This window comes from Papaver somniferum, chromosome 9 (assembly GCF_003573695.1).
Source record: "Papaver somniferum cultivar HN1 chromosome 9, ASM357369v1, whole genome shotgun sequence".
Classification (NCBI taxonomy): domain Eukaryota; kingdom Viridiplantae; phylum Streptophyta; class Magnoliopsida; order Ranunculales; family Papaveraceae; genus Papaver; species Papaver somniferum.
In genome coordinates this window covers 170,822,728-170,894,816 of record NC_039366.1, presented here as the reverse complement: position 1 = coordinate 170,894,816, position 72,089 = coordinate 170,822,728, and the positions used below count along the sequence as shown (strand labels likewise).

Genomic DNA, 72,089 nt, shown 5'->3' with positions numbered 1-72,089 from the left:
TGTTGCTACATGCATCATTCTGAATAAATTTCATATAAATATACTGAATTTCTCAATACATTTGTAAATGGAAAGGCCTGGGCAGTCATCACTTTTAAATGGATCAGTTTCTTTGCAGAACAATGGCGCATTAAGTACAGGGTTTTACAATTTTGGCCCTGAACTAAAAACTACCATCAACATTAAGTCCCCTGCGTAGCACGTAACAGTGACATTGTTGTGGGGTAAACACTAGATGGTGACAGTCAAGAGATAAATGATCAAGTCAAAGTGAATAAACATTACCAGGGACGTGGAAACTATCTTGAAACAGTAACTCAGGCCGTCAGATCGATTATATCGTTCGGGTATATGTTCGTTTCGATTCGGTCACGCCAGCGAGCAGGTTCCACCAGGATTTTGAGCTGGGCTAAAAGTATTCTTCCTTTGACTATCTGACAGTCTTCTCCCGACTGTAGTTATGGTTTCAACAAGAAACACGACCTGGTTGGTGTTGAATCCTTGTCCATCGGATAAGTCCTGTTGAATTTGTGCAACATCCGCCTCCTCTTTGGGTTTCTGTAGCGCATATACATATGCAAGCAAGGTTATACCATCCTTATCGATTTAGAATAGAGATTCTCCTGCTAGACCCATATCTTTTCATCATGTCTGACAGGAGTGGATCTTCTTCGACTCAGCCAGACTCCTCTACCAAACGCCGGCGACTTGTATCCAGAGTACGACTTTAATCATCTCCTGATTTTGAAGTGATAATTCCTCCTTCTCTTTTTGACTCTAACGTCGTTTTTCAGAGTGGGCGAATCTCTGGGCCTCGTGACAACTCTCATGTTCGGATCCTCCGAGTCAAGAAGATCATACCAGTATACTTTTTCACTGGTGAATAGGTATTCATTTTCCATGGCTGGTTGGTAATAAAAAATTTCTCTCCTCTTTTTTTTTTTTTTTGTAGAGGTACCCAGCTGGTACATGTGCAACAGTGGTCGATGACGATGATCTGGCCACTCCTGTTCCTTCAAACTCAAACACGCCTACTGTTGCAAACCTGGAAGACGATGATTTGGGTATCTTCTCCTACGAGTACCCCAATGCAAGCTTGCCGTTTGATGTTCACATGAAGTGCTTATCTTCTAGCTACCGGACTGTTAGTGAGTTCCTGGTACGGAAGGAGTTTGTGCCTTTGTACACGAAGATATGGAGGAAGTACGACCACATTGCTACTAGGAACGTAGTGCGACATTGTTCGTCTGCTTTGGGCACTACAGTGAACTATATTCTGCCCATGATTGTGGAGATGGAAAGTACATCCATTCGTAATATTGCTGAATCAACTATTGAGAAGTGGGAAAACATGGTATCTACCTGCGAATCCATGGATTTCAACGTGAGCTGGCTGCGGCAACGTCTTGACATCATCAAAGTTGATCGAGCTGGTATCATTGCCAATGTCGTTCCTGCTGCGAAAGCTATCTTGGAGGAAGAAAAAGCCTTGGCCGCTGAATCTGAGAAGGTGGAACATACGATCTAAAGCTTGAGGAGTAGGACTGAAAGGTATCAAGGGTAGGCTGAAAATGATGCTCTCAAGGGACTACAACTTGTTGGATGGCCTTCTCTGAGCCGTACTTATACTTTATTGTTTTGAATAAGTAGGCATGAGAACATTTGATCGTTCTCTTTTGTTTTGGGTTTTGAACACTATTTTGTAAATGGGTTTTGGTAAGCAAATGGAGTTTACATTAACATGCTTTAACTAATGAAAACTTTGATAATTCAGATATGAGAGGAATGAAGAGTGCCTGATTGACCGTGTCAGGAGATGGCGAGGGATGGAATAATGGTCAGGCGTAGTATGCCTTGAGCCATTTTCCATTGATGACAGCTTACAATTTTCCTCCATCCTCTTTGACAATCTTGTAGTACCCACTGCTATATGATTTGGTGATCACATAAAGACCTTCCCATTTTGGAGAAAACTTTGGTGCGGACATGTCTTGTTGAATGTGCTTGGAAGTCTTTAATACCAGATCTCCTATTTGAAAAGATCGATGTTTTACGGCTTTATCGTATGCTTTGGAGATATTCTTTCTGTATGCATGAGCATGCTCTTCCGCTTTAATTCTCCTGGAGTCCAGAGTATCTAACTCCTCTATTCTGGAAATCGATGCTTTGGCCTCATTCCGTTGAACTCCACTTGTTGCTGCAATCCTAGCCGACGGGATTTTAATCTCTGCTGGGAGAATTGCGTCTACACCATAGACAAGTGAATAGGGAGAAACGCCAGTAGAGCTCTTAGGTGCCGCCCGATATGCCCATAGTGCCATAGGCAGTTGTTCGTTCCACGTCCTGGGATTATCATGCACCATTCGACTGAGAATTCGAATCAGAGTCTTGTTGGTGCTTTCGGCTTGTCCATTCCCCTGAGGGTAATAAGGAGTGGAGAAGACCTGTTTAACTTCATATTCTTCAAGAAATTCATGTACTTGATTGTTGGCGAAGGGAGTATCGTTATCATAATGATGTGTTTAGGTACACCAAACCGGCAAATGATGTATTCCTTAATGAATGTCGCAATTGTTGCTCCAGTGGTTCCTCAAAGAGGAATAGGTTCAACACATTTGGTAAAGTATTACGTCGCAGTTATGATGTACTCGTGCTGTTTTGATGATGGAGGATTGATTTTCCCAATAATATCAAGTCCCCAGCTATAGAAAGGCCACAAACACTTACTGAATGAAGTGGAGTACAAGGCGTGTGGATGAGATTCCCGTGAATCTGACATTCATGGCATTTCTGAACAAACGCCACCGCATCATCCTCCATAGTTGGCCAGTAGTACTTTTTGTGCACTTGAAGGAATAACTTTTTCTTCCCTTGGTGTTCACCTTCATGTGTTTCTTTCAACATAGTCGGGATTTCAGACTTTGCCAAACATCGTAGCAGGTCTCCTCCAAAGATTTTGCGGTATATGATCCCATCATGAAACACGAATCTTTTGGCCCTTTGCTTCATCTTGGATGCATCCTTCTTGTTAGCGGGCAGCACACCGTTCTGGAGATAGTTGACGTATGGCTCTCGCCAGTCCCCAGCATATCCGACGTTAAGAACTTCCAAATGATGTGGTGGCGCTTGACAATTTGAGCAGGACCCTTGGAGCGTTCGGTCTTGGTCTCCATATCCGTCCAGTAGTATCCAAGGCATTGAAGACGTCGGTAAAGAGTCACCACTAAGTTTGTCCACATATTTCTCCATGAATATGGTTAAGTTGTAGCTGTGCTTCTTCATCTCTGAGGAATCTTGACATGGATCCATCTGGGTTTCGGTGGTATAACACTCCACGAAGCATAAAGAAATTTTGTAGGGTTTTGAGACTAACCTTTCCTTGGGAAAGTGAACTGTTAAGCTCTTGAATAATCGGAGTTCTCCAATCGTTGGCTTCAGTATCTTTGGACTGTGAAAGCCATGTTGACGCCACGATGCGTCTCTTCACTATCAAAGTCTCTTCCAATCCTTCGAATTGCAGCTTCGAAGCTAATGTAGCTAGGCAATCGGCGTGTTTGTTGTTGTTGTGGCCGATATGGGTTATGGTTTCATCAGCAAAGTAGTTCAAAAGCTTTTGCGCCTCAGATATATAAGGGGATAATGTTACCTCTTTGAGTGAGTATACTCCATTCATCTGGTTGACCAGTAGTTTAGAGTCGCCTCTTACTTCTAGGTGCGTGGCTCCTTCTCTTTTGGATAGTGACAATCCTATGAGGAAAGCTTCGTATTCTGCTAAATTGTTGGTGCATTGAAAGTACATCTTGAAAGAATGCGAAAAGACTTCACCAGTTGGAGATACTAGGACTACACCCTCTCCTCAGGTAATTACTGCTAGGGGTAGCAGATCCATCGAAATACAGTATCCACGCTTCCTCTTTGACAAAAGAGATTTCTGGAAATTCCCCAGGAAGGTCTTCATGCAGTACGGTAGTACCTTTGCCTGGGAATGCTGCTAGTAAATCTTCCACTGATTGTCCTTTAATTTCCCTCGGAGGAGTGCACGTTATGTCGAGCTATGACATTTGGAGTAGCCATTTGGCCGGCCTGCCTATCAAGGCAGATTTTGAGAGCAAGAACTTGACAGGATCGACTCTAGCTATTAACACCACCTTGTTGAACATCACATAATGTCTGAATTTCTGAATAGGGTGAACTAGGGATAGACACGCCTTTTCCGCCTTAGGAACCTGAGTTCAGCATCCCTCAAAGTACGACTGAAATAATATATAGGGTGTTCAATCCCTTCATCATCTTCTTGAGCAAGGAGGGCCCCAACAACAGCATCGCTGGAAGCAGTGTAGAGGCATAACGGTCTTCCTTGTATGGTAGATTTCATAACAGCTGGTGATGACAATATTTGTTGAATCTTTCGAAACGCTTCTTGTTGCTTCGTGGCCCAAATGAAACTCGCTCCCTTCTTCAGAAAGGGGGTGAATGAAGCGATAAGATGGGCCAAACCAGGTATAAAACGACGAATGTAGTTTACCTTTCCCATGAAGCTCTGGAGTTCTTTCACAGTTCGCGGAGGAGGTATCGTGAGAATATCTTGGGTTTTGGTCGGATCAACCTTGATTCATTCAGCAGTGACTTGAAATCCCAGAAATTTGCCAGAAGAGACTCCAAAAGCAAATTTCAAAGGATTCATTTCAGTTTGTACTCACGACACCTTTCGAACACTTGTCGTAGAACGTCCGTATGGGCTGCTCGAGTCTTCGATTTGACTAATATGTCATCTACATAATCCTCAACTTGCTTGTGCATCATATCGTGGAAAATTGCAGTCATGGCGCGTTGATAGGTAGCACCAGCATTTTTCAAACTGAAAGGCATCACAGGATAATAAAATTTTCTGAGAGGAGTTCGAAAAGATGTCTTACTTGCGTCGTGTTCAGACATCTTTATCTGGTTGTAGCCGTTGTATCCGTCCATGAAGGAGAACATGCCATGTCCGCTGGTGGAGTCTACTAGCATGTCAATGTTGGGAAGGGGAAAATCGTCCTTGGGGCAGCATTTGTTAAGATCTCTGAAATTGACATAGCATCTAATTTGACCGCTTTTCTTCTTTACGGGAACCACATTGGCCAACCAGGTGGGATGGTGAATGGGTTTGATGAAGTCGGCGGCTAGTAACTTCTGAATTTCCGTCTTGATTTGTTCCTTCACATCATGTCTGAACTGTCTGGGAGACTGCTTGACTGGCTTGGATCCAGGTATTATAAGTAGATGGTGAGTGACCAGTTCTTCATCCAGGCCAGGCATTTCCTCGTATGTCCATGCAAATATGTCTTGGGAATCTTTAAGAAGCATCACCATCTGCAAGATTCTGACCGGCGTTATGAGTTGTTGAATTAGTCCTAAGACCAACCATCTTTTTGAAAATTGGGGTTGCAACCGAGAGATTAATCTCCATTGTGGTTTCCAGTTATTTTGGGGTAAAAACTGATTCTGCTGGAAATGGTAAATTTGGGTGTGTCGCCGAGAAACGAATCTAAACCCTAAAAAAATGTACTGCATGGGAGTACTTTAGATTCGAGAGATCAATCTGTACAATTCTGGCCTAAACCAAGAAAACGTTCCAGACTTGCTTCGGTCACAAAGTGAAGGAGAAGGGTTGATCTTAGGGAGGGAAGCGAATAATTTGTTGAGATCAAAATATTGAATTTTGAGGGTGTGGCTGTTTTATGACTTGTATCAGAATTTGGAACTGTCTTGTGGAATGTAAGCTATCAGTTCTTTTTGTGTTTTTCTGAATACTTGTGTTGATAACAAAAACTCTTTTTTTTGTCGAAATAGGTCGAAAACCTATTTATACAAGTCATGATTGAGCACACCTGATCTCGTAGGAAGTGGATACAGTTAAGTAGTGGAGAAGTGGAGTCGTGTAAAAAGTGGTGACCATCATGTTACCATCACGAGGGAAGACTGGTCATCCTTACACCCACTACTCACCTACTGCTCATTAACCGTCCGCCCTTTCCTGACACTTTCTCGTAATGGGCGCGTTGCACGCCGCATGCTATAAACCGCCAGACCAATACCCCTGTGAGCATCCCCCAGTTTGTGACATGTTTGATTCTCGAGTATTTTCGTGGAAAATATGCAGCAGATTGTTGAATGGGTCTTGTGTGCAAGACCTAGTTATTCTGACCAATCGCGCGCAAACTGGGCAGCGGGTGATCATGTGTGGCGAGCTAAGTCATGAGACTTGCCGCAAGAAATAGTATGTGACCCTACTAAGTTAGTCTTGGTTGGTCACCTAATATTTAATCTAGGTCGGTCAATTCGGCTGGCGAAGTTGGACGGCCGAGATTGTAATTTATGGAAGAGGGTGGCCGTTGATTATGACCACATCTCGTTGGCGCCTTCCAGTGGCATAGTGGCGTAATGGCGCCTGCCTGTGGCATAATGGCAGAGTGGCGCCTACCAGCGGCATAGTGGCGTAATGGAACCTTCCTAGCGTAGCCGCGGCCACTGTATCTTGGCGTATTGGTGCTAGGTCCAGATATGACTCAACAATATTGGCTCTAGTTTCCGTATCAAACTCAATGCTTTAAGTGGCATTATTTGGTATGGGTTGGCATAACGGCCTTATCCAAATTAGGGTTTGGCATGTTGAAACCATAATTAGCGCGTGCGGCTATATGGCCACGATATGGTGGCAAATATTGTCGTGGCCACGTTAAATAAAGAAATCATGGCAAGGCCATAATGTGGGGACGACCATGGATAGATGTAATATGGCGCGGGCACCATTCTTTAGGGTCTTCTGGGTCCCACACGTCTTGGGGCATGTTGTGGGCCCGAAGTGGCATAGTCAGGCCATGACTAGTGATGGGATTTTCAATTGAAATGTAGTAGAAAGGTTCGTTGAGACTTGTGAAAGCAAAATAATTTGGACTTAAAAATTAAAGAAAACTTAACTCAAAATTTGATTTCAAGATATGAGAAAATAATCAAGACACTGATTCCACTATTACACATGAATGAATGATGGTAAATAACCCAAAACTCTAATTATCTTTAAGTCCCTTATTTTCTTAACTCACAAATAATCAGGCAAATTCTCATAAATTAATTGTATCCCCTAAGCATAGATTATCTAATCAAAGCATAACCTATCTAATTGAATCACAACTAATGAAGAAAATTATGCAAACAATTAAAAACTCTGCAAAAGCAGTGATTGAGTGAATTATAGTTAAATATTAGAGAAAATATAATAGTAACCAAATTGTTCATGCATAAATAGCTTCCTCATTGCCTTGGTTGTGAGAGAATTAACACATCATCATGTTGGAAACACGCTCGAAATTCATTATTATTGCTCAAAAATGGTTTACAAATGATAAAAAGGGAGAAATATAATGAAAATCGGGTTTGTAACAGTTATATGTGTTACAAACCAGAACGACCCACAGTATGTGTCACTGATACTGTAGCAAATAAGTCTACCTCTGATGTACGGCCCTCGGCTGTGAGTCGTTATCACTGTAGAAAAACGACTGTCCTGGTAAGTCTGTTCTTCGTGTTCTTCAGCTTTGCAGCAGCAAAAATGGAGTTTCTGCAATTTGATCTTCTCGACTCTTTGGTGCTCTGTAATTCTACCCAACTATCCTTATGCTCCTGCTCGACCCCAGCAACGTATTTATACACCTTTGGACCAAGAATCACTACTCATTAACTCAGAAAAATCTCTCCATTACTCGGCAGTTAATGAAAATATTTCCGAGAGATTTTCTTTTCATTCTTGTCTTCTCACGTTGTTTTCTCTGGTTAACATGTTCCAACACGTTCCTTAGTCTTCTCTGACAGCAACTAACACGGTGTGCCAACGATCATACTTCCCAAAATAACTCGGCGTCTTAACACAGAATATCCGAGGAAATATTTCTTTCCCTGTTTTTAGATAATTTCTTCCATTACTCCCGTGCATGAATCAATTACCTTTCCTGTTTTAGTGAAACAGGATAATTATAAACCAAATCATCGAGAATATCTCAGAGAATCTCGTCCAAATCACTCCATGAAATTTACGCAGCTTCAAAACTCTTTTTCCGCCATTTTTGTTCTTCACGAGAAAGAAGAAGGAGGTGCCCCTATCCAACATCCAAGGTGCCGAATAACAGTGGGTGCTAAAGATGAAAATGGGCTACACACAGCCGTGGGTGCCCCTTAGCATAAGTGGGGGTCCGTATATCAATTGTCCTCCGGGGGTGCTCCGAGCAACTTTTCGAGCCGAACTTTCCAACAATATTTATTTCAAAAAAAAATACCTACAAACACAGAAAACACCATAATAAGGACGAAAACGAGTACTAATACGAAACATTGAGGACACATTAGACACATAAATGCGTCTATCAAATACCCCCAAACTTATTATTTGCTAGTCCTCGAGCAAAACTAATAAAAAAAATAGAACCGAGTTAATCTCGGAAGGGTTTACCAGAGGTGTACCCACAAAACCATGACTTCTATTTGGTCACAAATATCCAAAGAGCTATGAGGACATACATATTCTCAACCTATCTCCAAGTAACTAGAATACCAGAGAAATTAAAGGTGCCAGCTATAAAGCTGACTAAAGAAAAGGGGAGACACATCTGCACCACTTCTAGATAAAGAGATATCCGCTACACAACTAGATAAACATTGTAAGATGCGTCCGCTGATTTACAGCTGGATAAGATTAGGAGAGAGATAAAGATGAGAGGGACATCTGATGCACAGCTGGACTAATTACGTGTGGTGAGTTAAACCAGTGCTAGAAATATCTTGTGCCAGATTGAAAGCGGACTAACAAAGCAACCAAAATGCATCTTTCTTCGACTCTCTCATAGTGCTCAGTAGAAACAACGTCTTCTTCGGTCTTCAACTGTTGATGATAAACTCTCGAACCTCATAGAACCTTGACAATTAATTCTTCTCTTCGATTTCTTGCTTGACTTAAAAATTTCTACTTCCCTATGACCTTATTGAACAAAGAACTAATTATAGAACAAAACGAACGTAATGATGATTTTTATTTTTTTTTCATTTTTCTATTTTCCTTTTCTTCATTTTTTTTTCTTTGACACAAAAATTACAAGACAACAATTTACATGGCCATGAGAGAAGGACTTTCAAAACTTGGATCTTCGCAACTTGTGATGTCTTGGTATCATGAATTCTAACAACTTATATCATTTGCTCTTATAACTTCAACTTTTATTTTTGAATTATTCTTTTCTATTGTTGCTTCTAAACCTAAAACGTCTTCAACTTTCTTCATAGATTTTGATGTCGCTCCGCTTGTTGATGATGATAAGTTTCTACTGAGAGATAGTCGTAATCCAGTAACTAAGACTACATTGTGAGGTTGATTTGTCTTTCTGGTATTTCCTGACCTACTTGCCTTTCCATCATGTATGGTTAGGTCCATCACGGTTACCCTCTAAAAGGAACAAGTTCTCTCCTGAATTTCAAGGATCTCAATGTCTTTTTCTCTAATGTCTCAAAAGGTTGTTATCCCTAGCATTCCAATTTATATCTTTTCGGTGAGAAACAGTATGTAAACTTAGCTAACCGGATACCATGTGACGCTAGAAGTTTCAAAAGTGCAACTAAAAAGTTCTTCCCCACCCCCAAACTTAAATCTAACATTTACCTCAATGTTTCTAATGAAAGAGCAATACCAAAAGTAAAATAACACGAGGAGAAGTTGGAAAAATAGTACCTGGGTGAAGAAAATCAAAAACTAATATACAACATACAACTTCCTCGATGGTCAATCAAGGGTAAACAGGGTCCTCCAGAGGGACCTCCTCAACATCACCTGTAGGAAAGGGCTCTAAAAAGGGTTTCAATCTCTGACCGTTAACCTTCGAATAACTACTACCATCCGGTGTCTCAATTTCAACAGCTCCGTGAGGAAAGACACTGCGAACAATAAAAGGACCCGTCCACCGAGAACGTAACTTCCCAGGGAAAAGATGTAAATGGGTATCATACGGAAGAACTTTTTGACCTGGAGAAAATGACTTCCGTAAAATATTTCTATCATGCACAAGTTTCATTTTGTTCTTATACTCCTTCGCACTATCGTAAGCATCTATACGAATCTCGTCCAACTCATTGAGCTGGAGTTTCCTATGGGATCATGCCTTGTCAAGTGAAAATTTTAGTTGCTTAACAGCCCAATAAGCTCTATGTTCTAACTCAACAGGTAAATGACATGCCTTGCCATACACAAGCCGATAAGGCGACATTCCAATGGGGATCTTAAACGCAGTACGGTAAGCCCATAAGGCATCAGTAAGCCTAGACGACCAGTCTTTCCGATTAGGATTAACTGTTTTCTCTAATATACGTTTTATCTCCCTATTGGAAACCTCTACCTGACCACTAGTCTGCGGATGATACGGGGTAGCTACCTTATGTGTAATACCATATTTCTTCATCAGAAGCCTAAAAGGTCCATTACAAAAGTGCGACCCTCCATCACTAATTATAGCTCGCGGTATACCAAAACGTGTAAGTGTATTATTTTTCAAGAACTCAATCACAACCCTATGGTCATTGGTTTTACACGCAACCGCCTCAATCCACTTAGAGACATAGTCTACAACGACAAGGATGTATAGGTTACCAAAAGAATTAGGAAACGGACCCATAAAGTCAATACCCCACACATCAAAGACCTCAACAATTAGAATCGGGTTTAAGGGCATCATGTTCCTACGAGAAATGGTTCCTAATTTCTGGAAACGTTCACAAGTAACACAGTAATTGTGGGAGTCTTTAAACAACGAATGCCAATAGAATCCACACTACAATATCTTAGCAGCAGTCTTCTTAGCACTAAAGTGACCTCCACAAGCATGATCATGAAAAAAGGAAATAATACTGGACTGGTCACTCTCAGGTATACATCTCCTAATAATCTGGTCTGGACAATACTTAAATAAATAAGGATCATCCCAAAAGAAGTGCTTAACCTCGGCTAAAAACCTAGAACGATCTTGTTTACCCCAATGTTGGGGCATTCGACCAGTAACAAGATAATTCACTATATTCGCATACCAAGGTGCTTGGGTAACAAAGAAAAGTTGTTCATCAGGAAAGCTATCCCTTATAGGAAGGGATTCATCATGGGAATCAACAACTAGCCTAGACAAGTGGTCTGCTACTACATTTTCGGCACCCTTTTTGTCTCTAATGTCTGGAGAAAACTCTTGCAACAAAAGTATCCACCTAATCAATCTAGGTTTCGTATCCTTCTTAGACAAAAGATATTTCAAAGCAGCATGATCAGTATATATGATGATCTTAGAACCTAAGAGATAGGGTCTAAACTTGTCTAAGGCAAACACAATGGCTAACAGCTCCTTCTCGGTAGAGGTATAGTTCAACTGGGCATCATTCAGAGTTTTGCTAGCATAGTAAATCACATGAAGTAATTTGTTTTCTCGCTGACCTAGCACAACACCAATAGCATAATCTGAAGCATCACACATGATCTCAAAGGGTAAGTTCCAGTTGGGTGCCTGGACTATGGGGGCGGTAGTGAGTAAAGTCTTAAGCTTCTCAAAAGCCTCTAAACAAGCATCATCAAAGACAAACTTAACATCTTTTGCAAGCAAGTTGCAAAGAGGTCTAGAAATCAAGCTAAAATCCTTAATGAATCGACGATAAAAACCTGCATGCCCTAAGAATGACCTAATATCTCTTCCGGTTTTTGGGACCTGTAAAGTCTTGATAAGGTCAACTTTGGCTTTATATACCTCTATACCCTTAGAAGATACGATATGCCCTAAAACAATTCCTGATCGAACCATGAAATGACATTTTTCCCAATTAAGAACTAGATTATTTTCCTTACACCTAGTCAACACTAATGACAAATGATGCAAGCACTCATCGAAAGACGAACCAAATACTGAAAAATCATCCATAAAGACCTCTAAAAACTTTTCTAGCATATCAGAAAATATGCTCATCATGCAACGCTGAAAAGTCGTAGGGGCGTTACATAGCCCGAAAGGCATGCGTCTATACGCAAAGGTACCAAAGGGACAGGTAAAGGTAGTTTTTTCTTGGTCTTCTGGGGCAATAACGATCTGATTGTAGCCTGAGTAGCCATCTAGAAAACAGTAATGACTATGTCCAGCTAATCTCTCTAGCATTTGGTCGATAAAGGGAAGGGGAAAGTGGTCCTTCCTAGTGACCTTGTTCAATTTCCTATAGTCAATACAAACACGCCAACCCGTGGTCACTCGGGTCGGGATTAACTCATTGTTATCATTCTGGACTACAGTAATACCGGATTTCTTGGGAACAACCTGAACGGGGCTGACCCACTTACTGTCTGAAATGGGGTAGATAATGCCTGCATCTAACAGCTTAAGAACCTCGGTTCGAACTACTTCTTTCATATTAGGGTTTAGTCTTCGTTGCATCTCCCTAGAAGGTTTGATATCTTCCTCTAAATAGATCTGATGCATACAAACAGTAGGACTTATACCCTTAATGTCTGAGTATGGTCCACCCTAAAGCTTCCTTGTTGTTTTGAAGGACGGTCAGAAGGGCCTAAAAACGCATACTTCAGGGTATCTGGCAATGGTTTTAGGTCCAACTTAGGAGGCTCTTCTAACGAAGTAACTAGGGTAGACTTAGAAACTGGTAGTGGTTCGAACTTAGGTTTCCATCCGTTACTAGTGTCTAACAAAGGGGTTGAATCTAACAAAGCATTCACCTCATTAATCACATTATCATCATCGAAATCAATCCCAAAGTGAGCTAGGCATTTCTCTAACGGATCTTCTAACAAAGTGTTTGGTAATGACTCCTCGACTAATGTTCCTATCATGTTTACCTCTTCTATGCTCGAGTCATCTAGTTCAGAGGGTAGCTTACTAATATGAAAGACGTTCAGCTCAATAGTCATATTACCAAAAGACAAATTCATAATACCAGTTCGACAATTAATGATCGCATTGGATGTTGCTAAAAATGGGCGACCTAAAATCACTGGTATCTGGTTCTCTGGGTCAGGGACAGGTTGGGTATCTAGGATAACAAAATCCACTGGATAAATAAACTTGTCGACCTTAATAAGAACATCCTCGATCACACCACGAGGAATTTTAACGGACCTATCATCTAACTGAAGTGTCATCTGGGTAGGTTTCATATCACCAAGTCCTAGCTTGAGGTACACATGGTATGGAAGTAAATTCACACTGGCTCCTAAGTCAAGCAAAGCTTTCTCAACACGGTATTTACCTATTGTGAAATAAATGGTAGGGGACCCTGGGTCTTTATACTTAGGAGTAGTGGTATTCTGAATAATGGAACTCACGTGACTAGCTAGGAAGGCTTTCTTCCGAACACTAAGTTTTCTCTTTCGCGTACACAAATCCTTCAGAAACTTAACATAAGCGGGAATCTGCTTAATCGCATCCAACAATGGTAGGTTGATAGTAACCTGCTTAAAAACCTCCAATATATCATTAAAGTTCGACTCGCTCTTAGTTGAAACTAGCAGCTAGGGAAACGGGGCTCTGGGAACAAAGCCGGGCTCAGCAGGACCCTCATTGGTATCTTTAGAGACTCTATCAGTCTCCTCATTTTCTGGCTCAGAAGGGTGAACTACAGCATGTTCACTATCAGGCATGGCAACCTTATTGTCAACTTTCTTTCCACTCCTAAGGGTTGTAATAGAGTTCACATGATTGTACGATTTCTCTGCTTTAGGATTGGGTTGAGTTTGACTAGGACACCTACCTTTTTCCCTCAAAGATTCATTTATCTGACTAACCTGGTTTTTTAACTCAGAAATAGCCTGGGAGTTAGCATAACCTATATTTTTACTTTCTTCTATACCTTGAACAACCATTAGGTTGATCTTATCAGAGTTTTTAATAAACGAGGCTAGAGTGTCTTCTAAACCTGTGATCTTTTTATCCGAAGGGTTCTGAAACTGGGGTTGACCTGAAGAGTTCTTAGCATAACCAAAACCTGAGGGAGGCTGAGAATTACAAGACTGACCTTGATTCTGGCCCTTAGACCAAGAAAAATTAGGATGGTTTCTCCAACCAGGGTTGTAGGTTTCTGAGTATGGGTCAAACTTCTGACGGTTATCAAACCTAGCATTGTTATAGACAACATGGTCTTGTTCTTCACTAACATTACCTTCCCAAAATGAGTTATTGGTATCTACTCCACAACTAGAGACTTGAGCGGCTCTAATCCTATCATCAGGTTCAACAAGAGACCTATATTTAGGCTGATTCAATTCCAAAGCTTCTAACCTTCTAGACAAAGCAACAAACTTAGCATCTGACTCGAAGCTTGTATCTACCACATTGGTGCTACTTATATTGACCAAGAGTCTTTTATGGGGTTCAACACAAGACTCCCACTGTTGGGATTTTTCAGCGATAGCTCCTAAGAAGGTAAAAGCATCATCAACATTTTTATTAGTGAACTCACCAGCGCACATAGACTCAACCATGGCTTTGGTCGAATAATCTAGACCATTAAAAATAATCTCTACAAGTTTCATCTTATCAAATCCATGGTGAGGACACTGGGATAGGAGATCATTGAATCTCTCTAAAAACCTATAAAGAGACTCTCCCTCTTGTTGCACACTAGCACTAATTTTCTGCCTAACAGCTGCAGTTTTATGCTTAGGGTAGAATTTCATATAGAAAGCAGCAATAAGTTCCTGCCATGTTTCAATGGATTCAGATGGTAGGTTGTTCAACCAGGTGTTGGCTTTATCTCTCAGGGAAAAAGGAAACATCTTAAGTTTCAAAACTTCATTAGTGAGGTCTTTTATTCTAACTGTCCCACAGATTTCCTCAAAGTCCTTAATATCAAAATAAGGGTTCTCATCATATTTTCCTAAGAACATAGGGATCATCTGAAGAATACTAGGTTTTATCTCGAAATTAGCCGTACTGGATGGTAATTTAATGCACGAAGCTCGGTTGGTCCTAGTTGGGAACATGTAATCTTTCAAAGTTGTCATCGCTGGCACAGCTGAAGTACTAGGGGTACTTTCCTCACAAAGAGACAGATTCTCAAAACTGAAGTTTCCAAAAATGGGGCTCTCAAAAGAAGAGTCTTCGAGCTCCCCACCTTCACAAGAAGAACTACTAGGTTTATCACTAATCAAACTACCTAGAGTGTTTCTTTTCCAAGCCCGCTCTCGAATAACCTCGGGCATACACTAGAAAAACAAAAGAAAAAGAAAAATCCTAAAAGGAAGGGAAGTTCTATGCAAACACAAACAAGGCTGACTCCACCACATCAAACCTACTGATTTCTAGCAAACAAAAAGCATGATTGCTCCACTTAGATTGTTTCTAGACCAGCTTCTAATCCTTCGAATGGGAATTCGTTACAATTTGAGCAAACCCCTATGGAATCAATCCGAGTCAAAGTAAGTTGAATAGAGGCGAGGGAAGCTGTGTAGAGCTTTGATACGCAAGGCCTCACCGCATTCCAAGGCGGCGCAGTCACGCATTCAACTCACAGAAACCATCATGAACTTCGAAGTATGCTCAAAAGAGTAACCAATATTTTTAGAACGACTTTCCAATTAAGCTCGTTACCCTATAGGTCTCGTTCTATTCCAAATTTTAGGTTTAGGTTCGCGTTTGGTTTTGTTTTCCTAAGGCGGGCAAGAAGAGAATGGTGATGAAATCCGAACCCTTATCTTGTATGGCCAGTCCTTGCCCTTTACTAGGAAATTAAAGCAGCCGTTTTCAAGTCCTCAGCATATATGCAAACGAAGGAATACAGTAACTCGCTGACAGGGGATTCGCGAATGTTTCGACAAACTTACCTCCCGTTCCAGACGGGGGATGAACCGCTGAAGTCAACTCGAGCCACAACTCCAATGTCATGTACGAACCCGAGGGGCCGAGGTGATATCATAATCACCGTCCTTCTCTGCAAACAGTTTAATATTTAATACTACCCTTCCGTAGGGTTTAAAAATAAAAGAATGTCCAAATGTCCAAGTCCAAAAGAAAAGGAAAGTCTAAAAAAAAAAAACAAGATAAAATCTCTCTCTTTTTTTTCTCTCTTTTTTAATAAAAACAAAAAAAAAATTCTTTCGCTCCTTTCGCTTTGTCTTTTACTCCAAGTTTTTAAGTATTCACCAAAGCTTTGGAAAAATTTTCTTTCGCTCCAAATTCCAAAATCTGTAAGGAAAAGACAAAAACCCAAAAACGTAAAGAAGAACAAATAAAATAAAAACAAATAAAAATCTAAAAACTCTAGCCTAAAGACAAGTCCGCGTCGGCGGCGCCAAAAATTGATGGGATTTTCAATTGAGTTGTAGTAAAAAGGTTCGTTGAGACTTGTGAAAGCAAAAGAATTTAGACTTAAAAATTAAAGAAAACTTAACTCAAAATTTGATTTCGAGATATGAGAAAATAACCAAGACACTAATTCCACTATTACACATGAATGAATGATGGTAAATAACCCAAAACTCTAATTATCTTTAGGTCCCTTATTTTCTTAACTCACAAATAATCAGGTAAATTCTCAAAAATTAATTGTATCCCCTAAGCATAGATTATCTAATCAAAGCATAACCTACTAATTGAATCAAAACTAATGAAGAAAATTATGCAAACAATTAAAAACTCTGCAAAAGCAGTGATTGAGTGAATTATAATTAAATATTAGAGAAAATATAATAGTTACCAAATTATTCATACGTAAATAGCTTCCTCATTGCCTTGGTTGTGAGAGAATTAACACATTATCATGTTGGAAACACGCTCGAAATTCATTATTATTGCTCAAAAATGGTTTACAAATGATAAAAAAGGGAGAAATATAATGAAAATCGGGTTTGTAACAGTTATATGTGTTACAAACCAGAACGACCCACAGTATGTGTCACTGATACTGTAGCAAATAAGTCTGCCTCTGATGTACGACCCTCGGCCGTGAGTCGTTATCACTGTAGAAAAACGACTGTCCTGGTAAGTATGTTCTTCGTGTTCTTCAGCTTTGCAGCAGCAGAAATGGAGTTTCTGCAATTTGATCTTCTCGACTCTCTGGTGCTCTGTAATTCTCCCCAACTATCCTTATGCTCCTGCTCGACCCCAACAACGTATTTATACACCTTTGGACCAAGAATCACTACTCATTAACTCAGAAAAATCTCTCAATTACTCGGCAGTTAATGAAAATATTTCCGAGATCTTTTCTTTCCATTCTTGTCTTCTCACGCTGTTTTCTCTGGTTAACATGTTCCAACACGTTCCTTAGTCTTCTCTGACAGCAACTAACACGGTGTGCCAACGATCATACTTTCCAGAATAACTCGGCGTCTTAACACAGAATATCCGAGGAAATATTTCTTTCCCTGCTGTTTGATAATTTCTTCCATTACTCCCGTGCATGAATCAATTACCTTTCCTGTTTTAGTGAAACAGGATAATTATAAACCAAATCATCGAGAATATCTCAAAGAATCTCTTCCAAATCACTCCATGAAATTTACGCAGCTTCAAAACTCTTTTTCCCGCCATTTTTATTCTTCACGAGAAAGAAGAAGGAGGTTCCCCTAGCCAACATCAAGGGTGCCGAATAACAGTGGGTGCTAAAGATGAAAATGGGATACACACAGTCGTGGGTGCCCCTTAGCAAAAGTGGGGTCCGTATAGCAATTGTCCTTCGGGGGTGCTCCGAGAAACTTATCGAGCCGAACTTTCCAACAATATTTATTTCCAAAAAAAAATACCTACAAACACACAAAACACCATAATAAGGACGAAAACGAGTACTAACAATACGAAACATTGAGGACAAATTAGACACATAAATGCGTCTATCAACTTGGAATTAAGGTTTCCTCTTGATTCGACCAATGCCATTAAAACAAGAGTTCTATTCTGATCAGAATACCCTGGTTAGAGTTTGTTATGGTGTTGGCCACGAACGAAAAGTGAGATAGCACGCGGCTGTGCTGTTATGGCATGTTGGAATATTGTTGCCGTGGAATAGCATGGCCTGCCAATTGGCATGCTGGCGCGATTTGGCAGGTTGATTAGCTAATTGGCATGACGGCCACTTTGATGCAACGGCCACTAGGTGTTGGCGCGATTTGGCTTTATTTAATGCGTGTGCCGGGTTTAAACTGATTTGATTGGTCGATAAGAAAGAGGGCCAGCAAGAAGCATAGGCCCGACCACGTTCCAAGTGTGTGTGGCGGGTTTAAAGCGACCTGATTTGATATGGGACATATATTCACAAGTCATATATATTCCAAGATATGGCTAATATCTTGGATATTTTTTAGTTTTGGTATTTTTATTATTACGATAATTAGTTTCTTTCTTTGAATTATCTTGTTTTTATGAGAACAATATATTCTTTAGGCTAATTTAGGAACGTTCTAGAATGTATGGTTTGTGTTTGCAGGCTATAAATAGCCTTTTCTATTATCATTGTAATTTAGCTTACGAGCTCGTTTAATGAAAATTCCATTTGGGTTAGTACCAGTTTATTCTCTTTGAGAGATTGATCATCGTCTTGATCGTTTATCGTCGCTTCGCTCCTGGATTGGAGTTGTTTATCATATTTGGGCCCTGTTTACCAGAGTCGATTCTCCATGTGTCGATTTATTTTAAATCGTTTTCGTCGTGCTATATCATGATTGGTCGATATAAAAAGGGGGTCGGCAAGGGCAGCATGGAGCGTGGCCATTTGGCTGCAGGTGGTACCTGCTAGGGCGAAGTGGCCAGCCATATGGCGCGGCCATGCCTCCTCTTGTTGCTGCTCCTATTTTTCGCAGCTCCTCTTTTATTTCTTGTTTTCTGATTTTGGTAAGACTTGGCTCCTACTAGTCCATGGCGGATTAATTTCCTAGCTTACCTAGGTTTGGCCTCGACCAATAGGGTTCAAGATATTGCGCAAAATTTGAATTTTGTGAGCTATCACAAAATTGAACAAATTTAATAAATTCTGTGTATTTGACACAAAATTGTTTATCCTCAGGGAGCAGTTAGCGCGTCTTCTGACTGAGTACTTTCATGCAAATCTTAATCTTAATACTTCGGGAAATTCATGCTACTCAGCTGCGAGTGAACACTAATTGTCATGTCATACCAATATTAAGAGTTCAACCGGGGAACATAGCATATGAAAAATACTCAATAAGTCGTACATTAATGAATGATGCAGGCGAGAGATTAATAAATTTATAGAATGTTTGAGATTGTTGCTACATGCATCATTCCGAATAAATTTCATATAAATATACTGAATTGCTCAATACATGTGTAAGTGGAGAGGCCTGGGCACTCATCACTTTTAAATGGATCAGTATATTTGTTGAACAGTGGCGCATTAAGTATAGGGTTTTACAATTTTAGACCTGAATTAAAAACCACCATCAACACTAACCTAGTACTTGTCTTGTCTAAAGAGAAAGGTCTAAGTTATGGTCTGAATAATTAGAACCTGATGAGAGAAATAAAGTTAATTTTGATCTTTATTTTGGTCTTATCCAAATAAGCGATTGTATGTTTACAACTGGTTTAATAGGGAACTAAGTTTCTTAGTCAATTTGCTAAACTATTATGGAAAATTGCTTCGGGCAATAGTTTTCCTTGATAACATATTAAAACTAAATTACTTTTAGTTTCAATTTTAATATTGGTTATCTAAAGTGGTATGTGAAACCTTCGTGTTTAACTCTTATAGGTTGTGTACAAGTCTTTTATATTTGTAAGATCCTTTCGGTTTGACCTTTATTTGCTCGAACCTTTGTCATTTTGTGACAAAAAGGGGGAGAAATATATGGAGTAAACAAGTGATTTGTAATCACTAAAGAAAGGACAATTGTGCTTAAGCGTTATATCTAACGAGAGAGTAAAGCATTGACTAAGGGGGATAAACATATCATATTGTTGTGTAGTTATCTTGACTACAAAAGGGGAATAACAAAGATGTTCGGATTGAATATCTACCTATCTTACCTTTAGGGGGGGGGGGGTATAAGCTTTGTTATTCAGATGTCAACAACGACATTTATTGATTGAATATATGCAAGTTATTGTGTTGTTGAAACTTGGAAACAAGCGTATGTATAATGAATTCTTGTAATTTGTTTATCCATATGTATTAAGAGTTTTGTCACTAAAATTGACAAAGGGGGAGATTGTTAGAGCATAGCTCGGTTGAACCCACCAAACGTTGGTATGTCAAGTTTGGTTGTCATATTTTAGTGAATCAAAACTCATCTAAGAGTCGCTTGATTATGTACTAGAGACAACTTTGTATAGGTTAGACTAGAAAGTCTAGGAATATGAGACATACAAGTATTACTCGAAGACCTGAAGAACGTGAAGAAGTAACGAGCTACAACGACGACATCATCCTTGCTCTTGAGGTTAGTAATATTGACTTGAACTATTTCATTCCTAACGTATCTTTCAAGTCGTGCTATATTGAAAACATAACTGCGAAGCTGTGAATGAATATTTTACTATAGCAGTGAGACATGATCATATGATCATAATATTAAGGAATTAGACTACGAAGTATAACGCTTATCTTTTGAACTTCGTAGATATGTCATCGACATAATCTTGTGAATTTTATTGATACACCAATTACAAGGATCGATTACACAACACTCTGTGATCGGTCACACCAATTACTAGGATCGGTCACACCAATTACAAATATCGATCATACCATCTCAGGTGATTACTTAGGATCAGTTACACTAATTAATCAAAACTAGTCATACCAAATGTTAAGTCAGGCATTGTGATTAGTTGTACCAATATACATAACAAAGTTACGATCGGTTCTACAATCTCACACATATTGGTAATCTAAAGATTTGCAATGAATACCCGTACCAATAAGCCTAGCGATTTCCCTTTCGATTCATAAAACAAGTTCATGAATGTACTTCCTTTAAACAAATGTAAAACATTGTTTCCTAGGATGAAATCTTCACCATTACCCATTCACATAATCATAACGGCATTCATAAGATTATGTCGATGTGATATCTACGAAGTTTAAAAGATAAGCATTATACTTCGTAGTCTAAAATACTATGATCATGTCTCACTACTAGAGCAATATATCCAATACACAGCTTTGCAGTTATGTTTTCAATATAGCATGACTTGAAAGATACGTTAGAAATGGAACAGTTCAAGTCAATATTACTAACCTCAAGAGGAAGGATGATGTCGTCGTTGTAGCTCGTTGCTTCTTCACGTTTTTCAGGTCTTCGAGTAATACTTGTATGTCTCAACATTCCTAGACTTTATAGTCTAACCTAAACAAAGTTGTCTCTAGCACATAATCATGCGACTCTTAGATGAGTTTTGACAACCGAGCTATGATCTAAAAGTACCTTTCTATCGTGCTTTGCTAGAGAACCTGCGCTTCTAGACATTCTCTTAACTCCATGAAGCTGCTAAGCGCTCAGCCACAACAACACTTGCCTTGCCAGAAAGAACCAGGCCTGTCAGGAATGAAGATGCACGTGAGACTCGAGGAAGTAGACGTCTCATTAACAAATAATACAATGTTGAACACTCTGTAAGCGTGGTGAGTGAAGGAGGAAAAAGGAAAGCTCCAACTACGAAGCAACAACCCAAATGTGCAGCGCCAACACCGGCTCGATAACCTTGAAAGGATAATCAAGAGGTTGCAGATAAGCCTCCATCTCGACAACAGGAAATGGGAGAAGTTGCAGGTCCAGACTTTCCATTTTTAATTGAAGAGGTAATTGAACTCTTAGAAGCATGGATACAAGATGGTGCCATCAAGCTACCTCTTATCAGACGCCCACCAACCGAAAAAGAAATAGAAGACCCCAAGTACTGTCGTTTCCATAGGTTCGTCAATCACCCAACCAGTGATTGCAACATATTGAAGCGCATCTTCAAAGAGAAGGTGGACTTAGGAGAACTTCAACCAGGGAATTAAGGAGTACACATAGACCCTCTTTCTGTTAGAAGTTGCATGCTTTTTGGGGACTCCGTCCACAAAACTGTGCAGTCCATGATGGATCATGTATGTGAGATTCTCTATTTCTCCAAGGCGCAACATCAGTACATATTTGCAGCTCTCATTCTTCTCGTTTCAGGCAAGCGATTTCTTTCAGTCGGAGAAGCTACTCCTAAACCTCAACCTCTTCCGGAGGACACGACTGGTGTATGTAACTGGGGACTCCTAACCACCGCTCACCTCAAAGGCGTCGAGTTCGAAATCACACTTATTGAAGTGGCCTTTGGCTTTAACATTGTCATTATCCAGACTCTGAGAGCTGCAGGAATTTCAAAGCGAGAAGCTGTCTACTGCCCGACTGTGATCAAAAACTCATAAGGAGAGTCCAGAAATGCCTATGGGTACATCAATCTTGAGATAAAGGTAAGAGATGCCCTAACACACGCTAAGTTTCATATTGTTAAGGAAAAACCCAAATTATGATATGGTTATGGGGCACTCATGGATACATAACAACAAAACGAATCTAGGAGTATGTCCTTTACCGGTGTCTATACCTGAGAGGATCTCCCAAAATCCATCCAATCCTGCAGACTACTTGTTGTTGTATCAACAACTCACAAATGTGACACAACTCCCTGGATAGAGTGGAGAAGAATTTGTCCGCAGGTTCCGTACACAAGTAAGTCTTATTGAACAACCCTTTTTACAACCAGCTATTCCCCGTTCCATCAAGGCCCGGGGACTCGATCAAATTGTCAACCCAGCTGTTACTAGGCGATATGAGTGGGATGTCGGCCCTTTCCAATATTTTATCAAGTGCTTAGAAGCTGTCTCAGTCAAAGACAATAAATCAAAGAGTCAAGTAGCTATACAACACCCAAACCCCTTTCAAGTTGGAGATACGATAGTAAGGGACACTACTGAACCTGCTCCACCAGATTTCCCAGAAGAAAAATGAAAAAGCGGGGGTATAACAACCACACCCAATAATTTATTCGACAATTTGTATGGACTAAAGTCCAATGTAATTCCGAGAGCACCAACTTAAAAGCGAGACTTAATCAATAATTATAACAAAAAGTTTTTATCTCTTTCTCAATACAATCAGCAAACCAAACAGATAGAAATATGCAAGCCTGATTGATATGAGAAATAACTTGGACCGTACCAAAGACCAATGCCCAAGTGTCAATCAAGTTCTATCCAACAAGCAAGGTCGAATTTATCAACTGACTGAACTACGCACAACCTATGATATTTCAATTATATAAACAAATATAATACGAAACAAATATAATGCGGAAAAGAAATAGCACAAACACTAGAAATTTTGTTAACGAGGAAACCGCAAATGCTGAAAAACCCCAGGACCTAGTCCAGATTTGAACACCATACTGTATTAAGCCTCTACAGACTTTAGCCCACTACAAGTTAACTTCGAACTGGAATGTAGTTGAGTCCTAACCAAGTCTCACACCGATTAAGGTACAGTCGCGTTCCTTACGCCTCTAGAACCATGTTGGATTCTGCGCACTTGATTCCTTTAGCTTATCTCACCCACAACTAAGAGTTACTATGACCCAAAGTCGAAGACTTATAAACAAATATGTCTCCCACAGATAAGTCTATTCTTTATTCGGATTTTGTTCCGTGCTTTGATAAATCAAGGTGAACAAGAACCAACTAATAATCCGGTCTTATACTCCCGAAGAGCAGCCTAGAAATATTAGGCACCTCACAATAACCGAACTGATTAACATGAAAATTTATTGCGGAATCACAAGAGTCTGAGATGAAGAATTGTTGGGATTACTTTTTATATCTTACCTATCCGAGATAAATCTCGAGTAAATCTTAGAGAAAATAAAACTCAATACGATAGAACAAGTAAGATCATAATACACAACTAGAAAGAAATTAATTGGATCTGGATTCATGAATCCCAAATGAAGTCTTCAAGTCGTTAACCTATAATGGTTTTGGAAAAACCTAGGTTAAAGGAGAATCGACTCTAGTACGCAACTAGGACACAAGAAAGTGTTGGGATTAGGTTTTCCAGTTGCTAGAGTTCTCCGTTATATAGTCCTTCAAATCAGGGTTGCTTTCAATCAAAGCTAAGATAGCTTAGTAACAAAGCATTCAATATTCACCGTTAGATGAAAACCTGATTTAAGATTCAAGCTAAGTCTGCTTAAAAATAAAGCAATCAATCTCCACCGTTATATGGTCTTAGCTTGTTACACACAAATGAAATATACTTATATTTAGATATGGGTTAATGTACATAAACGTGTATATTAAATTGGATCAATAACAGTTAACCGAAGTTATCCATATGAACACTTTTGTCTTAACCATATTCATCTAACACTTCTGGATCAAATATGAAGATTAATCAATCACAAAAGATTATTAAATGAATCTAATTGTGTTTCAAATAGAGTTGTTCAACTGTTCACTATCTCATAAAAATATATATGAACAAATTGAATCGAAATCGGTTTGATTCGTAATCATACAAAGTACTTATACAAGAATCAATTCATGAATGTTAAGCCACGGTTTGCAAAGATTACATTCCTTATATCATAAATGTTTTAGTTCATGAGTATGAGAATCATACATAACCGATTCTTGAACTTCACCACTGTGTTCGCAAACCAAGTATGCGAACAGCAGCACCGTACCTTGGCCTAGTCAAGCCATTCGCAAACCCGGTTCGCAAACAACCGTTCCAGACTCAACTCATGTAAACCCATTTGCATAATAGGTACGCAAATAAGAGTTCCGAACCTTCTCAGGTAATTCCGTTCGCGTACTAGGTACGCAAACAAGAGTTCCGGACCTGAATCATCACAATACAGTTCGCTTACCAGATATGCATACCGTGTTGTATCCAGACATGGGTAATTGTTCTAAACTCTCATTTCAATCATTAAAACATCATTGGAATACGATAGTGGTTGTCTCACACAAACCATTAGCTTCAAGTAATTTTCAAGTGATCGAATGATCAATACGAAACTTCCCAAGCTAACGTTAAATGACTGTCTCACACAAATCATATAAGATGTTCAAGGTAATATTCGCATGATCATCTTTTGACTTAATATTTAGTTTCCAACAAATAGATTGTTTCCAACTAAACTCGTCAAGAATATGATAAACATAGCTAAAGCAAAAATCTTCCAACACATATTTCGAGAAATATATAAGCGAGATAAACTTGGCTCGAAATATCAAATGTGTATAACATAAAAGTCTATATAGCTATACGACTTAATCTCATTAGAAGATATAATATAATAGACTTCTGAGTGATAGATATGTTTTAGTCTCCACATACCTTTCGTTGATGTTGTTCCTCCAAGCTCCTCAGTAGATCTCCGTCTTCAATTAATGAACGCCGTGAAGTCTAAAGCTCAACTACACATTTTATCATAATCCGAGACATAGCTATAAGTAGACTAGAAATCAAATATATAGTTTTGATAAACTAAACTTGACAAACAAGCTTGAGATAGCAACGCTTGCGAGTTCGACCGAGTAGTGCTCTAACAATCTCCTCCTTTGTCAATTTTTCGTGACAAAACTATCAATACATATGGATTACAAAATAAACTTTGTAGCTTTTCATCCATCATGCTTGATTTCCTTGGCTCTTCAACATTCCTTGAATTTTTTGTTACTACAAGTACCTTCAACGATTCTGAACGTGTTCAACTCAGCATCATTGTTGTTGAAGATCCGTAGCCATAACAATAAGAAAACAGATGTTCTCGATCATTGTTATACAATGTCATAATATTATTATAGATAATCAAAGTTCAATTGTATCACAACTTTGAAATAATACTATGGTGATATATATCACTCCCCCTTAGTCAATACTTCATCTTACAATGAAAACCACTCCCCTTTACATAATGATCAGTAAATCATATGTATGTAGTGTGAACTACCAAATAATTCTCCCCCTTTTTGTCAATATAAATTGCAAAAGGTACGAAAACTATGGGATCATAATGAAATTTTCAAAAGGATACTTCATGACCAAAAGAGAACATATCAATTTTGTTTCGATGATTTCACATAGTCGAAACTTAGTGTATTCATCAAAGAGTTTATAAAGATACAAGATAACTCCTACAATATTCCATAGCCACACTCCCCACAAATATATGGTAATTAAGCACAAGTTCAATTAAGAACTCTTCCCCATTTGAAGTCATTCCCAAGAGAACAACATGAGCGACCTTACTTTTACAAGAAAAGAAATATTTCTTAGGACATTAACAAATCACATGGATTTGTATCCGGTAAACTCGAATAAATTAACCACAAGAAGACCTTAATGATTAGTTTAACCAGAAACGCTCAACATAAGAAAAATTACGGAGCCATATAGTACTTTCACATAAAAGTGGATCAGGGAAAGATCAATACTGCGGAATTTTTCAAAAGTTCATTATATCTTTCATCAATATTTGCATAATGACACAATAAACTTAACTTTTCAGCACATATGGGATAAGCACAGTTCACGAACATAAAAACATATATATATCATAAGCAATTGCAATATATGAAATCAAAAAGATTAAATACTGCAAAAATCATCTTCCAAATAACTTTATCGTCCCCGAACTCCTTGTCGTCAACAAACATTGGAACATAAGGTTCATGAAGAAAGAAGTCAATTCCAACAAACCTTCTTGACTGTTGCCGAATCAGGGCCTTCCGAATTTCAAGAGATCTTAGAACAATAGCCTTTATTTGTTGAATCTCCATCCTTGTTTCTTTCAACTCTTCAAGAACAACAGAAAACTTCTGAAGATTTGAGGTGTTAACTCTTGGTTTCATATTCTTCCCTTTTCTCTTCAAAGTTGTAGATGAATGAGATTTTTCTTTTCCCTTCATGACTGATGGCTTAACAATCATATTAACATCTTTTCCATAAGAACAAGATGACGCTTGGAGTCTCCATAAAATTAAAATATGGGTTTTGTGAAAAAGAACACAAAAAACAATAGCTCTACAAGCAACCTTTTGAAGAAAAGAGTTTTCAGAGAAGGAAAAGAAGGTAGGGTTATGGAACCTATATACAGTGTAATAGGGTTCACGTACGATCAATACAAACATCCCTAAAAAGGGTAAGAATGTCGATTTTGACCCCCCCCCCCCTTTTTATATTCAGATACTGAGAAATCCTTTCAATATCATTATTTGTCGATATGAAAAGAAGAACTAGAAAATTAGAAAAAAGAAAAAAAAAAACTAGAATAGTTTATGATCCTATAGCCCGACTGTGCACAACTCTTGACTCTTTTCGAAATACGAGCACATGAGACAAGATGCACTTTCAACACAATTAGACTGTGTTGGGGTGAACAATAATCTGTCCACAACATGGTTCCTGCAACAGAATTTTCAACACCCATTTTCATAGGTCGTTTGGACCTAGTTCTTTTCTGTAGATATCTAACCTTATCCTTAGAAATCAACTTCTTAGGAGATGAGCTAAAAAGACATACCTCGGATGGATTTGACTTTAGAACTAGTTTGAGCTTGTTTGCTAATCGATTAGCTAACCATTGCAGTTTGTTGACATATCTTACTTTATGTTTGTACTTGAAACAATTAAAGAGTTCATGACCCTTAATAGTACAATAAGAACATGTCAAAGTGGAGGATGGTTCAGGCACTATAGGCGAACATGCTGCTAAACAGAGTGAAGTGCCTGAAACATGTGAGGTAGGGTTTTCATTAGTCATAGAAAAATCCATTTCATCCTCCAATGTGGTCAATGAGATTTCTCCAGGAAAAATATCAAGGTTGATGTGAGTATTGCTACAATTATCAGAATTAATATTTTTTGCCAAGGAGTGCTACACTTGATTTTTCGTCTTCAGTCGAATCATAGTGATCAGATGTTTCATCAAGAGTTGCAGCAAAACATTTGTTCTCAGTGTATTTTATCCGATTTGTACATTCATTAGCAAAATACCAAAACCCTTACACTTGAAGCATTGTGGCATATCCTCATCATCAGTATCGACAATATCCCTGTTTTTTGGAGGGGCACGATCATGGGGTTTAACTAATGATCTAGGTTTATCTCTGGTGAATCATTTACTTCTCTTCAAAAGAATATCTTTAAACTTTCTTGTGCTCAAATAAACTGAGTTGTCAAGATCTTCATCTAATGGTTCAGTCTCAATAGGATCATCCACAAAGTTGCCAACACTTTTACTTTTATCAAGTAGTTTAGTGTGCTTTTGTGCTTTGAAAGCAATATCCTTTCCATCTTTGGATGAATGCTCGTGATCAAAGATATTTAACTTTCCAACAAGTGTATTTCTGGAAAGTGTTTCAAGGTTATTTTCCTCATCGATGGCATGTTTCTTAGAATCATATCTAGCTGGTAGCGATCTGAGAATTTTCATCACAATATCATTTTCAGGAATAGTCTTACCCAATGCAAAAGATGCATTAACAATTTCAGATACTTTGTGATTAAATTCATCAAATGACTCTTCATCAGCCATACAAAGGTTTTCCCAATCAAAATTTAGGTTTTGAAGCCTAACTTCCTTCTCAGAGGTATTTCCTTCAAATACGGTTTCTAAGATATCCCAAGCATCTTTAGACCGAGTGAACGTAGTCACATGGTGCTGAAGATCTGGGCTAATGGCATGGATGATGGCATTTAATCCGTCGGAATTTTTCTTTGCAGGGAGAATCTCGACAGGATCATACTCACCAATTTAACAACACAGTCTACTGAAACAACTACACCGTCTACTGAAACTAATGGAGGATCATAGCCATTAACAACACAAACCCATGATTGAAAATCACGCGCTTGAAGAAAGGCACACATAGCAATTTTCCACCATAAGTAATTCGAGCCATCAAAGACTGGCGGTACGTTTATATAGATAACACTTCTGTCCATAGAGTCAGATTGCTACAAACACAGACTTATGAGGTCTTTAGTGTGTTTGCCTGCTCTGATATATTTATTTTTGACAAAATATTCTATTACTTCAGTTTATAACTTTTCTCAGCTGAATCCTATGAATTAATGATGAATATTCGCTTTTCGGTTATACGGGCCACCACCGAGTAAGCCCCGAGAAAATAGTGCGGGTGTATTTAGCAATAATGCTCCAAAGAGCACCCAAAAACATGAACGAATGAGGATATGGAATACTCATCAAAGGAGGAAAGAAGGAGAGAGAAAATAAATAAAATAATAATAAAAAGATGCTCGGGACTGAACCCACCTTCCGTTCGGCTATGCCGCCAGTGTCTTGGCTGGTTCCCCCGTTTTTTTTAGTTTTTTATTTTATTTTGTTATCTTGTTTCATTGATTAAGGACTTCCTCATTAAATCAACTTCCTTGATTTTTTTTATATGTTCTCAAATATGCTCCATTCACTATACGGTTTACAAAGCAAGTGAGACCGCAATCATTAGGTTTTTACACCATATAACATATTTAAAAAATAATAAATATCTATTCAGAAAGGTGTTGGTGCCCAGCTTGTCGCTCGGCTACCTCCTACCGACGTGTAATGAATATCTTTTTCCTTTCTAATAAATGCCCTGGTTGCTTGTCATAAAAAAAATAAAAATAAAATAATATTCCCTCCGTTCCTTTTTAATAGGTTGGTTTTGTTTTTAGAGAAATTTAAGAAAATTAAGAGAACTAATCATTGAAAGTGGTCCTCATGACACTTGTCAATAAAAGAAGTGAAGTGAAATGGTCCTCATGACACTTGTCAGCAAAAGAAGTAAAGTGAAATGGTCCACATGACACTTGTCATCAAAAGAAGTTAAGAGAAAAGTGATCCCAGAAAATTAAAGTAACATTTGACTTTCCCAATTAAGAAACCAGCCTATTTTTTTGAAACATTTATTCATAGAAACCAGCCTATTAAAAAGGAACGGAGGGAGTAATATTTTAATATCGGTCCGCGAGTTATAACCCCAGAGGTGTCACCATCCTTCCACAAAAAACCCATCAAAAAAAAGTAACACAAAAACCCCATCAAAACAAAATTAACACAAAAACCCCAAATTTAAATGTTGGTTTCATCATATTTATGATGAAACCAACATTTAAATTTGGGTTTTTTGTATCGATTTTCAAAAATTTGGGGTTTTTGTATCAATTTTGTTTACGATGGAGTTTTAATGGATCCCAACATTTGAGTGGGGTTTTTGTACCACAAGTTTGGTCACCTTGGGTTTTTATGACTAGTTTTGTTTTAATATTTTCAAATACTTGTCTTTAGAGAAAAATCCTACTTGTTTGTCTAAGCAAAATTGAGTGTTTCAGTCAAGATCAGACTCTTCTGAAAATATAAAATAATGCTCGAATGATCATAAAAAAATACAAAAATTCTCAGGAATGGTCAGTCGTCGACATGGTGTCCCGTGCACCACCATGGCCAGTACTGGTTGGTCCCCTTTTGCTACCATGACCGTTTCATCACATATGTTGATTAATCATTCAATAATCCTATGCAATCCATTTTGGTATATCCTCTTTACACCAATTGGACAATTGTTCGTATGCCGCCTAGCCTGTCCAACTACCACCAATGGCCAGTCCTGTACCCATTGGTCGGTCGGTCCTCATACCCATTGGTCGGTCTTCCATCAATTGCTTTCATTTGCCATGTTTCATACTTAATGCTAAGAGCATAAATCTAATTAGGCCTGAGCATCAATAATTTTTATATTGATCCAACTATTAATATTTAATTAAATATTTAATATTCGGTCTTGCTACCAATATTTTAATTGATCGATGAAGCAATATTTTATTCATTCAACTATCAATGCCCAATTGCTCATCCAATATTTCATTGGTCGATCATCCAATGTTTCATTGGTTTGTCTACCAGTATTTTAATGTCATAGTCCCTGCTTTTTCAGTCGGACTACTCATGACATAGTGGATCGAAGATGAATGTTGTACAGTAACTCAACACTGTTCATCTTCATGTGATTTCTTGTCAAATGCTTGACACATCAAAATACATATTGATTTATAATCAATATGACAATCTTATTAGACCTATGCTCATCAATCCAAATCATTCGAATATCATTGATGCCTCAGCGCGCTGACACGATTATATGTCATAATTATCAATAGTCCATCCGACCCAACGTCTATGGTCTGTAAGGCATCGCTACTGTCTCAGCAGATATCTTATGCTTCATTCATCATAAACAAAATCACAGCATGTTACATTCATCATTGAGAATCACGATCTTAACTTAATAACTGGATGCTCATTCTTGACTCGCGGAAGGATTGCTCGCACTAGTGTACCGGATGTTCTCTAAAAACTAAGACTCACAGTCTAGTTAAGTCAATAATTGACCAAATAAATATTCGTCTGCAAAGCAGACTTCACATGAGACATCAATCATGTCACATGGGGGAATACTCACTAGGGTTTGGGTCTAGCAGCCTACAACACGTGCGATGTAACAATACAACCACGATGAGAAAGTGCGTAAGTCATGCTGGCAGTTGAAGTGGATGGACAATCAACCAAATCTCAATCACAACGTGAAACTGGTTCAACCACGATTTCCCACTTCCCTACACTTTCACTCATCTTCGAACGTCACCACTTACTGAAGATCAATGTGTTAACTACATCTGCTACAAATAGGTCCTCAACCTATGATCCGATGACATAACTTGACGTAATTCAAATTCAACTATGATAGTCTATAATTATCATCCACAAAAGCTTTCTCTCGGTCTAATACATAGAAATCATCTTCAAAGCAGTTCAACAACATCATCAACAATCAATCAATTACCATTTATCTCAACATATTCCCAGCTTCCCCTTATAGATCGACCCTTATCCTTCATTTGTGACATAATTGCTTCTGCAACGACTATTTCTTGGTTTAGGACAGAGTCTTACAGATTGATCTCTCGAACTCAAAGCACTCTCGTGTAGTGTATCTGTTAAAGGTTTTGAACGATTTGCTTAATCGAGCATCTGCGTACTCCACCATTTTACACTTTAAGTAAATCGTTTTTACCCATCAACACTAAGATAGCTTGAGATTCATATAGCCTATTCCTGATCTAAAGTCCATGAACATCAATAACCAGTAGAACAAAATCCGGATACAAGAACTGTGAGGTAAAAAGATAGTATGACCGGGATTCACGAATCCCTAAGTGAAGTCTTCAGAGTCGTAACCTAAAAATACATATCTATGAAAAACCCAGGTTATAAAGGACGACTCTAGCTTCGCTAGGACACAAAAGTGTCATGGATTAAAAAATCCCGTTGCAACAGTCTCTTTATTTATAGATATTTAAGGCTCTAAGTAACTTTGAATTCAAGCTAAGATAACGTGAGATCCAAGCAAATAATTTCTCAGTTAGCTATATAGTCGATATTATATCATTGAATGTCATTAAAAAGTAATCTAACGTGTCCTAAAATAACGCGCTTAAAGTATCAGTAACAATCATAGTGGTGGAAGGGTCGGCCAATACGTGTATCAGTATGTCTCTTCTGAAATAATAATAGTATTAACATAGGTTAGAACCCTCACCACGCGAAAAACTTCACCCACTGACAGCTTAGGTTGTGTCGTGCGACCCAACTTACGCCACGCTTCTCTTCAGTTGTCACAGATTGAGTTTTTTCATAGTGAAAAAGCGCATTCTCCCATCCACGTGGTTGGAAAACTTTTGTTATTTACAAATTCCCATAAGAAATGCCTTAGTACTACCCAAACAGCTCCATTAAATTGGGTCTTACTAATGTTCCTAGCCTTTTCCAAACAAGAAAAACCGTGGCCTAAAGCCCCAATTCCCGCTTATATTCCCTCTCACTTTGAAACCTCTGCGGGAAGATGTAGTATGCGTACAATGATTGTCAGTTTAGAAAGTGTAAAACGGTTAATGGTTGTCCGTTTCAGCCAAGATAAACGGACAACTATTATTCCTTTCCTAGAAACGAATAATGATCATCCACTTTAGGAGATATTGATATGGACAATCATTATTCGTTTATTGGTCTGTTGCCCAGTCAAAATAGCGTAAATAGACAATAATTATTCGATTCTCAGAAAACAAATTATTCGTTTTTTCACCTAAGTCAGACAACCATTGTTAATCTATAATAAAAATAGAAAATCACCGTTGGACCCAGGCGCTTCCCAAGGTAAATTGGGAAGAGCTTGGAAGCTCCATAAAACCCTGTCTCACATTGTGGCCTTGGATTACAAGTTACAACACGGTATGTAGAAGGAGAAAACGGTCGTCTATCGGTCAACCATTTTCTACAAATATATCTTTCTGGCCGAAGGTCCGAAACCAACGAATTGTCTTGCGATTTCCGATCTGCTTTCGTTTACTGCTCTGCTCCTATATTTTCTGTCTCTATAGAACTAGAGAAAACCCCAAAAGTAACTCTACTTGGAAAACCAACAATGACTGAAACTTCTTCATCAACAGCAGCAATGGCAAAATCAGATGAAGATAGAGAAGAAATATTGGATCGAATGTTAACACGTTTAGCTTTTACAGATGATGATAAACTCGATAACTTACTTTTCAAGCTTCTTCCTTACTCTATTTCTTCACTTAGTTCTCAATCTTCAGCTGTTCGGAAAAAGGTTCAATTCAATTACTTATTCGTTTCATTGTAGGGTTCTATTTTCTTCAAATTATGATTTTCTGGGTTGAAATTTATGTTCACGGGCAACCATACTTGTATGGTTTACATATTATGAAGAGATCATTTGAGAATTACAAACTTCAAATTTCACCCTTGTGATAAACTAGTAGTGCAACTGTTTATTCTGCTGTGAACTACACGGAATTAATTGTCTATCAAGTTAATTTAGGGCAGAACTGGTTAATATCTATTCATTAATGCTTGTCGATAGTCTTCAATTTAAGCTTACCATTTCAAGTCAGTGTGTTGCAGGCTCTAGTTCATGATTCGTAATTCTACTTTGTAGTGTAACAGCAGTTACTGGTTATTGAGTTTAGGGTTCAAACATAAGCGAAATGTGGTCCTAGTGCGATCCAAATTAGCTGAGTGGAATCATGGCGCGACTTAAATTAGCTTAGTGGAATCAAGACCAAGTGCTAGAAGTTCGTCTGGTTAAGTATATCTTGTTTTGGTTGTTGCATAAATAGCTTGAATCGGTTGAGTCATGTTCTGCCGCGCTTTTGTTTAATGTAAACAACACGTATTTGAATGTGTTGTGAATCTTGTGATTTAATTTTCAATTGCATGATTTTTTCTTCAGTTTGTTGGATCTCGAATTGCTCATTCATGTTGTTGAGAGTTTTGAGGTTGTAGGTTATGGAGATATTGACTCATGTGAATAAACGAGTGAAGAACCAGCTTCAGATTAGTTTGCCTGTGTCAGAATTGTGGAAGATGTATATAGAAGCTAATGCCGCTCCCATGGTGAAGAATTTCTGCATTGTATATATTGAGATGGCATTTGATCGCTTGTCTTTAGAGGTCAGTTTTGCTTCCTCAAGAGTTGAAGTTTACTTTTCTACGGCAATTAAGATGATTGATTCTCATAACAACTAGGTCTGTGTTCTTTCTCTACTGTGATCATTATCAGTACGAGAATATTCAGGTTGTGTTAGTTAACTTTATTTTTTTTAATTTCTCTATTAGTTGGGTATCTTGCACGTGGTTGAAGCTCTGGAGCTATCTTCTGAACTTGTCTATGTTATTTATTTGGCTGCTTGTTCAGACAGGTATGCATAGTCATAGTCATATTCTTTATTTGGCTTCTTTATTTCTGCAAGTAGGATTGCATATTATGTTTTTTAACTCATGTCTTTGTGCAGTGCTTTAGACTGACATGTTGGTTTATGGATGAATTTTAAGCTATGAGCCCGTCATTAAGAGAGGGGAGGAACTTTTAAAAAGAAAGGCAGCTGATGCCAACTTGGAGGACCCGCAACTGATAAACAAACTCTTTTTGCTATTTAATGGTATGTGGTATATATTATGTTGATTTGTAATAGACTTATTTTGAATTGGTTGGTCTTTAACATTCGTTTTTGCAGGTACTGTCGGGGTTGAGAGTATTGCTCTAGAAGCGAGGGTCATTCCTGGGAACTCTACTTTGAGACTTCGCTTAATGTCTGTATTTTGCCGCTCAATTAAAGCAGCAAATTCTTTTCCAGCCACTCTGCAGTGCATTTTTGGGTGCATATTTGGTAAAATTAAGCATCGTTTTTGTTTGTTTATTTGTTCACACACACATACATGTGAACACACACAGTAGTGTGGGTAGGTTTGACTTCTTGAAACATCCGGTAGTATATTGGTTATAGTTATTATACATAATATTGTTGTATTAGTTTACACGTAAACTAATATCTACTTTTGGTGTTTGCTTATGTGATTTCTATTATATTATCTTACATTCCTACGATCACATCGCATGGGTGTACTTTTAGAAGTGTGTTGCAATAATTGCACCATTTTTTAGCATGATGCAAGTATATATACTCTTTTTTAAAGTATCAATATGTTTCATATCAAAAAATATGCTCAAGCACCTGTTATGTATCACTTTCTTAGCTGTGTTGTCTTTCTTTTCTTTTCCTTTTTTTCCGTTGCTTTTAGAATCTTATATACAAACTCAAACTTTGGATGAATATAGGAAATGGGACAAATTCAAGGTTGAAGCAGTTAGGGATGGAATTCACAGTCTGGGTGTTTAAACATGTAAGCACATGTGGTTTTGGTTTGTAATTTTACCTTTCATGGATGCATAGAAAATTAATCTTTTTACATGTTAGAACTTCTCAAAGTATATCCAAATCTGAATTATATTCTATTATACCTTCTGTTCCCACAAGCTAGCAACTATGAACTATGTCATTGTTTGATTTATCTGTGCAGGCAATTATGGATCAGCTCAAACTATTGGGCCCTGTTATTCTTAATGGGATATTGAGGTCCCTTGATGGTTATTCCAATACAGAATCAGGTTCTTAAAAAGAGTATTACCCTCATGCTTGTTGTACAATCTCAGCAATTTCGAAAATTATAGCTTAATTAGTTGTATGGAACTTTCATCATCCAGATGTTGTTGCTAAGGATGTCAAAATCTTTTCCTTTCAAGCAATTGGATTGCTCTCACAGCGTATGCCTCAACTTTTCAGGTATTCTTAATAAACCTGTCACATCCCATTAACTGCCACCCTTTTTGTTTTCTTAAGGTAACGCCTCACTTCTGTCTCAGAGATAAGATAGACATGGCTGTTCGGCTTTTTGATGCTTTGAAAATTGAGGATCAGTCTCTTCGTCTCACTATTCAGGAAGCAACCAATTGCTTAGCTATAGCTTATAAGGTATATTCTTTACATAGGCGTAATATATCATGCAATTGTCATGCCTTAACTTCTCAGGGGTGCTGTTAGGTTAATGTTCTTGTCTTCTGGCCATTTCATTGCGTAACTATCTATCAATACTAACCTGATCTCCCCATGTACTCACTGGGCATGTCTTTTCTGCTTTTAACATAAATTTGTTTTAGGTGTAATTTTACCCCACTTTTGTTTATCTTTAATCAGGGAGCCTCCTCGACCATCTTGAAGGATCTGGAGACACTATTACTGAAAAACTCTCAAGTGGTAAGGACTTGCTTTGCTTAGGTTGCAGTAGGAGTTGACAACTTTGAGATATAATTCATAATTCTTGCTGCTTACCATCCTCTTTATTTTGTTGGTGTTCTCTAGGAACAAAGTGAAGTACGCTTTTGTGCTGTTAGGTGGGCGACATCTTTATTCGGTCTGGATCATTGTCCCAGTCGGTTCATCTGTATGGTTGGAGCTGCCGATCCTAAGATGGATATAAGGTCTATTCACTTATGTCCCGGTGATGTCTTTTACAGTTATTTTCTTCGTGATTATGCTACATTTTGCATCTAAACCTTGTACGCGTAGTGGTCTAGGAACAGCTTCTGCTAGTGGTTAACATTGCAAATTATAATGGTAACTAGTCAGGAAAATTCTGAATTAGGTTTTTTTTTCTTTCTGACTTGTAATTATATGTTTTTTGTGCGTATAGTTTCCTTTTCAACTGTACTGCCTGATGAATTTAATTTCATTAATGTTTTAAACAATTGCGCCTCAATGGTCTTCCATTGGTTTTCCACCAAGTCGGGATATCTGTAGCATTTGTCACCTGAGTTATATAAGTGTCTTGTTTCAGAGAAGGTTGGAGATAGCTGTTAGTTTGCAAGACATTGTGGAGACCCAACTGAGATAAATCTGGATTTATTATTAGGTTGTAGATTTTGTTTCTAATTATTGATGGGCTAACTTACTTTGTAGGGAAATGGCACTTGAAGGTCTCTTTCCTATGAAAGATGAAGGAAAAGCTATAAGCAAAACTACCAACCTTAGATATCCTAAGACCATGGATATGCTAGAATATATTTGCAATCAGCAGCCGAAGTTATTGGACCCCTCTCAAATGAGGGAAGGCGAACTCCCTTTTCCATCAAAGATGTATGTGGTTATGATTAGGTTTCTGTTGAAGTCCTTTGAGGCAGATATTGAACTGGATAGTTCTGTACGTGGAACATCTGAGTATCAGTTATCTATGCACAAGTTGTGTCTATTACTGGAACATGCTATGGCAGTTGAAGGCTCTGCTGAGTTGCATGCCACGGCAGCCAAAGGATTGGTTTCTGTTGCCTCCAGCATGCCAGAGGTTTATTTCTGCTATCTTCTTTTTTCCAGTTCTGTTTCTTTCTGTCTGTTGCGTTCTTCTAATTTGTTGTTTCTACCTGCAGATGGTCGCATCACGCTATGCAGAGAAGGTTTCGTGGCTGAAGAAGTTATTGGGTCATGTGGACTCTGATACCCGTGAATCTGCAGCACGATTGCTAGGGATAGCTTGTTCTTCTCTTTCTACACCGACAACATCTGCTCTTATTTCAGAACTCGTCTCCTCAATAAGTGGGGTAAAAAATTTGAGGTTTGTTTGAAATGGGTTTATGTATAGTGTGAATTTTCAATTTTCACATGATTTTGAGTTTTTACTACTTTTTCTAGTATCAGGCGAATGAATGATTTAGGTTCCTCTAATCTTAAAACTTATGGAACCTGGCCAGGTTTGAGAATCACCATGGAGCATTGTGTGCAATTGGATTTATTTCTGCAGAGTGCATGTCAGCATCGGTCAGTGTAAGTTTCCGATTAAGCAAAAATGTAGGGGCCTAATCGATGTATGATTTTATATTTACTTATTTGTACAGGCCAAGAGCATGTATAGATGTTTTTTTACATATATATTTTCTCCGATCAGTACACTTGCAGTCCTCTTAATATTCCGTGTGGAAGACAATTTGTCCTCTTGGTTGCTTTTTTCTGGAAGCTGACTTGTCATTACCTTTTGTGCTGATTTCCTTACGTTCAGATTTCAGAATCCTTGCTTCAAAATACACTGAATTGCTTGGTAGATGTGGTTCATTCTGAAACTGCATCTTTGGCTTCCTTTGCAATGCAAGCACTGGGTCATATTGGATTGCGTGGTCCAATGCCAGCACTTGTTCGGGACTCTGGTTCTGGTAATTTCATTATGTATGCTATGGAGTAATTTGAATGCTTGATATTTGCATGTATAGTTTCATCAATGTGTGACGCATCTAGCTACTGCAGGTGAAATTTTGGTGGTTTTGCAAGAGAAGTTGGCTAAATTACTCGCTGGAGAGGATATCAAAGCAATCCAGAGAACTGTGGTCTCTCTAGGGCATGTTTCTGCAAAAGAAACATCGTTTTCTTTTCTAAAGATTGCCCTTGATTTAATATTTAGTCTATCTCGATCAAAGGTGGGTGGTTAAGTTCATTTTCCTCATCTACTGACCCTCTATGACGATCTAGCTGCCCATGTCATCATAACAAATCATATCTAGTTTGAGGGTCGGAAAAGATTTCATCACTTAATATCCAGAAGAAACTCATCCCACTAGGTTTTTGGGTTTCACAGGTTGAGGACATACTCTTTGCAGCTGGTGAGGCTCTATCGTTCTTGTGGGGCGGGGTGCCTGTAACAGCAGATATGATTCTTAAATCCAATTATACATCCCTTTCTCTCAATTCGAAGTTTCTCACGGTTGATGGACCATCATATCTTTCAACTGATGCTTCTAAGGAAGAAGCCGAAGGGAATGAAGAATGCCATGTTATGGTCAGAGATGTAATAACTCGAAAGCTTTTTGATGTGCTTTTATACAGTAGCCGAAAAGAAGAGCGTTGTTCGGGAGCCGTCTGGTTATTATCACTGACTATGTATTGTGGACAGCATCCAAAAATTCAGCAACTGCTTCCTGAAATTCAGGTTTGTCGTCCCATTTGCTCAAACTTAGTTCAATGTGATAATATTGATGCCGCCTTATATTGTCTGACATTACATAGTGTTTTCTTATGAAGAATGCGCGGAATTAGTCACTCATCTTGGCATCACAATTATGTCAACTGTTTCTTATTGTAACAACCAAATGTTCTTCTTTCACTGAGACAAACTGATTCCGATCTTTGCCACATTTTTTCAGGAAGCTTTTTCTCATCTACTAGGTGATCAAAATGATCTAACACAGGATTTGGCCTCTCAAGGCATGAGTATTGTGTACGAACTTGGTGATGCATCCATGAAGAAAGACTTGGTAAATGCTCTTGTAGGCACCTTGACTGGTTCAGGGAAGAGAAAAAGGGCTATCAAGGTATTTATTATGTTTCAAATTTTATTGGAAACCTTTCAATTTCAATTGTGTATATTGCAAGGCTGGTTTGCAAATCTAAAAGCGCAGTTATTGTTGTTTTTAGCTGATGGAGGACTCTGAAGTGTTTCAAGAGGGGGCTATAGGCGAGAGTCTTAGTGGAGGAAAACTTAGCACATATAAAGAGCTCTGTAGCCTTGCTAATGAGATGGGGCAGCCAGATCTAATTTATAAGTTTATGGATTTAGCTAATTATCAGTCGTCGCTGAATTCCAAAAGAGGAGCCGCTTTTGGGTTTTCCAAAATTGCAAAACAAGCTGGGGATGCCCTTGCGCCACATTTACGTCTGCTAGTTCCTAGACTTGTTCGCTATCAGTATGATCCTGATAAAAACGTGCAGGTAGTGATTTTGTCGCTTTTATGCTGTCTTTCAAGAGACACCTTGCAGATTGCAAAAATAGGTTCAACTGAGTCAGTAGCATTAACTTTTATTTGGGGTAATTGTGTTACAAGCTGCAAAGTGTTGCCAGTTCGTTTTTTTCTTTGTGTTCTCCTTTTCATTTTCCACAGAATTAGTCAAGTTACTATTCACCTTACTGATTCCTTTTGAATATTTTGGTGCTCTTTTGTAATCTAATTCTTATATATTTGTAGGATGCAATGGGGCACATCTGGAAGTCTCTTGTCGCAGATCCAAAGAAAACAATTGATGAACATTTAGACCTTATTTTTGACGATTTGTTGACACAATGCGGGTCTAGACTTTGGCGTGCACGAGAGGCTTCATGTCTTGCTCTTGCGGATATAATCCAGGGACGCAAATTTGACCAGGTAAATTAGTTTCTAGGTAGCTGTTGGTCATTTTAAATTGAAGAGACTGCTTGTAATAATTATGCATGGACGCTGTACTCTAACTGTGTTTATCACAACAAAAACCCACCACTATGAGTTCATTATAATGTCGTTAACACAAAACTGTTCAAGTTGGCTACCTAAGTACAGATATGCTCTGCTGTTTCCTTTTATTTTCGTCTCTGCAGCAGTATCATTGTCCTTCTTATTCCGTGCTTCTTGTTATTATCTTCGTTTTTTTTTACTATCCAACCTTTTCTTAACGTAAATGGTTTCTTGGAATTTCTACTGTACTTGATAGTTACAGAAGTTTCTTCTTTCCGGTACATGTTCTAGGGTGCTAAGTACAATATATGCTTCCAAGAATTATCCAACACAATTTTTTCTCTCCTCATGCAGGTGGGTAAGCATTTGAAAAGAATATGGACGGCAGCATTTCGTGCTATGGATGACATAAAGGAAACTGTAAGAAATTCCGGCGATAGTTTATGTCGTGCTGTAAGTTCACTAACAATAAGGTTATGTGATGTCTCTCTCACACCGACAGCAGATGCCATGCAAACGATGGACATTGCATTGCCGTTTATGTTGTCTGAAGGCATTGCTAGTAAAGTTGCAAGTATACAGAAGGCATCTGTAGGAATTGTCATGAAGTTGTCAAAGGTAAGGCCCTCTTTTGTCATGAATTGATGCCCACACCAGCTGCGAACTTGATTATACATTTGGGCATTTTGAATATAACGACATCAAATTTGAGTATAAGCACACATGCAGATGCACTTGTAGACTGTTTTTGAGAAACTGTTTCTCATGCTTCCTAAATCTTCCTTCTTGTTGCACATTTTTAAGATGGAGCCACTGGCTTCCTTTGCGTCCCAGTAATTTTTGAACAATGAAATTTATATTTTTCTCTCTCTCGCTGATATGGTATAACATATGATACATCCACTTAAATTATCTGTTAACAAATGGTGTTTTTTCATTATCATAGATCATATTTTTCTTATTTCAGGGAGCCGGGGTTGTTCTTCGACCACATTTGCCGGATCTAGTTTGTTGCATGCTAGAGAGTTTATCCAGTTTAGAAGATCAAAGGCTGAATTATGTTGAGGTTTGGCTAATTTTATATAAATCTCTTACCTTATAAATAGCAGTGGCACCTTTCTGGAGACTTGTTTAAGGATCTCAACTTTACCGGTGCTTAGAGTTCACTATCTTATCTCTTCCTCATTATATTCCTTTTCTCTTTCTTCTGTTCAACTAGTTGCATGCAGCGAATGCTGGAATCCAGACAGACAAGCTTGAGAATTTGCGGATATCAGTAGCAAAAGACTCTCCCATGTGGGAAACTCTAGATTTATGCCTGAAAGTTGTTGATACCGAATCATTGGATCTATTGGTTCCGCGACTTGGCCAGATGGTACGATCTGGGGTCGGCCTCAATACTAGGTTTGTTCCCGGGTTCATAAGTAATTTAATAATTCACTAGGTGATTGTAATATTGTACAAGTTTGCTAGATGTATATGAAGGTATTTGTTGCGTCTTGCTAAATGTAAGGTGTTCATATAGAAGAGAGAACAACTGGACATGAACCGTTGTGTTCAACTACCTTCCTCTTATTTATAGTAAATGGCTTCCCTGTTTATTGGGATCATCTGATGTCAGCACCCCTGTAGCTAAATGAGAGATCTCCCAAGAGTTTTACTAAGTAATAGGAGTCACTTCTACCTGCACTTTTGCTCTGAATAGGCAAATTTGTTAATATTCTCCCTGACACAATCAAATAAGAGCTTTCTGCCTAAACTGATGGAACTTCACCTGAAATTGGTCCTTCGCTAAATTCAAACACTGGCTTTTGGAATGTCTGGTTCCCTTATTAAGATAATTAATAGTTAGCACTTGTATTTTGTTATTGCTACAGGGTGGGCGTTGCTAGCTTTATTAGCTTATTGGTTCAAAAGGTTGGCATGGATATGAAAGCATATACTGCCACCTTAGTGAGGGTCTTGTTTCCAGCTGTTCTGGAGGAAAAGAGCGGTGCTGCAAAAAGAGCTTTTGCTAGTGCTTGTGGAATCTTATTGAAGCACGTAGCTTCCTCCCAGGCCCAAAAGTTGATTGAGGACACTACAGCACTGCATACTGGTGATCGGAATTCTCAGATATCGTGTGCAGTTTTGCTGAAGAGCTATGCAAGCCGGGCTGCAGATGTTGTCAGCGGCTATGGAGCCACCATTATTCCTGTCAATTTTGTTGCAAGGTGAGAAAACTAAACTGGCCAAGATCATCTACAGGATAGGCCCTTGTTGAGCTTGCTTTCACTCGATATCTAAATTTCAAATTTAAATGCTGTTATTTTTGGTTTGGAACTTAGGATTTTGAGCTTGATGTCCTCTGGAGGCTTATTTTAACCTTCAAATTGGTTGCTGATCTCCACTTAATGTTCTCCAAGTAGTCGATTAGATCAGTTTTGTTGTAACATTGAAAAGATTAGGAATCAGGAAGGAAGTTAGAGCTGATCATTACTATTTTCTATAAAGTTACAACTGAGCAGACTATTTTTCCAGTAAATTATGCGTACTTATGTCATTTTCCCTCGTTTACAGATCGTCTTTTTTTCACTCAATAACATTTGAAATACCCAGGAAATAACCTCCATGTCCAAGTGCAAAACCAACCAAATTACATTATTGGGTCCTAAACTTAAAGGGCGATAAAATAAAAAGAAGTTGTCATCTTCCATCCTTAAGATTTGCTAAGTCCAATGCAGATTTGAGGACGATAAAGATGTTGCTAGCCTATTTGAGGAGCTGTGGGAAGAAAACACGAGCAGCGAAAGGGTTACCCTTGAACTGTACCTGGCTGAAATTGTTTCGCTTATTTGTAAGGGAATGATGTCATCATCATGGGCAAGTAAAAAAAATGTAATAATTGCTGTTTATTAACTCATACTTGTTCCCTGTCTGGTGCATGTTAATTTCAAGGACCTTTGGTTTGTGATATCTTTTAAACTTAAGGTGCCGGCTTTTTTCTTGCAGTCAGCCAAGGCAATCAGAAAACTCAGTGAAGTTTTGGGCGAATCCCTTTCGTCTCATCATCATGCGTTGCTTTCTTCTCTTTTAAAAGAATTACCTGGCCGCTTATGGGAGGTAGGAACCTATCATATTCATCAAAAATTCTTGCTACTATGATGTTGCTATGTGATTTACGACGTTATTTAAATTGCATGTGTTGTTTCCGGTTCTCCACATATTCCTTTTGCACATTATATTTGTTAATGATCGGGAATCTCAATGTGTGTCACCTATTCTTCCTCTCAAACTTGAGGTAAGCGTCAAGATAATATAAAATGAACCATCATGAACTTCTGAAGCTCATTAATATAGTTATGTGTACGCTACAAGTTCTACCTTACCTTATGCTTTATAGGAAGTATCTGTTGTCTTTCGCTTGCCTTTATAAATCAATTTGTCACTCGGTTATCATTCCTTACCGTCCATTGCATTTTTCAAGTCTTAGTAATTATACTCATTTAGAAGATCTACCGTAGCATCTGACTAACCTATATCTAAAGGTAAAAAGTTTTTTTTTTTTTTCCTTTGAGGAAATATTAGCTCAAGTAACCGTTTCTACTCTTTTGAGATAAAAACTGTTGCCTCATCTTACCATCATCATTATCCAATATCCTCACATTTTCTGGACGACATGGATGAAAAGAAGCTCTGAAAGGCTTCAGAGTAATTTTGATTGGGGTATTTTCAGGCCCATGCCTATTATGAGTCCCCTGAGAGTATACCTTAAGTTATCCTTCTGTTTTTCTTCTTCTTATCCTTATTGCTAAATCTGCTTAATAGGGAAAAGAAGCTATTTTGCATGCAATTGGTGCCCTTTGTACTGCATGCCACAAGTCAATTTCTGTTGAAGATCCCACGGCACCAAATGCTATTTTAATTGCTGTATCCTCTGCATGCACCAAAAAGCTCAAGACATACCGTGAAGCAGCTTACTCGTGTTTGCAAGAGGTCAGAGAAGCTATTTTGCTCTTGTTTACTACCATATCCATTTTTTCGTTTTAACATTCTAAGTTTCCACCTTTAAAGTCAGTTTCATTGCTTCGCTCTGGGATTACTTTTGATTTCCTCACGATGTAATGTCTTGTTGTATCCTTACATTTTCCTAGGTAATAAAAGCCTTCAGGAACCCAGGTTTCTTTGGAATAGTTTTTCCATTATTATCTGAGGCGTGTATTAAAGCAAGCGCCTCCAAACCTCGGCAAACATCTTTGGGGACTGATGCTAGTAATGCAGGTATGTACAAACAATGATATGTACTTCTTCTCCCTGTCTTTTTTTTATTATTATTATTCTTTTGATTGTTCAAGAGAGAATAATAGTAAAGAAAGAATATGCAACTTTACCTTTTCACTGTACAGTTGATAATTTGATTAGAGATAGCATAATTTGCGAAGTTGATTTCGAAAATCCTAACTTCTCGTTAATCACGTAGAATCCATAATCGATGAGAACACAAGTTCATACTAAGTATAAAATTTATGATCGCATTAGAAAAATGTACATTATGTTTATCTTGGGCCAGCTAAAGCTACTATTTCACCTCGAGTGGTTTAGTCAGTTTTTGGTCTTAAACAGCAAAATATCTAACCAACTTTGCTACATTAAGTGCTTAATGTCAGTGCGGTAAGGCGTTCTTTCCCAAGCCGTAATTCTAGTTCATGTGACAGTAGCAATTAACCTTTCCACTTTGGATGCAGTATATCCATTGCATTGCTAACTGTCGTATGTTCGTGAAATACAGCAGAAGACAAAGAAGAAGAAGTTTCTGCTCCACTTGATAAAGTTCTAGATTGCATTACATCTTGTATCAGCGTTGCTCATCTACCTGATGTTCTCGAACAAACAAAGAACTTGATCCATGTATTCTTAGTTGTCTTATCCCCGAATTTGCAATGGACAGGTATATACTTTTTTATCTTTGTCTCTAATTTACAGTTTTGAAAGGGTTTGGGAGGGTTTTTCTGATTGTTCAATTTCTACTGTTAATTTGGTTTAGTACTAACGTCTAATGCCTTCATTTATGGAACTGTTGAAACCAGTCAAAATGTCAGCTTTCTCGACTATCAAGCAGCTTTGCTCAAAAACTCGCTCGGTTGTCAGCGATTCTCAGGACACGTCTTTACATGCAGAAGCCACTGTTGTCATTCAAGAGGTAATTTAGAGCATATTTTGTTCTTTCCTTTGCATTATATTATCCTCCTGAGGTGCTGGTACATCTAACATTTTGATTTCCTATCTTCAGTTGTTTAACTGTGTGTCACCAAAAATAGTGGAGTGTATAACCACGGTCAAGATTTCCCAGGTATGTCTTCCATTCCAAATGTTACATGTCGGCTACTCTCATCCGTTGATTTCAAATTTTTCTGTACATAACTCCAGATTTATATGTTCTCTTGAATCGTTCACTTACAAACTCAGTCTTTTCACCTAAGTTAGAAATTTGAAAAAATTCTGCTCATGATCAAACAATAACCAGAATAAATATAAAATCAAACCAAAAAAGTAGTTCTAGTTTTTGGTAGAAGTTCAGTTTCTTACTTGGCTTTAGTTATCTTTTGATTCGTTTTATATTGTTCCTGCAACTTCAGGTACATGTGGCTGCTTCCGAGTGCCTCTTAGAGGTAACCAAGTTGTATAAAGATGCTCAGCTTATGCAGAGTGAAGATGTGAGTTATAAAGGTGAGCTCATTCATCTTCGTGAGGTGGAAAAGAGTGAGCAAGCGAAATCGTTGCTAAGGAAATGTATTGAAATTCTTGAAAGCCTTTGAGAAAAAATACCTCGTACAGTATTTGGGTTGTCAAGGTTGTCTGTAAACTATTACTGCTTCAATTTTATATGATGTTTCAGTATCTCATTTTTCCTATGCAGATGTGCTAGTTACTATGATGTTTATTTACAAGGCAATTGATGCTTCGTATGCAGATGTGCTAATTACTATGATACTTGAGCAATAATTAGAATATCTAACCTGATTATCCCTCCCCCTCCCTCCTTACTGCTAATGTTTCAATTCCAGAAAAGATATTAATCTCGTCATTACCAAGAAATTTAGCATATTTGGGTGTCGGACTGATGGCCTCAATAGAAGTTGAACCGAAACCCTCGGTTCCCCTTGTCTGAATTCGAATTTGGGACCGATCTTGGGTCTGACCTATTCTCCAGATCGCCAATAACCTAATTTTGCTGATTTGGCTTTTCTTACTGCTTCCCAATTCTTAGGGCAGCTGCATTAACTTCTTCTTTGGGGTTGATGAAGGTGTGAGATGCAACTTTCTTCAAGTCAGTGGCTTCATCTGATTTATTTCCGTGGATAACTGACCCAGGTGCAAGTCATTCACACATAATCGAAAAAGATTTTGCTCTAGCAGTGCTAGAGCAAATATGATCTAGCAGCACCAATGGAGGGCATTTGGCAAATTTTGACGTCATCTAACCTTGGTTTGATTATGGGTATTTCTTACGGATTTTTAGCTACCGTATTAGTATTTGTTTTGTCGTATTTTGGAAGAATACCTAAACATATGATCAAGTGATCTGAATGTTTGACGACATATTCACCAAACTCATCTGTGAGTAGGAATCAAAACTTTTAAAGCTTCGCTCATGATTAAGGAGCTCGTCATTCCGTGTATTAGCCATTTACTCTTGGATACTCTCATTTCACGGCGTGATGTTTTTTCCATCTGATTTTGATGGTTATGCCAGAGGGGGTGCTATAAGATTTAATTTATAGAAACGCAATTTAGGATAGTTGAACTTCATGATAATCACACGATAAAATATGCAAGAATTGTTAATGGAGAATACCTGGTAGCGCTAATCCGTGTTACGATACCGATCATCTTTGTAGCAGCGGTAATACCTTGTGGAGGTATGATTTCTCTCTCTTGACCTTAGCCGTAATGAGTAAAATCCTTGGATACAGTAGTAATGGTTATCAACATGTTCCCTTCCATGTAGCACAACATGAGTACCTTGCTCAACTAGGCCTTAAATAGGAGTATCATAATGGTCCAGTGATGTCTTTGAGAAAGACGATTTTTGTTAACATTCATCCATTCACAACATAAATGTATACTAAACATGGATACAAAAATAATTCAGAATAACATTAATAAGAGCTCAATAAGTGTCCAAAAGTAAGCACATAAATTAGCTGAGTTCAATAAGAAATACTCCCACAGACCTGAGATTTTAATCTTTTCTTAAGAGGTCTTAAAAGGTAATTATTCATTAAGTGCATCGCCGAATGCAATTGTGCTTAAGCGATAAATGAACAACTATTGTTTCTGAATTTCCCAATTCACGCATATATACTTAAGGTTCATGTGTTTTGTTCTCTTCGTCTACATATCGTGCTTTGATGCTGCGAAGCTAAGACGATAAATTTCAGCAATGTAGAGACAAACCTTAAGTCTCTAAGTCCCGCAGTCATAAATATTCAAACTCAATTGTGGGACTAGCATTAATGGATTCTCCATTTATAGAATCCATACATCCACAAAAATGAAGTCTGAAAACCCAATCAACTTTAGTTGGGTTTACTGACTAATTATAAGACATAAAAGTTAAGATAGTATCTCAAAATTCTTGATATCTTTCCCGTAATTTGTTCTTCGATTCTTAAGGCATTTAGTTAACATATCAAAAACTTGTTGTAAGTTTCATATCAGAATTAAGACGTAATGAAGATTAAATTTATATCTTCTATCCAACATGAAATAAAATCTGTTAAATATATGTTATTATCTAAAAATTCTTCGAATATTCGATATATGCCTTATATGAGAGCTTTAGTAATCCATATGATATTACTATCACATGGTAAGCTTCATTGATATCCTTTATTTCAAAAAATATAGAGATATGCATAAAGTCAAGATCACTACTCGTAGGTAGTATGTCTTAACATACAAGACCAAGAGTATGAAATTCTCCCACTGATCTTGAGGTATATGCATAAAACTGTAATAATTTCATCCAAAACTTGAAACATTTATAGTTTTGTTGAATTTCATATACCATTATGGGAGGCTGCTTAAATTTCATACTTTGATTTCTAAAATTTGTAGACTAAAATTTATCATTAATAAAGGCTATTTTCACATTTAATTAATGCAACTCTTAGGTCATACTGAGCTACTAATAATACTGTGATAATTTTGAATAAGTCTTTCTTTGACACGAGAGAAAAACTTATTTATAATTAATGCATCGTTTCAGAGTAAAATCTTTGGCAATAAGTCTTGCTTTATACCGTTTAAAATTGCTATTACAGTCGTATTAGGTCAGAAACCCACTTTCATACAACTGATTTGTGTCTTTCGAGCAATTAAACAATATCCGAGACTTGACTTTCAACCAATGATTTTTGCTCACATAGCATCAATCCATTAATCACAATTATTACACATAATATTTGTGAACCTAAAACCGAGTCTTTGCCATTCCATATCAAAATGTAATAAATTCGTGTAAGAAAATCACCGAAACAATATGAATAACTTTCTTTCGATCTCTGTTGAGACCTTCTTAATGCTGGTTCATGTTGTTATCAAAAAATTTCTTTATTGATAGTAGTTATATTATGGAGTATTGGATCAGTAATTTGTGGTCTTTCATTATCTAACATTCTGATAATGAGAAGATTCACAATATCTGTAGAAATCTTAAATAAAGGGATCATTATCATGATTTCTTGAACAAATATATCCACGTACTCCCACTGATTATGCCATCATTAACGAATTTATATTTTCGGTTTCAATAAGTCTCATACTACGGTTAGAACGTTAAAGAATACCATTTGGATTATTTAGGAAAACCAATGAACCAATAATAGTTTCCAAATCCAGTTTTCATTCTTTGGAATGTAAGCCCTCACCTCCAACTGAACAACCATAACTTAAATGTGATTTAAACTAGGTTTCCAGCCATTCTAGTCCAAAGTGTGTCTTTGAAACTGCTTTACTCGGAAATCTATTTAAATTACACAGTTGTTGAAAGAACATACATTCACTGATATGTGGTCATCATGCATAACTCATCATGCTTCTAACCATTTTCATAAAAGTATGATTTTGACTTTTGTTATACACCATTATGCCAAGGATAAGTTGGCCTTGTGTATTGAGCAAAAAATCCAAACTTTTGGAGATGCTACGTAAAAGATTTAGGATATTATCCTGTTTTGTCATACCTTTCACAATATTTACCACCTTCATCAGACTTTATGATTTTCACTTTCTCTATAATTGCCTCTCAATTTCAATGATGAATGTTCGATAAAACATCCACGGATTGAGATTCATAATGCAATTGATAGATGTACACAGTAACACGAAAAATCATCAGGTGATAAACAATTTTATCTTCCAAAAAATGGACCATTAAAAGTCTACAAAATAATCATAATCAAAAATTAATAAGAACAAAAGCTGAAATTTATAATAGAGATAAATGACAATTAAGCTTACAATAGTTTCATACCTTCAATAAGATTCTCCTGTGGGTAAAACCTTATCAAGGAACAATGTGAGACATGAAAAACATTAGTAGATATTTTACCTTCTCATACACACAACATTATGTTTGTTTAATTCCACAACTAGAATCACCTGTGGGAGAATCTCGTTCTATCATGTATTAACAAACTCAAATAATTCTAATGTTCAACCTAATACATCGGGATAATAGTCACCTGTGGGTAGCTATTATTTTACATGTATATGAAACATTTAGATAAACTTAATGCTTGTTTAAACCTGTGAACCAAAACTACTTGTGAGCAGCATTGTTCTAATCGTTAAGTCAAACTAAAATGACTCAAAATATACAATACTTAGAAGATAAGAGTTTAGTATCACTGTGGTGTAACTAAACAATCCAACAAATATGTACAATTGCAAATATCACACTATCTTTTCTTGTGACATTGCATGGTCCTAATCAATGATGTGGACATCCTTGATCTGAAATTAGTAGATTATAAACAATTATAAGTAACCCTGAAACATTAATCATAAGCATTTATTCAAAAAGCATGTCATATATAATCTGTGAAAATGTCCAACACCCTTTAATTAAAAAAAATATTCAAACGTGATAAACCTTCATAAACCAAAATCGAGCATTAAGCAAGTCTATAGGTATAATTCAATAATAAAATTTCGTTGAAGAAAGTTCTTTGATGCATCGCTAGTTAAATTCTTATGATTAATGTTATAGTGTAGATAATGATTTTCACAAATATAAGAAATAACCCAAAAACAATAATTCTTTATTTCTTCTTTAAAAAATGCACCGAGCTTTAGACTTAAAGTAACATATTTGATTGCGCATTTAAAATATGAAAATTCATTATGGGTTACTCAACTTGAAAATGCTTTGATCTAAGTAAATTTTCTTTTATGAATTTTATACGAAATAATGAAAAATTATGACGCATTTTCTTAATCATGATCTTTATTTTTATGTCAAAGTATAGTCAAAACGAGAAATGACATTAGACACTCGTTAAAGCATAAAATGATTTAGATCCATAATATATGATCAAATAAAGATCATATCCTTCAATAATTTTCTTAAACATGTGAACTCAAATTACCTGTGGGTAATTGTTGTTCTAAAATATTTAAGCAAAATAATTTTATAAGCACTTGACATTATAACAATTATGACTGGAAATTATTTGACATCATTGTGGTGATTGCCAAACGACTCAAAAATAATGTCATTATTATAATAACTCAATAACTGCTGAACCTTGCTTTATGGTTTGGCATATTCGTGCTTACAATAAACCTTTTATTATTGCTAAGATAAAACACTCTAGTATCACTGTGGTGATAACTAAAGAGTCTTGACATAATGATCTTAAGGACAATAATCTCATTCGATAAAAAAAAATATCAACATTGGGAGAAAAACTCATACCATAAAGCACAAGCACACAAAACATATCATAATGCACACACAAATTTAATGGTGTCAAAAAATGATTTTGATCATAAAATTTATAATGAAACTCGATAAAAAAAATCGTTTTATTGTTTCGATAAAGCGGAAGAGTAAATTAATTTACAATAAAAATTGGTTTCATTAGTTTTAAAAATTAATACTGTCTCATTATCTTAATATTAACTAACACGTATACATGCCCACAATAAAATATTAATGTTTCCAATTTTTAATGTCTTAATAATCATTCACGTGATGAAAATATTCTGTTTATCTTCATTTGCTTTAGAGCACTTATTGATTCATGCCATAAAGATATAATGCATAATAAATATTTTCTCTTTTATATCATATCTCCAATTTACCCCCTTTCACATACAAGGCAAGTAGAATATATGGACGTTAGTAGAACAATTATGCATGTTTATGACTACATGATCTCGACATTCTTCCATTTCATTTATCATCATTATTACCTCATATGCTTATTATATGCCATTATTTAAAAATAATATTCTTACAATGGTTTTTTCTATTGTTTACATGCCAAAAATAAAATCATCAGGCCAAAAAATAAACTCATTAAGCAAAAAATGTTACTCCCTCCGTCCTAAATTTTTAGTCCGCTTTGACTAAGTCAAGATATTAAGGAGACCGGAAGAATGTACCAAACTATCCCTATTAAATGTTATGTTATTACTAAAATTAAAAGGAGTATATGCTGCATGTAAGAAAAATACATAATTCGTAATTTTATTATTTATAGAAATGTGTAAATAGTAGAGAAAAATAAAAATATTTATGGATTGATTTAATAATTTTGTTTCTTATTGAGAAAGATATCATTTAATACATTCAAATAGAAGATAAAAATAAAATATTTATGGATTGATTTAATAGATTTGTTTCCTATTGATGAAGATATCATTTAAGATTTTTGATTGGTCATATTTAAAAATAATCTTATAATTATAAAAATTGAAGGATATATTTGAGAGTTTGACTAAAAAATATGACTATAAACAGAAGCTGGCCAGTATTTTAGGACATACGAAAATAGAATAGAGGACAGAAATTTTAGGACAGAGGGAGTAATTTATTTACATAAAATAAAGGGTAGGACATTAGTATTAAATTAAAATATATTTTCCTCCAAAATTAAGTAGGTCATTAATGTAGAAATGTATTTTCTTCCAAAATCATGAGACAGATAATATAAAATATATAAGAAATCATAAGTAATAATGGCCACATGATCTTAAATTATATAGTATACCATAATTCTCAACTGACTTGATTTTGATGAGATAATGAAAAATCACACAGGATTTTGACGAGGTAATGGAAAATCACACAGAAACTTGATGTGTGAGTATGATATGGGTCATGATAATTAGATGAGAAAAGGAATGCAATTCCATAAGAACGATTGTGATCACATAAAAATAAAATAAAAGATCAAACCAAAATTTTATTTTATTTTCGCTGATATTATTATTGCATACAATAACGTACGATCATGAGTCCTAAACACAAGCTCTAGATGCCAACTATAAGAATTAATTTATATAAACGTAATTTAGGATCGTTGAACTTCATGATAATCACACGATAAAATATGCAAGAATTGTAAATGGAGAATACCTGGTAGCACTAATCCGTGTTACGATACCGATCATCTTTGTAGCAGAGGTAATACCTTGTGGAGGTCATGGTTTCTCTCTCTTGACCTTAACCGTAATGAGTAAAATCCTTGGATACAATAGTAATGGTTATTGTTTCCCTTTCATAGGTAGGGAGAGGACCAAGTTCCTAGGGTTTTAGTATTAGATCTCGACCGTCCATCAAGGAAGAGAATAAATAGGATACTAACTCCTTATATAAACCATGGATTAGATATTTAGCAATATCCTAAATATAACCAGATTCTCACATGGGCCCAATAGAGATAATCATCGTATAAGAAATTATCTTACAGAGTTATGTACAGACCTTGTTGTTCACGATCAAAGTGATCCTCAGAAAAATTGAAGGTTAGCATTACAAATGGATTCTGTGACATGTTATGTTAACTGTGTAAAGCAAGTTGTTAGCGTTTTTGGTGTTTAATCAAGTAATCTAATACTTTTGCTTTGCCAAGTAGAACGGAGGGTATGAACACCGTTTGATTAATTAGCTAGATATACTATATAATAGAATAGCCAAATCCGAATTTCTTTCTCATGTATCAGTTGTGAGAGCATAGTAAACATTTGTACGTCTTTTCGATCTGAAAGAAGTGTAAACCGATGAAATATTAATCTTGATTGAAAAACTTTAATATTTCCATACCCACCATGAAAGCTCTAGAAAAACAGAACTATAAAAGGATGATGGGTGTCTCAAACAAAAATGAACAAGAGAAGCTAAACAGTTTGGCAGAATCAATATACGACAGTTAAAAGTTCAGAGTTTATTTCAGTTGGGTTGAATACATTCGGATATAACCATGGTCAAACCAAGGTTAAATGACATTAAAAATTTGCCAGATGCCCTCCGTAGGTGCTGCTAGATCAGATTTGCTTTAGCACTGCTAGAGCAAAATCTTTTCGCATATTTCCTTTGAGATTGTTTTCTCTGCATCTTGATTTAACATCATACTCCGTCCGTCCCAAATTAGATGACCTAGTTAGTTTTAAATTTTGTCCCAAAATAAATGGCATATATCATTAAACAATGGAATTTCTAATTACCCTTTTAATTGATTTATTAGTATAAGAAATACAGTCCGTGAGTTATAACCCCAAAGGTGTCACTATTCATCCACAAAAAACCCATCAAAACAAAAGTAACACAAAAACCACAAATAATATGAATATTTGGGGTTTTTGTATCAATATCCACCACTACCACTACCATCACCAACCACCACCACCACCATATCCAACCACCACCACCATGTCCACCATCAATATATACCAGCATTATTATCACCAACCACCACCACCATATCCACCATCAACTACCACTACTAGCAACCAACACCACATCTACCAACAAATAATAGGACTACCATCACCATAAAAAGCGCCACCACCAACCAACACCACCACTAACCGGAAACAGTACCACCAAAATTTGGTTTCGTCATAAACTTATTGTTTCATCATTAAAATCTTTGGTTTCATGATAAAAAAAAGTAGGCAAAAATAAGATGAAACCAAATTTTGTTTGGGGTTTTTGTATCAATATTAAAAATTTGGGGTTTTCGTATCAGTTTTGTTTAATACGGAGTTTTAATGGATCCCAACATTTGAATGGAGTTTTTGTACTACAAGTTTGGTTACCTTGGTGTTTCACAACTAGTTTTGTAAGAAATATGTATAATTTGATAGCCATGTTTATATTCGTTATGTAGGTGTTTTAAAATGTTTTCTAAGGATATAAAGTTTAAATATCCGTTGTATTGTTTGAGAGATAAATCATTTCTAAATTTTACTCAAAATTATCCATAAGAGTATAAAATACTTAAAAATTCTCCATTCACCTCCTTGCCTTAAAAATTATGTAAACTACAAATAGATCATCTAATTTGGGACGGAGGGAGTAGCTTTTATCAACTGTTCTAAATTAGAGCCTTGATTATGAGGTCAAGGCCGTGGTTGTAATTGTGGTTGTTGAAAACCACTATGTCGCCTGTATGGATTATAGGAACTGCATCTTGTTTGTTTGTATAACTAAAATTTGGGTTTTCTTCCCAATTGTAAGTACAAGAATATGTATCGTACCTTTGCCTCGGGTTAGGGAATACAACATTCACCTCTTTGGGATCTTCCTTGTATGTAGAAATGATCTCTATAGTTGCTTAACCACTGCTCTGTATGTGGAGTAGAGTTAACTTAATGAAGCTTTCTACCCACCGACTTCCCTCTTGTGCTGATTACAGCGTATTTGGGTCATATTTTCAATCTCCAGTTAAAGAGAATAAAAAGGTTGTCAGTAAAGCTTTATCTGAATCAGTACTTGATGGCCTGTAAATTCTTAACATGTGTTAAAACAAATGAAGATCATCTCCCATAATCCCTTTAAACTTTGGTAACCAATGAATCAACTAAGATTTCAGTTCAATTGCCACTTCTAAGTTGATGCATAGTTGTTGTTGATCTAATAATGGGGATGCCAGATCCTTGAGTGTTTTTGTTTTAGGAGGTAGGCGAGGATGAGGATTTCCCCGTTCCCTTATTTCGTCACCCATCTCTTCCGACGACGGATATTGTAGTTCTTTTTTTCCATTTCGAGTAGTAATACCGCAACATTGATGACCAGCGGGATAACCAAAAGCCAGAGTTTATAGCTAACAATAATAAATATAAAAACAAAAATAAAATAAGAAAATAAATAACAACTAAAAGCTACTAGCTTCTCCCGGCAACGACGTCAAAATTTGAAGGGCTGTCGTAAGCACAACAAGCTAAATGCTTAATTTTAATCCACTAACAAGTAATAGTAAGGATTGTTCCCATAAGATGCATGCACTTTTTAGTTGTCAAATGTCTTAGGGAGGATTTCTATAGTTATATAACGCAAAATAAATGAAAAAACGATTAAAGATATAATCAAGGATGAGAAATATGATCGAGGAATCCTTCCTCGTTACTGAATATTCATCAACGCAATATATTCATCTATTCATCATTAATCACGAATTAATCACGAATTATCACCAACCTTAAAATAACAACTATTCTCAGTTATCCCTAAAATTCTTAATATCACCGGATAATAAGTACTCTTTACTATCAGATTTTATTCGTCTAAATCACCATGAAGTACTCTCTCAAAGTGTAAACTGATTGAATGCCGGAGGATTTGTGAATTTAGGTTGATCCTAGCATCAAACACAATACTCTCGGTCTGCTTACTAGTGTTATTTCTACTCGTGGTTACTCCACAGAATCCCTCTGCAAGGTCTTATGATTGCTACATGGATAAAATATTGTTAGACATTACCGATCCCTCAATCTTTAATAGACGTAGATCCATCAGCATACTAATTTAGTTGACACGTAAACAATGAATCAATCAATCATAATTATTAATCATAGTAAAAAAAAAACGATAATATTTATGAAGAAATCAAAATATATTCATATGTTAAATTGAATCATGTTTCGAACTTATAATTCATCATCAATCAAATAGGAGTTTGGCTACTCATGGTTCTAGTGAAACCCATGATATACATATGATAAAATCCAAGAGAAATAAATATGCTAATGAAAATACTTCACAACCCTAGATTTCACTCCTTGTCTTCTTTTTTCCTCTTCAAAACCGAGATAAAGAGTGCCCTAAGAAGTATTAGAAGTCCACTTAAATAACCTTGACAATCCTCTGACTTGAGCTGTAACACTCGCACTTTTCAGATGACGCATGCTCAAGATGCGTCACTAAATGAGATGAAGCTTCATATCAAGCTTATGCGTGCGTTCAAGGTATTTTTACCCAGAGTGGATATTGCACCACCATGGAAAATAGCAAAAATGCACCATTATAGTGCAAGTCGCAAGTTGAGCATTGTCCGAGAACTGTAAATGAACCACTATGATGCATCATCTGAAATTCGTTGTTGCAAAAACAGGTGGACTTGGTACATGTCAATCATCTCCCCTTTTTCTAGTTGTAGAAATGTCAATAAGACAAATATAAGGAAGGGGTGTTGGTTGAAGGTGCATTAAGCGGAGATGCATCCTTAAAATATAAAGCTTAGGCGGTGAAGCATATATTATTCAAAAGCATCATTATGTCGTGTTGCTTACTCGAAAGATCTTCATGATGCATTTGCATCATCGTTGTTGTGCTATCAACCAAGAATGCACCACTATGGTGCAAAACGAAGGAAAGTTGAACATATAATTCGCATGACCCGAACTAGAGAATGCATATCTACGAACTAAGTGGCCCCAATGATGCACACTCTTACACATCATTCGCAAAACACCCTTTGGATTATACGTACTATGCTTTGCTTGTTTTTGACCTTGCAACACGAGTTGGATTTAGTTGGTAGTCCATACATCGATGAACATGTCTGTGCTTGATCTATTCGAGCCAAGGAGAAGGGTACGTAAGCAGTCGCAAAAAAATTACATTATTTGTGGTCCAGCACCTTGTCACTCATTTCATCCAATTGCGAGATGATTGCGACAACATATCACCGTATTGTTGCTTCAAAGTTGCGGTGTAACTGAACTTTGAGGAAGGTAACAATACTATGTTTTTTGCATAACAACCGTTGAGTTGATTTATTTCATCATTCTAGAATATCTCTAAACAAGTATACTCATAAGTTTTTATTCCTATGAATCTTCAACAACAACAAAGCTAAAACGATCATATGCAAAACCATAAAAGAACTTGAAGAACGAAGAATTCAAGACGATGTTGAGGAACCAAGAAAATAAAGCATCGTGGATTTTGAACTGAAAGATCGATTTGTTTTGGATCCATATGTATTGATAGTTTTGTCACTGAGATTAACAAAGGGGGAGATTGTTAGAGCACTGCACGGTCGAGTTCGCAAGTTTTTCTATCTCAAGCTTGTTGTCAATGTTAGATGCACAAAACTATATCTTGATTTATAGTCTACCTAAGTCAATTCTCGGACTAGGATTAAAGTTTGGGAATTCTTGTTGCACCATAAACCCAACTGCCGACCAATCTTTAGCTTAAAAGCTAGTGATTTTTAATCTCTAAGGATGGGTAACAAATGAGCAAAAGAAATCCTCCTTGCACCATCCCTTATCTAATTAGTACTCCAATCAAAGTCGGCTGCTTGAACAAAAGGTTGGCTTGGTATTTTGTTGAAATATTGTCTGTTTCGCTAAATTTAGCCAATAACTTGAGTATTCAGTGTACCGTATATAAAGTCATTGAAATTAACAAAAATATTATCATTAGAAAATATAAATTAAGAGATAATAATGTAGAAATTAAGCACCCATCAGTGTTTTGAATTCGTGAATGAGGGAAGGTACGACATCTAGTACGCGTACCTTGGCCATCTAAATTCACGAACTGGTTCATAAGTACGCGTACCCATTTTCATACCTACCCGGTACGAATTAAACAGACGTTCATGAAATATTTTCATAATATATTTAACATTTCTACAGCTCTCATGAACACCTCTAATACATCTTTGATCACTAAAACACTATGTGTATGTGGATCATGATTCAAGTCTTAAGTGTATAGATGAATACGATATTGCTTATTAGTTCTTAAGGCATACTTGCCATGAACTATCAACATACACGGTTGCGGTACTCTGGACCATAGTGTATATTCTTCTATGTAATTTCAATACATGATTCCCACATGCTTACATGAATTCCTAACAAGATTTTCATCTAAATAGAGAAAGTATAAGCAACCCTAGTCTTGAAAATAAATAAATAGAGAGACTCAAATAACTGGGAAATTCAATCCCTGACACTTCTATGTCCTAGTTGTTTGCTAGAGTCATCATCTATGAACCTAGGTTTCCTCTGAGAAATATAGTAGAGTTTATGACTTAAAGATTTTATTTAAGGGTTCGAGAAGCTATGTACGACTACATGTACCTTGATAGTTCGTGTATCTTGATCATGTTCTTTATGTTTATCGAGGTTTTTGTGATCTCTTTCAGGAACGAGATAAATAGAAATCACAAAGTTCTCTTCATCTCAGACTTTGTGATTCCTCAAGTAAGATATATAAAACTTTTCTTTATTGATCCTTTTACGATTGTTCTTGAGAGGTGGTTAATAATCTAGGATTTCAGCTAACTGAGTATAAGCGTTATGGATTTGTGAGGTTTTTTTAGTTGCGTCTATTTCAAACAGTTTTCCAGGCCTTGATTTAACCGATCTAAAGAGAAATCAAATAGGCTTATTTGTTAGAGGCAGATTGGTATTAGAAGTCTTCACTTATGCAGAAAAAACTCTTAGGAGGTAAAGGACGTCAGCTAAGGGAATTAATTACGTAGAGCCTTGCGTGGTTCAAGAGACGTAAGAAGCACGACAACAGTTTAATTTCTTGGAGAGTGAATTTAGTCTCAACTACATTCCAGACCGAAGTCTGGTAGTAGACTAGTATCTGTAGTGGCTTAATACAGTACGACATTCAAATCTGGTTCTGTTTTATTTTTATAATAAAATTAACACAAATAGTACGTAATCAATCTTAGTAGATAAGTCCATCCTAATTGTGGTCTATCATGAGACTAGTTCTTGTAGAATTCGTATCTTGAAAGATAGATAACAAGTTTCATACTTGGCGGAATGCGGATTCGATTATTTGGATACGACTAGATTGATCTTAGATATTGATTTTTGAGATCGTCCAAGTACTTTTCTATACAATCAGGTTCAAGGACTTTATTGTCTTGACTTTCTGATTGTGAAGAGAAAGAGATATAAACCCTATATACATATTCTTCAGGGATATTTAAGTAGGTCTACTTGAAATTTTATTAGGTAATTTTTTCCATACAGGTTGCCAAACGAAAATATTGGTGATGTACTTGGTACCCTCTCCTTTTCGGTTTTGAATTTTTTTTTTACTTGGCATATTTTTAGGTTAAATGAAATCTTAGATAGTCAGCTGTTGGTCCAGCTACCAACGGCTAGTGTGGTAACTCTCATTGTCTAGGTACTTGAATATACAAGGGTACCAAATACACAACCAGCTTTTTCGTTCGGAAACCTGTATGGAAAAAACCTAATACAATTGCAAGTAGACCAACTGAATAATCCTTGAAAATATGTATATAGAGTTTATATCTCAACCTCTACTCAATCAATATGTATATAAACACAAAATCCGTGAGTTTGATTGTTAAGCAGAATAATTGGACGATATCAAAAATCAATATCCAAGATCAATCTAATCGTATCCTAATAATTCAATTGGAATTCTTCAAAGTAATTAAACTTGTTATCTATCTTTAAAGATATGAATTCTACAAGAACGAGTCTCGTAATCGACTACAATTATGCGAACATATCTACGTAGATTGAATATGTACAAACCTGTCTAAATCTAATTATAAAGATAAAAAAAATATTATACGAAAAAGGAAAAGCACAAGACACCGGAAGTTTTGTTAACGAGGAACCCGCAATAGCAGAAAAACCCAAGGACCTCGTCCAAATTTGAACACCAACCTGTATTAAGCCGCTACAGACACTATCCAACTATCAGACTTCGGACTGGAATGTAGTTGAAACCGATGCCACCTTCCAAGAGATTTAGTTACAGTCGCGCTCCTTATGTCTCTTGAACCTCGCAAGGCCCTACACAATTGATTCCCTTAGCCGACGTCCTTTACAGCCTAAGAGTTGCTTCATCCGAAGTGAATACTTTTGATACCAATATGCCTCTAACAGATAAACCTCTGTTTAGATCAAAGATAAAGGTAAGGAAATATGTTTGCAATAGACAAAGCTAGCAGACCTCACAAATTCGGAACTTATGACTCCCAAAAATATCCTCGATTCTTAACCACCTCTCAAGAACAGTCTTCAAAAGATCAATTAAGATCGATTTTCAGATATCTATCTTGAGGAATCACAAAATCTGCGACAAAGAGAACTTTGCGATTATTATCTATTTTTCCTAAAAGAGATTACAAAAACCTCAATAATAGAAAAGCAAGATCAGGATACAAGAACTATCAAGGTAAAGATAGTCGGACCTGGCTTCACGAATCCCCAAAGAGAAGTCTTTTATTCGTAGACCTAACTATGTTTCTCAGAGAAAACCTAGGTTTATTGAGGATGACTCTAGAATCAACTAGGACACAAAGTGTCAGGGGATGAATTTCCCAGTTGAAAGAGCATCTCTATTTATAGAATTTCAAGGACCAGGGGTTTCTTAGAATTCAATCTAAGACAACTTGAGAATCAAGCAAACACTTTTAGGTCTTGAAAAATACAATAGAAGAATATACACTTGGAGCCGGTTCTAGAACCGTGTATATTGATTGTTTGGTTTGGAAAGTATGCCAAATAACTAAAGCAATTTGATGTTCATTTAAACACCCCAAGAATTTAATCATGATGTACACACATAAGTGTTTGAGTGATAAATGAAGTCTTATAAGTGTTTGAGATATTTCTAACAATTATAAACATATTTTTCAAATAAGTTTTTGAGCATCTGCTAAAATCTTAAACTGGGACGGTTGGTACAATGGTTCGTGAACCGTTAGGCTTGTTCACGAGTCATGGTGCAACGGTTCGTGAACCGGGTTTTCCAACCCTACAAGACTTCCGAACTTAGTTGATCACGGTTCGTGAACCAGGTTTGTCAAGTGCTAGCCTATATTACCAACTTTCAAAATTCAGTTCACAACGTTTTGTGAACTGTCCCCATATGAACTTACAGTTTTTGAACTGGTTCGCCAACCCTCTTGTATTTATGAAATTCAAATATTTATGGTATGCGAACTGGTTCGCCAACCTAACCTAAGCAGAAATATCAGATAGTTCAATAATTATCTCTTATTATGTTTGAAACATTCCCGCGTGATAAAATAAGTTACATGGAATATTTTCAATTGATCCACAAATTAATTCACACAATAACTTGTTAAGAATCGTTAAACATCTTTACTTAGAATCATATTTCGAGATTTTTAACAAGTCAAGATTGACTTGAAACTTCTTTTTGTAAATCTACTAGAAGTCATATGACATCGTCTCAAAAAAATAGAACGACAAGATAGCGAGTAAAATAGAATGGTTCAGTCTTCACATACCTGATATAAAAGTTCTCTAAATATCTCCGTCGATCTTCAGTATTCAAGGGTGATGTCTGATACTCAATGACCAAACTCTAACCTAGTCTGAGACTTGACTTAGAGGCTAGAAATCAAGATATAGTTTTGATCGTCTAATATTGACAACAAGCTTGAGATAGAAAAACTCGTGGGTTCAACCGAGCATTGCTCTAATAATCTCCCTCTTTGTCAATTTTAGTGACAAAACTGTTCAATACATAAGGATTCTAAATAAATAAACTTTTCAGCTCAATTCACTATGCTTGATTTCCTTGGTTCTTCAACAAACGTCTTGAATTTCTTCGTACTTCAAGTTCTTCTATGGTTCTTCTTATGTTCGTTCAATACTTTCGTTGTTGAAGATCCGAGCGATAACAACTTATGAGAATACTCAAAAAGAGCTTTGCTAGAATGTGGTAATCACACTCCACTCATCGGTTGTTATGTAGAAACATACTACTGTTACCTTCCTCAAAGTTCAATTGCACCATAAATCCGAAGCAACACTACGGAGGTATGTTCCGACCCTTAGTCAATACTTACTCCTTTTGCAAAATAGGTAAATCCCCCCTTACATGATGCTTCGAAAAGCCATATGTAACGTAGTAAGATACTACTTAGTAATTCTCCCCCTTTTTGTCAACAAAAATTGACAAAGGCAAAAAATCGGGATCAAGATAAATTAATCAAAAGAGTATTTAAGACTAGAGAACACATACCAACATTTAGTTTAGACAATTTCATCGAGTAAACTCGGTTCGCGTCAAGGAGATATAAAGGTACAAAATTTCCTACAATTTCACATTCGCTCTTCCCATAAAATTTTTACCATTAAGCACAAGTTCAAAAGAAATCTCCCCCATTTGATGTCATTCCCAAAAAAACAACATGAGCAACCTTAACTCTAATCACAAGAGAAGGATTTTCCTTGTACATACAAATTTACTTGCCAGTTATGAACTAAGTAAATAAGTATCTCAATATTTTTCTCTCTTCTCGCCAGTAATGAAAAAAAAGGTTAAAATAGCGTCTTAATGTTAGAGACACTAGGATACAAGATTTTCGTGAGGAAAATAATCAATGACAAAAACTATTCTCTACGCCAGTTACGAACAAGAGAACAATTTGTTTGATATGACTCAACATAAGAATTATAACTTCTCTAGCCATGTACGAACGTAGAGATTAGAGTTCACCACTTACCCTTGGAGGTAACGCATTCAAGGAAGTAAGTCAATCCCTAAAGAATATATTACGTAATCCTGTAGCAGTTTTTTCACAAAAGTGCAATCGTGGAGAGATCAAAACTACCATTCCAAAAATAGTTTACTCCTCTTTTGCAAGAGTTAAGAGATTAACCTATGAGAAACTATGAGATATATGTTCTAATCACCAGAATATGATAGTAAAGAACAAATCTCACAAAATAAGTAATATATATATATAATCCATGAAGATTAGGTATTGCAAGTCATTTTCCAAAATCAAATTTAATTAAATAAACTTCAAACATGTAAGATGATAGTATTTGGAATAGCTTAAGTAACACGTAAGAACTACTCCAGAAGCTAGTGTTCCTCCTTAAACAATAAAAATAAAATTCCTACAAGGAGTTAACTAGTAAAAGCATCTTTGAATAAGGCTTCTTCATTACTGAATTTTTCATCTTCAATTGACAACGAAGCATAAGTTTCATGAATCAGAGTGTTAACTCCTTCAAACCTGCTCGGTTGTTGTTTAATCAATGATTTTTGCATCTCGAGAGATTTATGTATAATGTCCTTGAGACCTTGCAGTTCCATCTTGGTCTTCTTGATCTCTTCAAAAAAAATAACAAACCGTTATTGATTTGAGCAGCTCGCTCTAAGTTTATTCACGTTCTTTCTTTTTCTCTTAAAAAGTGAATCCTTCTCCTCAGGATAAGAATTTTCAACCATAGGAATAGTGGCTTCACCAGAAGAGATCATACTTGAAGATACCATAGCTCAAAATTTCGAGTATGAAAGTGTAAAACACAAATATATATATATATATATATATATAGATCTTCAAGACCACTTTGATTTTGGAAAGAATTTCAAAAAATAGTGTATTATTAAAAAGGAAGACTAACACTATTGAGTTTAGGAGCTGAACGACTTCTTAAGAAAGAAGTACGTTCATGAGCCAAATATCAAACTAAAAGGTAAAAATACAAGTTTACCTTTTCTTAAGTTTGTACATGGGTAAGTCTTTACAATTATTACTTGAAAATTAGAGTGAAGTGAGGGTAAGTAATAGTTTCAAGAAGAAAAAACTTTGAACGATAGCCAATATCAGTTTCCTTGCGGTTAAGTGAGAATAAATTTTGACCATTTAGAATTAACCAAGTCAAAAACCATAAGACTGGACAAGATTCAATGGAGCCAGGCTCAACATGAACTATTGTTATTCTCGTTTTTAATGACGTGAATAAATCAAAGAATTATTATCCTTGAGTATGTGAAAAAGGATGGAAATTCAAGTAAAAAGATTCAAGACACAAACTCGAAAGTTTATCCCAAATCCTTTGGAGGTGCACAATTCTTGTCTCTTTTCAGGGCACATGAGACAAGAAAACGCCTTTTTAACACAATTACTTTGTGTTGGGGTGATCAACAGTAGGCTCACCACTTGATTCCTGCATGAGTTTGTTAATTTCCATTTTAACCGTCATTTATATATTGATCTCTTCTTTCCTTTTGATTTATCGTTTTCCTTGGAGACAATCACACTTTTGAGAGAAAATAGAGAAACAAAGTTACAATTATTTAATTTTAGTTTTATTTTTTGTTTGAAAATTATATGTATAATAAAAAGCAATTAATTAAAATATATTTTTTAACAATCATAATAATAGTGGAAATTAAGTAAATTTAATATTATATATATTTATATTTAATAGTAAAAAATTTAATTATTTTTAAATCCAATAAAATTGAATAAAATTATTTTCAAAGATATGTCTGTTTTTTTCATTTGCTACAACAATAATGGTTGAATCTGATAGTTTACCAAACACATTTTGATTGCGTTTTTAGTCAGCCTTAACTTTTATTAATATTTTACCAAACGTCTAACTACTTTTTTCTCACATCACAGCAATGCACAACAGAAAAGTGTTTTTACAAAAGCTGCAGCAATACCAAACTAAGCCTTAGTCGTAGACCTAATTATGTTTCTCAAAGGAAACCTAGATCTATAGAGTATGACTCTAGAATCAACTAGGACAGAAAGTGTCAAGGATTGAATTTCCCAGTTGAAAGAGTGTCTCTATTTATAGATTTTCAAGGACCATGGTGAAAAGACGTGGGTATCCAAATATACCACAATCTTAAACTTTTCCACCTGTAGGTCCTCTTACCAAAAGTGATTGTCTATGGACTGGGTTGAGACAATACAACGAATCGGTATTCACACTTTGTGTGATCGTCTATGGATAAGAGATCGAGACAATACAAAAATCAAAGTGTGATTACTTGATAATATGTTCGAACTTAACCAAACTCTATATGATCACTATCAAGTAATACGAAGTTAACGTTTGTGTAATTTACTTTAAATTATAATAACAACAATTTAATTGCGGAAAACAAAAGTAAATGACACAGCAAGATTTTGTTAACGAGGAAACCGCAAATTCAGAAAAACTCCGGGACCTAGTCCAGAATTGAATACTCTCAAAATTAAGGCGCTATACAAAATCAAACCAACTTCGAATAGTTGAGACCAAGCAACTAAACCTATAGTTCACCTAGTTTCTTCAATATCCCTGCGCTTCCGACATTCAATAAGTACACGCACTGGAAAAATTCCTTTGGTTCGTATTCCAAACAGTAAAGGAACAACAAATCTGTTCGGTAACAAATCTATTCAATCTCAATGATATGAGTTAGACAAAGGCTCTTCTGTTTAATCCAATAAACTCCTTTGTCGGGTTTAGATCTATTTATCCAACAACTACCAAAGTAGCAGAGTTTAGATTTTGCAATCAATCATAGGATCCACCAAGATACTATATATTGATGCCGATCTACGCAAATAATCAATCAAATCTATCAAAGATAAACCGATTATAGTTGGATCCCAGCCGATCAAGTTTTGTGCACACCAAAGATTATGAACCCAATAAGAAATCTTCTTTGTCTTCAAATCTTCTTAAATCTTCAATAAACACCTGCACACCACAACTTGAATCTCTTGTGATCAATCACGCACAAAACAGAATCTGTTAACAATGGATTATCACAAGACGTCTTTATATCTACAAACAGTTCTAAAGATCCCGTCGACACTTCGATCTAGTTTGAGTGAATCTTATATCAGTAGAGAAGATTCTCAAGAATAAACAAACTAGGCGCAATCAAAGTTCAACAACCGTTAGTCAATCAAATCGAAAATTAATAACACTGCAATTATCTAGTTTCCCACCAACGGTACTCGTAGAGCTTCTTGACCCCACATAAGTCTTTAAACGAGCGGTCGTAAGAGATTTTGCCTAATTAGGGTACTTTCGCCTCCGAATAAACGGCTCCACCAGTAACAACACAACAAGGTAGTTTTGCTGGCTCTTAGGATAGTTTGCTCGTAATACAAACTTGGGTATTTATAGACCAAGGAAGTTTGGACACCAAGGAATTTCCAAAACCAAATGTTCTTAAGACATGCAATAAATTCCCAAATCGGTTTCCATACTTCATAGAAATGCTCTGTCCAAAATTAACCGAAATCCTACTAGAAAATCTCCAATTAGTAAATGCACATTGCCAATTTTTATTTTCCAGAGATATGCATTTTAATTGCTGGTAATTAAAAGCATATAAAATTAACAACCTTAATTAAAAGATTCTCAACTTATTTCAGTCTGAGATCTCCTTGAGTTATTAAGGAATATCTTTGAACAATAAAAGATAAGAGTTACTGAACATGTTCAAAGTATGTCGACATCTTATTTCTTTGTAAATTCTTTTTTATATTTACAATCTTGGAACCGATTATACCACACTTCCAAACAAGTTTAGAACTGGTTCATCCGATTTCCAAGAACTATGTGATTGATCAAATATCAATACAATAATTATGGGTTTACGGTTCTACCAAACACAAGGATCGGTTCTACCTTAATATGGTTACTGGGACCGGTTACATCGGTTACAAGAATCGGTTACGTCAATTACCAGGACCAATTACCATATTCTCATGGTATTACTTGTGATCGATCACACCAATTACCAGGATCGGTTACACCAATTACCAGGACCGGTTACACCAATTACAAGGATCGATTACACACTCTTTTGTCATCGGTCACACCAATTACTAGGATCGGTTACACCAATTACTAGGATCGGTCACACCAATTACAAATATCGATCATATACCATCTTAGGTGATTACTTAGGATCGGTTATACTAATAAAAGTCATACCAATACATAAGTCAGGAACTGTGAATAGTTTTACCAAGATACATAATAAATTATGATCGGTTGTACTAATAACACATATTGGTAATCCAAAGATATGCAATGAATAACAATACCAATAAGCTAGCGATTTCCCTTTCGATTCACAAAACAAGTTTATGAATGTACTTCCTTTAAGCGAATGTAAACATTGTTTCCTAAGACGAAATCTTCACCATAGCCATACACATAATCACAATAGCATTCATACGATTATGTCGATGTCTTATATACGAATTTCTAAAGATAAGCGTTTTACTTCGTATTCTAATTCCTTAACACTATGTCTACTAGAGTATAATCATTCATAGGTTCGCAGTTATGTTTTCAATATAGCACGACTTGAAAGATACGTTAGGAATGAAACAGTTCAATTATTACTAACCTCAAGAGGAAGGATGATGTCGTCGACGTAGCTCTTTACTTCTTCACATTCTTCAAGTCTTCGAGTAATACTTGTATGTCTCATATCGTAATAACTTTCTAGTTTAACCTATACGAAGTTGACTCTAGTACATAATCAAGCGACTCTTTAATTGAGTTTTGATTCACTAAAATATGACAACCAAACTTGACATACCAACGCTTGGTGGGTTCAACCGAGCTATGCTATAACACATGGGTTGCTTAGAATTCAAGCTAAGATAACTTTAGAATCAAGCAAACACTTTTAGGTCTTGAAAATATAATAAAATAACTAGGAACCGGTTTTGGAACTGTGTATAATGATTATTCAGTTAAGCAAGTATGCCAAAGAACTAAAGCAATTTGATGTTCATTTACACCTAAGAATCTAATCATGATGCACATACATAAGTGTTTGAGTGATAAATGAAGTCTTAGAAGTGTTTGATACCGTTCTAGCAATGCTAAACATATTTAAAAAATAAGTCTTTGAGCATCTGCTAAAATATTTAACTGGGACGGTAAGTACGTGAACTGGGACGGTTCATGAACTGTTAGGCTTGTTCACGAGTCAGGGTGAAACAGTTCGTGAACCTGATTCGCCAACCCTACAAGACTTACGAACTCAGTTGACCCGGGTTCGTCAACTGCTAGTCTATAATAGCAACTTTCAAAATTCAGTTCACAATGGTTCGTGACTATCCCTATCTGAACTTGCGATTTGCGAACTGGTTCGTCCACATTCCTGTATTTCTGAAACTCAAATATTAATGGTTTGCGAACTGTAATACCCCAATATTCGGCAGTGGTTGGCCTAGTGGAATATAAATAATGATTTGTCCTTTCATAACACCGAGGTCTGATGGGTTCACTTGACTGACTTGTAAGAAAAAACTTCTCAGTTAAGTATGCTCAGACGGGAGTAGTCACAGGATGGGTGACCTCTCGGGAAGCTGCTGCTGGATGACCGCAGTAGTGCCGTTAAAAATCCCACATTGCTGGATAACCGTAGTGGGTAAGTGGGAACAATATTGGTGTTAGTTGGGATACAACTAGGGATCGTTTGCTTGTGCTCAGGTGGGGGAGTATGATGGGGATTATGCCAGATACTTCTCTCATAGGAAACAAGGAACGTCTACATTATATCGAGGCCTTTTCAGCATAATTGGCTCCAGAGTTGGCAAAAAAATATGCAGTTAAGCGTGCTCGGGCGGGAGAAATCCAGGGATGGGTGATCTCCCGGGAAATTGTTGTTGGATGACCGCTGCGATGCCCGTTGAAAACCCTACACTTCCGGATAACCGAAGTGGCTAAGTGGGGACAATATCGGTGGAGGGACGGGTCATTACAAATGGTATCAGAGCTGACGATGGGTCACCTGCCGAGGGTGGGAAGGTACGCTGGACGGGGTTGGTCCAGGTGCTTCTCATGAGGGGCAAGGAACGTCGGAGATCTGGGCTTCCGAGTATATTTCGGAGCCGAGGACGGCTCCAATTTAAGGGGGTGGTATTGTAATACCCCAATATTCGACAGTGGTTGGCCGAATAACATATAAGTAATGATTTGTGCCATTAAAAATCCCACACTGCTGGATAACCGCAATGGGTAAGTGGGAACAATATTAGTGTTAGTTGGGATACAACTAGGAATCGTGCACTTGTGCTCAGGTGGGGGAGTATGCTGGGGGATTATGCCAGATACTGCTCTCATAGGAGACAGGGAACATCTACATTATACCGAGGCTTTTTCAGCATAATTGACTCCATAGTTGGCAAAAAACTCTGCAGTTAAGCGTGCTCGTGCGGGAGAAATCCAGGGATGGGTGACCTCCCGGGAAGTTGATGTTGGATGACCGCAGCGATGCCCGTTGAAAACCCTACACTGCCGGATAACCGCAGTGGCTAAGTGGGGACAATATCGGTGGAGGGACGGGTCATTACACGAACATGTTCGCGAACCTACCCTTAGTAAAAATATCAGATAGCTCAATATATTTCTCTTATGATGTTCCGTGTAATAAATCATTTGCGTGAGAAATTTTCAATTGATCCACAAATTAATTCACACAATAAATTATTTAGAACTACTATTGTTAAGGATCTTTGAACATCTTTGCTTAGAATCATATTTCGAGATTTTTAACAAGTCAAGCTTCTTATTTGAACTACTTGAAACTTCTTATTTGTAAATATACTTTAAAACGCGGGGTACCAAAATACACCACCATTTTTTGTTAAGATATCTACATGGAAAAACTCAATACAACTTCGAGAGTTAAACTCAATCAAGGAAAAGTATCTAGAGTTATCGATTAGAACGTTTATGATAGGTGTCTAAAACACCTTGATATTTATCTATTGTTTATGCTTTCTTTGCCTAGTTTTCTTGTAAAATATTATCTTATTTTTGCTTTTGAGTGTTTAGGTACTTTGGAGTCATTTGGAACAAAAGAAGAAGAAACGTCGCTTAAAAGGCAAAAAGGTGCAAATGGTGTTTGAGGCGAAATTATTTCTCATTATTTGATTTTATTTCTTCATCTCTGTCTGAAAAGCATGTCGGCTTTAGTGATGCGAATTTTGTATGAAAAGTACGAAAACTTTAGTGATGAAGAGACATTGAAGAGTAGAAGTGAATCTGAGAAGTAAGAGACGAATGTTGTTGGTGGAAGAATTCACAGTAGAAGAACGCGTTCATTTGGAGCAAGAAGGCATCGTTCCATGTGCAGTGCTATTGGGAGCATAGAGGTGGACAAAAGGGGTTATCAGTTGGTTGTCCCTTATCTACTATACTAGGGTGGATTTTTTCCATTTTCATATTCCTACAGGAAACCTAGAATTCAGAGAGGAATTTATTTCTCTCATCATTAACGTCTATGTTCAATGGCGGCACCACTACTCAGAAACGAGAGAGGAAGAGGAGCAGAATTTCAGAGATTCAAAGATGAAATTTGAGGTAGAGAAGCATACTGGTTGCAGAATAGGAAGAGGAGATGAAGGATTCGGTTTGCTGCTGCTGGTGGAAGAGATGATGAACACAGAAAAGGGGATCTGAGAGTAAAGAATCAATGGAGGTTGCTGTGTTAAGTTGAGAGAAGGAATTGAAAGTTTATGAAGAATTAACAAATGGGTGTGTTGAATTGCTAATTTGGGTTGATTATTACATGAAGTTGCAAATCGATCGATGGGTGATTCAGATCGAGAAATTTAGGGTTCACTTGAGAAGATTGATTTTGTCTGCAAGGAAGAGGAATTAGAAGAATGATGAACTGCTGCTGTTGAGGACAACATTTGCAGACAAGAATTAATGAGCTCGAATCAGTGGTGAATCTGGTGACAGATGCTGGTGTTGTAAGGTTGCAGCCAGATTTGATTTTGGCTTTGTTTGAATGAATCTGGTGGAGTTGTAGCTGTCAATTGAAGCAACAGAGGAGGGTCTGTGGTGATTAAACTAGTTACAGAGAAGGTGGTGCTTGTGTTGATGTGTGCAGGTTGCACTAATGGTTTGTGGTGGTGTTGTTGGTGTTTCCACATATAACAATGAATGGAAGGTGATGGTGGTGATATGAGGCTGATGCTATGGGTTTGGTTCATCATGAAGTTGCAGGTGAACTGAAGTTGTCATGGGAAGAAGAGATGGTGCAGCTGAAATGGCTAGGAGATTGCAGGTCTTAAGTGCAGTGGTAATGCTGTTGGAGCTCAGATGGG

At 36.8% G+C, this 72,089-nt stretch overlaps 2 protein-coding genes across 2 annotated transcripts; both read left to right on the top strand.

Annotated features, from left to right (window-relative positions):
- The first annotated feature begins 33,433 nt into the window (after positions 1 to 33,433).
- LOC113312861 (proteasome adapter and scaffold protein ECM29-like) lies at positions 33,434 to 35,156 on the top strand. The gene is made up of 5 exons (XM_026561595.1): positions 33,434 to 33,714; positions 34,410 to 34,577; positions 34,743 to 34,825; positions 34,959 to 35,072; positions 35,141 to 35,156. Exons 1-5 carry the CDS (start codon positions 33,529 to 33,531, stop codon positions 35,154 to 35,156), a joined length of 567 nt encoding a protein of 188 aa, XP_026417380.1. The 5' UTR covers positions 33,434 to 33,528.
- On the top strand, positions 34,965 to 46,627 carry LOC113308358 (proteasome adapter and scaffold protein ECM29-like). The gene is made up of 29 exons (XM_026556826.1): positions 34,965 to 35,065; positions 35,141 to 35,293; positions 35,743 to 35,807; positions 35,985 to 36,072; positions 36,169 to 36,247; positions 36,328 to 36,436; positions 36,659 to 36,718; positions 36,824 to 36,942; positions 37,421 to 37,802; positions 37,885 to 38,069; positions 38,206 to 38,278; positions 38,511 to 38,661; positions 38,753 to 38,922; positions 39,081 to 39,431; positions 39,646 to 39,813; positions 39,917 to 40,210; positions 40,465 to 40,641; positions 41,062 to 41,325; positions 41,675 to 41,773; positions 41,927 to 42,111; positions 42,585 to 42,920; positions 43,431 to 43,584; positions 43,699 to 43,809; positions 44,515 to 44,682; positions 44,841 to 44,967; positions 45,479 to 45,634; positions 45,774 to 45,886; positions 45,977 to 46,036; positions 46,323 to 46,627. The coding sequence occupies exons 2-29, from the start codon at positions 35,215 to 35,217 to the stop codon at positions 46,500 to 46,502; spliced, it is 4,503 nt and encodes a 1,500-aa protein (XP_026412611.1). The 5' UTR covers positions 34,965 to 35,065; positions 35,141 to 35,214; the 3' UTR covers positions 46,503 to 46,627.
- The last annotated feature ends 25,462 nt before the right edge of the window (positions 46,628 to 72,089 follow it).

Bases quoted from the DNA above. Each gene is read 5' to 3' on its own strand.
- LOC113312861 (XM_026561595.1), top strand. From the start codon at position 33,529: ATGACTGAAACTTCTTCATCAACAGCAGCAATGGCAAAATCAGATGAA. The intron at 33,715-34,409 runs GTTCAATTCAAT...TTGAGGTTGTAG, and splicing joins CTTCAGCTGTTCGGAAAAAG to GTTATGGAGATATTGACTCA. The intron at 34,578-34,742 runs GTCAGTTTTGCT...TTTCTCTATTAG, and splicing joins TTGATCGCTTGTCTTTAGAG to TTGGGTATCTTGCACGTGGT.
- LOC113308358 (XM_026556826.1), top strand. From the start codon at position 35,215: ATGTCTGTATTTTGCCGCTCAATTAAAGCAGCAAATTCTTTTCCAGCC. The intron at 39,432-39,645 runs GTTTGTCGTCCC...ACATTTTTTCAG, and splicing joins AACTGCTTCCTGAAATTCAG to GAAGCTTTTTCTCATCTACT. The intron at 45,635-45,773 runs GTATATACTTTT...TGTTGAAACCAG, and splicing joins CCCGAATTTGCAATGGACAG to TCAAAATGTCAGCTTTCTCG.